Source organism: Medicago sativa, chromosome 1 (assembly GCF_051527215.1).
Source record: "Medicago sativa cultivar Bolivia chromosome 1, Bolivia_mono, whole genome shotgun sequence".
NCBI classification, from domain to species: Eukaryota; Viridiplantae; Streptophyta; class Magnoliopsida; order Fabales; family Fabaceae; genus Medicago; species Medicago sativa.
In genome coordinates this window covers 30,522,986-30,595,074 of record NC_140749.1, presented here as the reverse complement: position 1 = coordinate 30,595,074, position 72,089 = coordinate 30,522,986, and the positions used below count along the sequence as shown (strand labels likewise).

At 34.0% G+C, this 72,089-nt stretch overlaps 5 protein-coding genes, 1 long non-coding RNA gene and 1 pseudogene across 6 annotated transcripts; 4 read left to right on the top strand and 3 right to left on the bottom strand.

Moving 5' to 3' along the window:
• Positions 1-19,146: 19,146 nt before the first annotated feature.
• Positions 19,147-21,395, bottom strand: LOC146954211 (uncharacterized). Its single transcript, XM_085753035.1, has 3 exons — positions 21,194-21,395; positions 19,955-20,140; positions 19,147-19,555 (listed from the first exon to the last, which is right to left on the bottom strand). Exons 1-3 carry the CDS (start codon positions 21,225-21,227, stop codon positions 19,350-19,352), a joined length of 426 nt encoding a protein of 141 aa, XP_085609161.1. The 5' UTR covers positions 21,228-21,395; the 3' UTR covers positions 19,147-19,349.
• Positions 21,396-27,296: 5,901 nt separating this feature from the next.
• LOC146954210 (F-box protein SKIP19-like) lies at positions 27,297-28,486 on the top strand. The gene is made up of 2 exons (XM_085752948.1): positions 27,297-27,655; positions 27,838-28,486. Exons 1-2 carry the CDS (start codon positions 27,297-27,299, stop codon positions 28,328-28,330), a joined length of 852 nt encoding a protein of 283 aa, XP_085609074.1. The 3' UTR covers positions 28,331-28,486.
• Positions 28,487-34,312: 5,826 nt separating this feature from the next.
• Positions 34,313-37,439, top strand: LOC146954209 (protein FAR1-RELATED SEQUENCE 5-like). Its single transcript, XM_085715277.1, has 4 exons — positions 34,313-34,462; positions 34,667-34,710; positions 34,800-37,046; positions 37,146-37,439. The coding sequence occupies exons 2-4, from the start codon at positions 34,675-34,677 to the stop codon at positions 37,161-37,163; spliced, it is 2,301 nt and encodes a 766-aa protein (XP_085571403.1). The 5' UTR covers positions 34,313-34,462; positions 34,667-34,674; the 3' UTR covers positions 37,164-37,439.
• Positions 37,440-47,014: 9,575 nt separating this feature from the next.
• Positions 47,015-48,503, top strand: PGR5 (proton gradient regulation 5). The gene is made up of 2 exons (XM_085715267.1): positions 47,015-47,397; positions 48,161-48,503. The coding sequence occupies exons 1-2, from the start codon at positions 47,119-47,121 to the stop codon at positions 48,263-48,265; spliced, it is 384 nt and encodes a 127-aa protein (XP_085571393.1). The 5' UTR covers positions 47,015-47,118; the 3' UTR covers positions 48,266-48,503.
• An 807-nt stretch (positions 48,504-49,310) lies between these two features.
• Positions 49,311-55,537, bottom strand: LSP1 (Eukaryotic initiation factor 4E protein). Its single transcript, XM_085715253.1, has 5 exons — positions 55,301-55,537; positions 53,551-53,719; positions 53,313-53,438; positions 49,701-49,766; positions 49,311-49,626 (listed from the first exon to the last, which is right to left on the bottom strand). The coding sequence occupies exons 1-5, from the start codon at positions 55,519-55,521 to the stop codon at positions 49,582-49,584; spliced, it is 627 nt and encodes a 208-aa protein (XP_085571379.1). The 5' UTR covers positions 55,522-55,537; the 3' UTR covers positions 49,311-49,581.
• Positions 50,955-52,941, top strand: LOC146954207 (uncharacterized). The gene is made up of 3 exons (XR_015012405.1): positions 50,955-51,916; positions 52,395-52,495; positions 52,616-52,941. It is a non-coding gene; the product is annotated as an uncharacterized LOC146954207 (long non-coding RNA).
• A 472-nt stretch (positions 55,538-56,009) lies between the features above and the next one.
• LOC146954205 (uncharacterized) lies at positions 56,010-59,749 on the bottom strand (annotated as a pseudogene).
• Positions 59,750-72,089: the final 12,340 nt, after the last annotated feature.

Sequence of the window (72,089 nt, the reverse complement as noted above, 5' to 3'; positions counted from 1 at the left end):
GAGAAACGGACTAGAACTATGAATGCAACATGATGCATGATATGTTTATGCAAAAAAAATGTACAATCTTTTTGTTATCGAAGGATTTATCAAGGTAAATTGTAAACATTGCAGGTGAACATGGTTTCATTTGAAGATTTGTAAAGATATTGCAATCGGTTCCATTTTCAAAAGGTAAGAACGAACCCAAGGAAGAAGCTCTTAACAAAGGCAAAAGCTTCGGTAAGATTTTTTTTGAAATTGTATTGCTTGGTATTCATTCTTACAAAGGTCCATTCCTTCGATGTTTACAAAAAAACTTGGCTAAATCCTTTGATAGTTTTAGGAATGGGAAAAAATGTTTATGGATGAATGCATGTATGCATGATTATGCAAGAAAAACAGAGGTTTAAGGTATACAATGTTGGAGCTTAGGGACCACAACGCCATTTGGTAAGGACTATGGTTTCAATTGCACATGTAACAAAGGTTCTACCAAGTTCCCAAATTACAACTACCCTCATGGACTTATCGGTGCGTAGGACTGCTCCTAGACCAACAGTATTCACAAGGAAGTCTAGTTTGAGTGTAGTATCGCGTGACAGCTAAAGTCAAGACTGCTCTTGGTTTAGCCACCGCACTACGTCCTAAAAAAGGCCAAGATGGGTTAAAGGTGATCTAAAGGTCCTCAACGCTTGATGGGTTTCAAAAATAATATCGCCAATCACGACTGCTCATGGTGACGTATATTTACTCTTGAACCCACGTTGAGTGGAGTTATATCACATGCACACATAGGCAGGACCGCTCCTGGTATGGCACTATGATCGTACTCCGTCCTATCTTATGTTTCACTCAAGTCCGGGAGTAGGACTTTTATTTTTCTCACCCCTCACGTATGAATATTTACAAAGTATATACAAATGATAAAGCAAAAGAAATAAAGAAAGAAAGATGGGCTTAACCCGCGTAGGATCCCCAGCAGAGTCGCCATTTTTGTAGACCAAGATTTTCGGGTGTCAATCCATTGATTGGAATTGAACCTTCAATCTACCGCACTTGCTCGATTTTATTCTTGGGAAGGGAAAAATGAGATTGAAAAACCCTTTTTGGATCCGGGGGTCGGTTACGATTCGGGAAGGTGTTAGGCACCCGCGTCGTTCACGGTACTCCGTGAGAACCTCTTTCTAACTTTATTTTTATTTGGAAAATTATTGCTTAAAGTATAAGTGAAAGAATGGAGGGAGAAGAAGTTGGAGTTTTTTGTTATTTTTATTTGATCGATTTGAAAGGAATAAAGCCTCTGCCTACGTACCCTTAAAAGGGATCAAAACCACCGTAGTTCACTCTTATAAAAAGTATTTTTGTGGGTTAGGTTGATTTTAATTATTTTTGAAAAATGGTTTTCAAGAAGGAGATTGAGGGGCCTCAAGGCACTAGAAATAAAAATAGAAGTGAGGTTGTTTCGTTTTATTTAAGAAATTGAGTCTAAGTTTAATTAAAGTTCAATTAGGAATTTGATTAAGAAAATAAAGGGAAAATCACTTGGATTTGGATCCAAGGTTTATTATGAAAATAATTTGACTTTTGCTTATTTAATTTTTGGAATGAAAAAGGATTTTGCTAATTAACGGAACGCTAGCGTAATAGCGTGAAAAGTAAAGCGAGATAAAAGCAATAAATAAAGTGATAGTGTCGGTGCAAGTGTCGGTGTGTGCAATTACTACGCTATTACATACCATCCTAGGGGCATTCTAAAGCAAAATAAAAGTTCGAAAAAAGAAATTTACATCAATTCCCTAGTTATACACACTAAATATCATGGAATAAAATACAAGGGAAAAATGCATGAAGACATACTAGAATTAAAGCAATCATAATATGAGAAACTTAAAAGCATCACATACTAGAATAAAATTCAAAAGCAATGCATGATGTTAAAAATTTTAAAGCAATGCAAAAATAGAAATTGAAAGATTAAAGCAAAATTGACAAGAGATATCATGGAGTACAAAATTGAAATGCATGAAATAACGTTTTAAAACATTAAAGCAAAATAAAAAGTCATGAAGATTAAGGTGTTTCAAAATGCTTAAAATTAAAGATGCAAAATGATTTTAATAATATGCATGAAATAAAAAAAAGCTAAAAAGGATGCATGATATGAAAAACGATTTGAATTAAAATGCATGAGATTGAATCAATGATTAAAATGTATGATGTGAAAAATTAACTTGAATAAAATGCATGAAAATATCTCAAAACTAACACGTAAGAAGAAAAAATTTCAAAGAAACAGGGAAGTGCAGTAAGCAAGAATGGGGGTGCATGCAGCAAAACAGTAGAAACAAAGAGAGAAAACAGTTGGGCTTGAACAAGCCTGCTGGGTTTGGGCAACTGGATCTTGGATGGGTTGAACCGGATCCATGTAGTGGGTTATGGGTTATGGATAAACCGGTTCGGTTTGGGCATCATATAAAGAGGGTTTGTTGTTGGTCTTTTCAAATTATCAAAGAATTTCTCCCTCTACTCACACAACGAACCTGAAGGCTGGAGAAGATGAAGAAAGTGGCGGCCGGAGCTCCTCCGGTGCGGTGGTTGGCCGGAGCGCCGCCGCACCGGAGTATTTTTATTATATTTTTTTTTTTTAAAAAACTTTACATCTCCAGTCTCGTCTTGTCTTTCTCTTCACAGATCCGTAATCAAAACCCACAAACAAGAAACATACACGCCTAGATCTGAAATCCTAGATTCGAAACTTTCTGAGAACGAAAAAGAAGACAAACGGTTACCTCTTGTGAATCGGAGATAAAGACTTTGGAGATGGAAAACTTCAAGCTCCGGAATACTTCACGAATTCGTCACTCTTGAGTTGTAGCTCCTCTTGTGCTTGTTTGCTCCTGTTATGCTTCTGCGATTCGGAACTGGTGCTTCATAGTTTGGATCTCCTTTTTCTTTCGCGAATTCGGTTGTATCATGCTTCTCGCATCTGCTTGGATGCTTGTACGAATTCAGGAACAGCAATACTGAGATTGTTTTCACGTTTGGAGGTGAGCTTGTTCTGAACTCAGGATCATGATGTAGATGTTGTGATTGTTTGTGGATGAATGAAAACCGAAACTGAATAGTGGTTTGTTGATGGAGGTTGAACACGCAAATGGTGTTTGTGTCGAGTGAATGGGATCGTGAATTTGGAGTTTGCTTTTGTGAAAAGAATCGAAAAGAAAAAAAAAATGTTGTGTGTGGTTCTTTGTTGAGGTCTCAAAGGAAAAAATGATTTGTGATGTTGGATTTTTGATGTTGATGATTCGATGGAAGTGTGTGTATCTTTTTTGGATTTTTGAGTTGCTGGAAAATAAATTAGTGCTTTAGTGTTCTTGAGAAATTTTTTGGAAAAGTGGGGTTTGATTTTGTATTCATGGCTGCCGATTTCTTTCTTTGTTTGTGTGGGAGTTAGTGCAACCTCCTTTCATCAATGATTGGGAGCCTATTTATAGCCAAAACTAGGTTAAAAAAGGATGAATAGACTAAAGACTAAGCTACCCTTAATGAAACTTGGAGAGAAAGAAAATGCTTTGGATGCTCTTTGGACCAATAACAATGTAACAAGTGGACTTAAGACAAAACAAATTGTTGATAAAAATGACATAAAAATGGAATAAAAGAAAATAGAGTAGTAAAATAAGATAAAAGTAATAATAATAAAAAAAGTAATAAAATTTAAAGCTGTCGAAATCTCGACTGAGACGACTAAAACTTGCGGTGTTTTAAAACACGAACAAAACTTTTTAAACGGTTTAATCATGCGGACAAAAGGAAATTAAAGAAATGAATAAAAGACTTTAAATATTTTAAAAGCACGCGTAAAAATTTAAAATGCCCGAAATGACAAATAAAGCAATTTCAACTGGACAAAATTTTACTTGCAAGATCACAGACTTTGAATGATTAAACAACGACTGAGAAAAGTTTTAACTCGTTAAAGCGAAAAGAAGAGAAATTGAGCCGTTTTTTAAAATACGGACAAAAATAGGTAAAAACAGAGCAAAGTGGTCAAAATTTGGGGTATGACAAATGTGCTTCGCTCTTGAATGCAAAATTGGATTTTTAGACAAACAAATAGCAGCAGTATTATCACAATAAATGGGAATACTGTTAGCAGTTATCTGATAATCTTCCAACTGATGTTTCATCCAAAGTAGTTGTGTACAACAACTTGCAGCTGAAATGTATTCTGCTTCTGCTGTAGACATAGCAATAGTTGTTTGTCTTTTGCTAGCCCAGGATATAAGATTATCACCCAGAAATTGACAATTGCCACTGGTTGACTTTCTTTCAATCCTATCACCAGCATAATCAGCATCACAGAATCCAATTAGCTTATAATCTAAGGATTTCCTATAAAGGAGTCCAAGATTAGTTGTTCCTTTCAAATACCTGAAGATTCTCTTGACAGCAGTCATATGAGATTCTCTAGGATCTGATTGGAATCTTGCACACAAGCATACACTGAATAAAATATCTGGCCTAGATGCAGTGAGGTATAACAAAGAACCAATCATACCTCTATACAGCTTCTGATCTACTTTAGTTCCTTCATCTTCTTTGCTCAGGTTGCACGTAGGATGCATTGGAGTGTTCATCACTTTACAATCTTCAAGTTTGAACTTCTTCAGAAGCTCCTTTGTGTACTTTGATTGATGAACATAGACTCCATTTTTGCATTGATTGATTTGAATGCCAAGGAAGAACTTCAGCTCTCCCATCATGCTCATTTCAAATTCATCCTGCATTAACTCAGAAAATTCCTTGCAAAGAGATGCATTAGTAGAACCAAATATTATATCATCAACATATATTTGCACAACAAGAGTATCTTTCCCAAGGGTCCTTCTGAAGAGTGTAGTGTCAACCTGTCCTCTCTTAAAATCATTTTTGATTAAGAAATTACTTAGTCTATCATACCAAGCTCTGGGAGCTTGTTTCAAGCCATATAGTGATTTCTTCAATTTAAAAACATGGTCAGGATATTTAATATCCTCAAATCCAGGAGGTTGCTTAACATACACTTCTTCTTCTATGACACCATTGAGAAATGCACTCTTGACATCCATCTGATATAATATTATGCCATGATTAACTGCATAGGAAAGAAGTAACCTGATTGCTTCCAATCTTGCAACTGGAGCAAACGTTTCAGTGTAATCAATGCCTTCTTGTTGACTATACCCTTGTGCAACAAGTCTGGCTTTGTTTCTTGTTACTTCACCTTGCTCATTCAGCTTGTTTCTGAATACCCATTTTGTTCCAATAATGTTCTTGTGCTGAGGTTTGGGTACCAGATCCCACACATCATTTCTTTGAAATTGATTCAACTCTTCTTGCATAGCTAGGATCCATCCATCATCTGAAAGTGCTTCATCAACTGTTGTAGGTTCAATCATTGAGATTAGTCCAATCATTGACTCTTCTTGTCTGAAATGTGATCTTGTTCTTCTTGGACTATCTTTGTTTCCAATGATTAGCTCTTCAGGATGTGAAGACTTGTGTTTGAATGTGTTTCTGGGAGGATCTTCTTGATGTGAGTCATCTTGTGCTTCATCAGAAGCAGCTTCATCTTGTGCTTCTGATGTGGGTTCAGCTTCTGGACTATCTTCAGACTCAGCTATCTGATCAGGTTCTGGAGTAGCTTCAGGAACCTGTATCTCTGCAAAACTTTCACCTTGCTTTGAAGTTTTATCTTCAAGCTCTTTGTCATCAAATTTAACGTGCATAGATTCTTCAACACAGAGTGTTTCTGAATTATACACCCTGTATGCCTTTGACCTTTCAGAGTAACCTAAAAAGATTCCTCTTTGGGCCTTGGCATCAAATTTCTTTAGGTAGAGCTTGTTGTTCAGAATGTAACATGTACATCCAAATTGATGAAAGTAAGAGATATTTGGGTTTTCTTCCTTTAAAGAGTTCATATGCTGTTTTCTCCAAAATAGGTCTAATATAGATCCTGTTTTGAACATAGCATGCTGTATTCACTGCTTCTGCCCAAAAATGTTTTGGTAAATTGTTTTCATGAATCATGGTTCTGGCCATTTCTTGTAAAGTTCTATTCTTTCTCTCTACAACCCCATTTTGTTGTGGTGTTCTAGGAGAAGAGAATTCATGGAAAATTCCATGTTTTTCACAAAAAGCTTCAAATGGCTCATTTTCAAATTCTCCACCATGATCACTTCTGACTTTCAAAATTTTTGATTCTTTTTCAGATTGAATTTGAGTGCAGAAGCTACTGAATACATCACACGCAACATCTTTACTCTTTATGAATTTCACCCAAGTCCATCTGCTGTAATCATCAACAATGACTAATCCATATCTACTTCCATATAAGGATGCAGTACTTACTGGTCCAAATAAATCAATATGGAGTAATTCTAAAGGTCTTGAGGTTGAAACAATATCTTTTGTTTTAAAAGATGATTTCACAATTTTCCCTCTCTGACATGCACCACAGAGTGCATCTGAATAATAGTCAATGTCTGGTAGCCCTTTCACAAGTTGTAACTTACTAAGCTTAGAGATTAACCTCCAGTTAGCATGTCCCAACCTTCTGTGCCACATCCATTTCTTATCATTCACTGATAGTAGGCACATCACCTTCTGATCAGCCAGTTCAGAAAAATTGATTTTATAGACATTGTCAACTCTCTTTCCTTTGAACACAATGGATTTGTCTTCCTTGTTGATTACTGTACAGTTGGGTTTTTCAAAAAGCACATCATAACCATTATCACAAAATTGACTAATGCTCAAAAGGTTATGTTCAAGACCATCTACCAACCATACATTATTAATTGAGGTAGAGGAGTTACCAATAGTTCCTGTACCTATGATCTTGCCTGACTGGTTGCCTCCAAATTTCACATTTCCTCCCTCTTTCATTGTTAGGCTGAGGAACATGGACTTGTCTCCTGTCATGTGTCTTGAGCAACCACTGTCTAGGTACCATGATCTTTGCTTTGGCCCTGCTCTTAGACATACCTGCATCATTGACATTTTTAGATTTAGGTACCCATTGTTCTATGGGTCCTGGAAGGTTAGTACTTAAGGCTTTACTCTTCACTTCTTGTACCTTGTGCTGTGAGTTGGGTTGCTTCTGATTAACCATCACCTTAGGTTTTGGTACTTCAGAAGCAGTAACTGTCTTCTTCTGAAACTTAGACTTCAGAACCCCAGATTTTGGTTTCACCAGACTCTGAGGAATAGGTTCTGATCTTTTCAGGATCCTAACCTTTGAAGTTTTGGAATCAGATTTGATCATAGCCTTTGACTTAGAGTTCTTTGGCTTTGAAGTAATCTTAGCCTTAGAACTAGAAGCTTCAGGTTCTGATTGAACAACAGTTTCCAACTCAGCCCCTTCTGGTACAAAGAATGTTTTCAGACCTTCCTTGATGCATTCACAACAAGACTTTAGATTGGTTTTCTCCAGTTTCACTTCTGGAAAACCAATTCCTCTGCCATTGTTCTTGTAAATGCTATAAATCATAGAAGCCACTCTGCTTCTGTCAATGCCAGATATAATAAAATCTTCAAGAGCAATTTCATGGTTACTTAAAGGTTTTTCATTACACTTTTCTTGTAGCTTCTGACATAAGAACCTGAGCTGATCTTCATATGTTTTACACATGAAGTCAAAGCCCCTAAGTCCTTGTTCAGAAGCTTTCAGATCCAATAAAGTTGATTTTTGCTGTTGTACCAAATCAGCATATTTTTCTTTTAAATCCTTCAACTCATTGGTTCTTACTTCAAAATGTGTAAGAAGTTCTTTAAGTGACTCAACAAGTTCATCTCTGGGAATTTTGGAATATACCTCGTTTTCATCTTCTGAGTCTGAATCTGACCCAGCTTCTGAAGTTGCTGTTGCTACCAACCCAACAGCTACCTTTGCATCTTCATCAGCTTCCTCTTTATCAGATCCAGATTCACTACCCAAATCATCCCAGGTTGCCATTAAACTCTGCTTAATCTGCTTCTTGAATTTGCTTGGTTTGAATGTAGACCTCTTTGACTTGTCCTTTGACTTTTCTCTTTGAAGATCAGGGCATTCAGCAATGAAGTGACCTGGCTTCTTACAGTTGAAGCAACCCTTCTGATCTTCTTTCCTTGAGCTTCTGGAGTTACCCCTTCTGGAGAGAAACTTTCTGTTCTTCTTGGCCAGATATTGAAGTCTGTTTGAGAGCATGGCCATTTCTGCAGCATCTGGTTCAGAGTCTGAACTTGATTGTTCTTCCTCTTCAGATTCAACCACTTTGAGAGCTTTTGATGACTTGCCTTTGGATGGAAGAGCTATTGATTTACTCTTCTTAGTAGACTCATGTTCATTAAGACTTAACTCATGAACTTTGAGAGAACTAACAAGATCTTCGACACTTAAAGTGTTTAAATCTTTAGCTTCCTCAATGGCAGTCACTTTTGGTCTCCATCTGGCAGGTAAGCTTCTGAGTATCTTGCTTACATGATCAGAAGCAACATAGCTCTTCTTTAGAATCTGTAGACCAGAAACTAAGGTTTGAAACCTTGAGTACATCTCCTCAATAGTTTCATCAACCTTCATTTTGAATAACTCATACTGATGTACAAGCAGGAGAGCCTTTGCTTCTTTGACCTTCTTGCTCCCTTCATAATTTGAACAGAGAGAAGCAAACATAGCTTTAGCAGTGGATTTGTCACTCATCTTCATGTATTCTGCTTTGGGTATGGCAGTGACAAGAGCTCCTCTGATAATATGATGCTTCTTGTAAAGTTTCCTCAGTTCTGGAGTATGTTTCTTTCTATCCACAGCAGCTCCTTCTTCATCAAGGACTAAATCACCAACACCATCTTCCAGAATATCCCATAATTCTTCATCTAGGCTCATGATGTAACTGTAAAAGTTGGTCTTCCACCAAGAGAACTCTTCAGCATCTCCATTGAACTTTGGAACTTTTCCAATACTGGTTTTCTTACTATCACTATAATCATGTGAGACATGTTTATAGCTAGTATCACCAGGACCAGTAGGAGTAGGAGTAGACATGTTTTTCTCAGATCTTTGACTGTTGCACGGTTAAGTGATACACAACAGACCAAGGCTCTAGATACCAATTGAAGGTGAGAAAAACACAAGAAGGGGGGTTGAATTGTGTTTTAGAAAAATTCTTCGTTTCTCCTAAAAACTGAACACACTGATCAGAAGCTAAGCGAGACAGCTTCTGAACTGATAATCAGAATCTAAATGCAGCGGAATAAAACAGAGAAAGAGAGAAGAAGAACGACACAAAGCAATTATACTGGTTCCTTCCACAATCCGGAAGTAGTCCAGTCCCCCTTGCACTTCCAAGGAGATTTCACTATGAGTAATATCTGATTACAAATGCTCAAGCACACAAGCAAGAGACTTCCAATGCTCAAGCACACAAGCAAGAGACTTCCTTTGCTCAAGAACACAATCAAGAGACTTCCTAACTAAACAAAATTACACAGAAAATTGTTTAAGGTTGAACACTTGATATACAATCAGAGGTGCTCACAATACAAATCAGATACAGACTCAATGGACTTAAGAATTTCTAAGATATGACTTTGAGACACAGAAATTCTAAGTGAATGCAGAACAATTTCAGCAGAGGTTTGGTACTTGTGAAAATCTTGTGAGTCTTTCGTTCAGCGTTCTTGCATTACCAATTCTCTAGGTCTTCACTCCTTTATATAGAGGTGTGAGAGAGACGTTGTGAAATTGCCAGCACACCAAAGAGTCGTTGTTGAAGCTTGATCTTTCACCAATAATCTTTTGCCTGATTTGGCTGTTGTCCTATGAAGAACAAATTTGAAATCCATTCCTTATCCAAAGGAACATCTATGCAGGCGAAACCGTATTCTGGAGCTGTTTTCTTGTCCTGTAGCGCGGACACAAAACAGAGTAGTGGAGAACGTGGTTGTACAATTCGTACAAAGTACAATGTCAACGCTTTCGTCCAAATTGCAAACACACGCCTTCAAACACCTTTGAAATGACCGTTGCAAACTCCACTAATCCTTTGTTTGTGTTTTCGAATCCAATAGACAGCTTTTGCATTGATAATTCTTCAATTCTTGATTCTTTGCAAATCCAGTTGATATTCAGCTTCTGGTGAAATGGCTTCTGATGAGGCAGCTTCTGATGATGCAGCTTCTGATGATATGACTTCTGCAGCTTCTGATGACGCAGCTTCTGATGATGTGGCTTCTGGACCTCTTGTCTTCAGAATCACTATTCTTCAGGAGCAGCTTACTTCAGGAGCGCTATTTCTTCAGGAGCAGCTTGACTTCAGGAGCGCTTAAGCTTCAAATTTTTGTTGTTTCCATAGCTCTTTATTTGCTCATTCAGAACCAATGATGATGTAACTTTATAATTATGGTCCTGTACACTTGAACAAATATTAGCTAGTCCAATTTACAATTTTTAATACCTTGTTATCATCAAAACCCTTTAAGGTTCATTGTTAAACACATTTTGTTCCAACAAGGTTTACATAAAATTATGGTTCAAGGCTTGGTTTGATTAGGATTACGTCATTAGACTTATCCAACAATCCCAAGACAAGAAGAGTCTACTCACTCACCTTCATTGTAGACATAGAAGAGAAGAACATAAAATAAAGGGTGAACTTTGTTTTATCTTGGTTTTTCAGGTGTCAAACATTGATTAAGTTTGAACCTTTTTAACCTTTGATATCGCATTTTTTCTTGGGACGGGAAAAATAAGAAAAAACCCTTGAGAAACGAGGTCCGGGAGTTGTTTTCGCTATAGGAAGGTGTTAGGCACCTATAACGACTATAGTATTCTATAGGAACCGTCTTTACTTTCTACGCACGCGCTTTGCTTTTAAATGCTATTTGAAAATGTTATTTACACCTAAGGGTTTGCTAGGTTAAGAATTGGAGGGAGAAGAATGTGTTTGGATTTTTGTTTTATTGGACTTGGAGAAGTTTTGACTTCTTGCCTACATACCCTTTTAAGGGATCAAACTCCATGTAGTTCTCTTCCAAAAATGTTTTTGTGAGTTAAGTTTGATTTTAAAAGTTTGAAAAAAAATAGAAGTTGAAGAATAGAAAGAGGCCTCATGGGCTTGAGGATTGGAAAAGAGTGAGGTTGGTCAATTTATTTACAAAAAACTTTAGTCAAAGTATTTAGCAATTGTTTTATCATTTATTAAGAAAATAAAAGGGAAAATTCAATGGGACTTTGATCCCAAGGTTTCTTTGGAAAATTATTTGAGTGAAGTTGTTCACATTTTTTGCAAAAGAGAATTTTTCTAAGTACCGTGGTTCCTAAGCATACATCTAAAGCATACATTCCCTAAGCATACATCTAAAGCATACATGTGATGTGTGTGCATGTGTCGGTGAGTGTCGGTGCACATCTTTAGAGTCCATTGTCCATTACATCGGGTCCTACTTTACATACTACTCCTTGCAAGAAATTAAAAGCATAAAGAAAATTACAAAATCCCTAAGTCTTTACATGCTAAGTCTTGGCAAAATTTAAAGTGCAAGAAATAAATGCTAAGAATATAAGATGGAGGATGAGATGCTTATGGAATGTATGAAACAAATAGATGAGATTGTTAGTAGAATAAGGCATAAGAAATAGTAGAAAATATAGGCAAAGAAGAGTGGCATAACAAATGGTAAAACTAACATCACAAAGAAATATAAAACATAACAAAGAAAGTAGCAAAATACTCCTAAAAATCAACCACAAATACAAGGCAAATACAAGGCCTCTAATCCTCACATTTCAACAATTTTCCAAAGGTTTCATTTCAGTGTTAATAAGGAGAATTAGAAGAAAGTATCAAGCCAAGCAATTAGGATGCATTTTAGACCTATTTTACACTTATTATTCACAAACAACAACTCACATAACTTGTAAAGCAAGGTATTAACAAAGCACATTCTCAAACAGTAACATATTCACAAATTCAGAGGCATATTCATCACAAAATTCACACATCAAGATTCAACATCATATATCAAGATTTAATATCAAGAACATGCAATTTTTTCCACAAATTTAACACAAAACATAACAAAGAAGGCAAGAAAATATCACACAGATTTTTATCAATTTTTAACACGTAAAATCATCACAAATACATCAAGAAACATACATGAATTTTTTTTTTTAGAAATTTTCACAAAGTTTTAACAAAAATAGAAAACATTAAGCTAACAAGAAACAAAACATTTTCATATATTTTTCAAGTCAGAATTAACATGTAAAAACATTCAAGAACAATTAAAAATAACAAGAAAAAACATTAATAATTTTTTTAGGAATTTTTGGCCTAAAATCAAACATACAGGGGTTCAGATAGCAACAAAACAGGGGTACATAGCAAAAGGAACAAGAAAAACGCAGAAACAAAGCCCAAGCCCAAACAACCAGATCCAAAACCAACTCAGGAGCTTCAGGGACCGTTAGATTGATCCGGTGTATCTAGACCTAGATCTAACGGTGCAAAACGCAGGGGAATGGACCGGTTTCGAACCGGTCCGGTTCAGTCCTCTATAAAAACCTAATCACACCGGTTTGTTTCATTCTCCTCTTTCACTTCTCTCTCTTCTCTCGTTCTAGTGAGAGAAGCACTTGCCTCTCTCCTATCTTGTTCATCCTTCCCCGCCGGTTTCTGGAATGAAACGGCCGGAGAAGATGAAGATTCATCGGAATCTTCATCGACTTCGCCGTGAATTCCAGATTTCGGCGAGCCCTAACAACACCGGTTTAACCTTAATCAAACCCTAATCCACTCTGTTTTTCACACTGATTACGAATATGAACTTAGTTTTGCAAAATAAACGGTGAAAAGTCGTAGATCTACATTTGAAACTTCGGTTTCAAATCTTTTCAATCTTTTTCAAAGTTTTTCGAAAGAACAAGTCTTAGAACTTGTTAATCTGCTTCGATTCACCGTTTATTTGTGTTTGTAAACCTTCGTTGAGCTTTTGCGATGAAAACGAGAAAGTTTTTTGCGATTACCTGAATTTAAACGGAGATTCGAACAAACAATTCTTCTGAGAACTTCGTAGTAGCTTCGAATCCTTCTGGTGAGTAATCTTTAACTCTGGAATCGGTATTTTCTTCTCTCTTCTTCACCGGTTCGATTCCTCTTCTTCAATCCTCTTCTTCTCAACTTCGATCCTTTCGTGATCGTGCTTGAGTCTGTTGCTTTCAGTGATGGATTCGCACTGGAATTGCGAAGGGATGGGTTCGATGATGAAGATTCAACGGTGAATCTCTGAGAACTCTCACAAATTTGTTGAAATTGTGTTGAATTTGTGGTTCTGGAATTTTAGGGTTTGAGATTGGGGATGAATTTTCTGGAAAATTGTTGTGTTTTGATCGTAACTGCCAAGAGAGAGAAAGTGTGATTCTGTTTCTGTGATTTTGATGAGTTGTTACAATCTGAATGGGACTGTGATGATTGGGCCTTTATATAGCTGACACTTGTACTTGTAAGCCAGTGAGATGTTGACACCTGGATTGGACTGAAATGGCTCGGCCTTGGACTAATTCTGGACTTGGGACTTTTCTGCAATTTTTGAAAATACAAGGACCAAACTGCAATTTGAAAAAGGACTAAAAAAATGCAATTTTAACAACTTGGAGGACTAATCTGTAATTAATTAAAAGGACAAGGACCAAACTGCAAAAAGCAAAAGGACTAAAACAGAATTTAAAACTTTAGAGGACTATAATGCAAAAAGGACCCAAAAAATAAAACTAAAATTAAAATTGAATTAAAATTGGTAATTTGAAAAAACTTAAAGTGAAAAAACAAAAAGGACTAAAATGAACCAACTACCAAATGAGGTACTTTAAAGTAACCTCTCTCTGTCAAAATTTTATGTGAAATGACCAAAATGCCCCTAGGGACTAAATTGACCCAAAATGACTCATATGCAATTTTTGAAATGGATTTTAACATGGAATTGAAATAAAGATTTATACAAACCAATTGAAAGACTCAGAGACAGTTTTCAGGGATTAAAATGAGTTTGAATGCATGAAATGACTAAAATGTCATTTTTCATGATTTTTGCAAATAAGATTGAAATAAAATGCAGAAAAATATGCAATTGATCAGAGACAAATTCAAATGACCTGAGATGCAAGAAAAACCTTTGTGTGGATTCAAATGCAAGAAATCATAGACAAAATCACAATTCAGAAGATTTTCAAACACAGACAGTAGAAATATGCAAATACAGCAGAGTAAAATATCAGAGTAAACAGTAACAAATAGGCAATCTCTCAAATGTCAAAGACCATATCAGAGATGAAAAAACATTTCGAGCAAGTATTTTTAGGTCCAAAATTAGGGTATGACAAACTTTTATTCAAAGAAACAATTGTCACTTATTATTCCAGAGAACAAAGGATGAATTGTTGTGATAGCTAACTACTCTATTTATAGTTTACAATAACTTAAGCCCTAATTAGAAAGATAACACTAGAATGTTCCACAAGAAACCACAGTCTTTTAGGTCAGAAGTAAACTAATAGGGAGCTTGTCCGGGAAGCAGAAAAGCAGCAAAAGTGATCCTGAAGGCTGGCACGGCCGTGTGGCTGGTGGCACGGGCCGTGCCAAGTCTCTGAGTTGGGGAATGTTATATTTTTGCACCGAATCTTCGTATTTTCATCCTGAATCAGCTCCGAATCCCTTTCTTTTGCTCCAAGACTCAATCTTTAGAATATTTGTTCCTGAAATTAAATAACTTGCAATTGAAGTAAAATAATTCTAAAAAGGAAATAAACTTAAATAAAATAAACTCAAATATAAATAAAACGGACTCGAATATTATATTAAAAACACTAATTATTGACTCATCGGGTATCTTTTGCTAGTCACTAACTAATTACTTCCTAGAGAGATAGTTATTAGGATAATGCTATAAATATCAAGATATAAACAGCATGAGAGTAATAACAATATTAGGCCCTGTCACAACCTAAGTACCTAATCTAGGGTTACGATCTTTTGAAATAAATAATTCCTAAATAAATCTTAATAGTGAACAAAAGATAAACAAAATGATAGACGACATTAAATTAAATAAATATCCAACAAAAATAAACAGAGGTTGACCTAAAAATAATTAGCTACACATAGTGAGTAAAAACAAATTACTAAAGATAAAAACATACTCTAGAAAATCAAGGAGAAGATAAAAATTCTCTTGAAGCTCCAAAGTTGCCTTCCTCGTGAACTGCCACAGTTTTGAACGAGAAATTCTGAATGAGGAAGGCTAGTATTTATAGTGAGAGTTTCTACCTGGGTCTGGGCTAAAAGTGTGGGCTTTACCCAAAATAGAAGCAGAAAAAGACGCTTGTTCCCCGCATTTTTGCATGCACCCCGTGCATGCAAAAATGCACGGGGCGCATGTGAGTGGCTCACAAATCATTCCCTAGTCGTATGGAAAATGCTCTAGGCGCATGGTATTTGAATTCCATGCCCTAGTCATTTTTCCCACGTGCTAGGGGCATGGCATCAGTTCCAATTAGCATGATTTCTTCATGAATTACTTCAAAAACACCCTAAAATTGCTATGTTATGGGAAAACTAGAATTACAGACTCAAATATAGAAAACATTAAAAAGTCCTGAAATCATAGGCAATTGTTCTAATACTTCTCCTTTTTGTTGCTAAAACCTACTGAAAATAACTGAAAAACATGTTAAGAATAAAATATGTCATCACAACCCCAAACTTAAATTGTTGCTTGTCCCAAGTAACGAAAGAAAAACATAATTTATTCTTTGCATTTTTTCAGGAAAAACATACCTTTCCGAGAGTTGTGCTTAGGAATCATTCATCACATTAATAGGATAGCAGCAACTAACTTACCACAGTACATTCAAGCAGGTTCGACTTGGTGAAAAAAACCTATATTCTCAACCATACTCTTTTCTATGATACACGTATGTATCTCGTAAAGCCAGTAGGGTTAGTCACGACATTTTCCCACTCCAGTCATGACATGAATGTACGTTGCTATAAATTTGAAACAATTCTAAACAGACAGACAAGTTAAAGTTATTCACACACTAAGAGGACTTTGAGGATTATAACTTGTCTTAGGTAAATGGTGGATATAATTTGGGAAAGTAGGCTAACAAAAGAACTTGGAGTTAGTTCACTAACCTAGGGATTCCTTCTAAACATTACTGCACTGCCATCCTTCCTTCCTTGATTCAAACAAGATGGGTAAAACAATACATTTATTTGTCTTTTTATTTTTGACAGAACCATACATTTTTTTAAGAGACCATTTTTTTTTTGCTCTTGATTTTTTTCTTTTTTCTAATTTTTTTTGTGTAGATCCATGGTCATTTACATTTTTTTCTTTTTCTGACAAATGTGTTCTACTGTTACCCCACCCCAAACTCAAAATGTTGCTAATTCCAAAGAGCAACCTCAAACTTAGTTTCAAAGCATGTGCAGTCATAATATTACCTATCTAACTGCAAGTGAGATCATATAGAGTGCATGTAAAGTGTAGGACTGTGACATGATTCGTCACTAATAAAAAAGAAATTTTCGTCTGGAGGCTCAAAGTGGTTTCACAAAGGATAATAACAATATAAAAAAGGTGGCTTCAAAGGCTCAAGGTACCAAAGAAAAATTTCCTCATGGTATAATAACCTAACCGATCGTCCGTAAAGAACGGCCGCAAATTCAAGCAAAAGTTGCATTCATATGGAACACTTATATATATATATATATATATATATATATATATATATATATATATATATATATATTGGAAGTATTTAAGTATCTAACAACCTAGGAATGGATATGGAAATATTTGGCTCTGAATCTCACCGGTTATGCTATTCGGAAAAGAGTTGGTAATCCTATAAGTACCTTCACTAGCAAGCCCCGAAAAGTATCATGCTCTTGAATGTAATGGTAAACTAGCCTCCGGCTTAATTTATTTGATTGACTACCTAAGACTAAAATAAATTTAAGTATAAAAGGAAAGGTTGTATATTTAAATGCAAAAGATATAAATTTGTATTAGATAATATTTGGAAGAAAAGCAACAGAAAAAGAAAAGAAATTGATTAGTCAGATCATCTCAGCTTAGCAAAAAGAAAAATGTTGAAAATTAAATAATGGGTTGTCTCCCATTCAGCGCTTGTTTAACGTATGAGTCCCGACGGTCAATAGATTGCCTCCTATCTAGTGCTTCTTTTGAGTCATTAGCTTGACAAAATAGGGTTCCTCCTATTTAGCGCGTGTTTAGCGTTCCAACCCTGGCGGATATGTCCAAGTGTTGTTTTTAGACATGTGTGTATCTGGTTCATCCCTTGTACTACTTCGATTTTGCATATAGTCTCGCATGTGCATGACTTCCTCAATTGGGACCTTGGCCAACCATCTAGTTTGATGCTTGATCACAACACGATTGTTCTTACAGATGCGAGTTATTTCGAAAGGCTTATACCAAGACTTATGCATGAGAGTAGGTGGACAGAAGAGTTCATGCGATTTGATCATAAATATGTCCCTTCTTCTGAAAGCATTCTTGTCTTTGATTTTGATTGGAACCTCATCCATGAAGCTGACTTGTCGGATCTCCTCTTGTGGAACTTTCTTCAATCCTCCAATTGGTTTTTCCCCAGTTGTTTTCCTTGTTGTTATCTTTGTTCTCACCATGTTGATCTTCCTCTTTAGTTTGGGTACCTTGAAGAAGTTAATACAACACTACTTTATGACATCTAGTTTACAATTAGAGAGGTTGATTAGGACATACTTCTGACGATTTTCAAATTTATTCCTAATGATAATTGATCTTAGTTTTTAACGTTTATTTACCTAGACTTAACAGACTCCATCTAAATTAACTACTATAGTTAATACCTAATATTATTACTAATAAACCTAAGACTCTATGACTAATAGTACTAGAAGTTAATCCTAATTCTAAATGCAAAATTAAATGGACAGACTCATACTAAATAATTAACCTAATGTTAAATAGACTCGATCTAATGTAGATATTATAACAACCGTTATTTTTACTACGACTCACTAAAATGCAATGTTAAATAATGAATGACCTAAACTAAGACTCTGAAAATAAAAAAAAAAAGAAAATAAAGGAGTGGGGTTAGTTCCTAAATGGAAAAACAAAAAGAAAAGAAAAATGGTTAGTACTAAATGGAAACAATAAACTAAATGCAAAACAGAAAAATAAACTATGTTATTAACGACTAATTAAACTATATGATAAAGTAGACTCTAAAAAAAAAAACTCAACTTGGACTAAATATTTTTGGTATTTTTAAATTTTTGAATTTTATCTCATTCATATTTATTCATTCAGAATGAAGCATCTCAAGAGATAGGCAAGCAATAGGAGCCTCAAGGGAGGAGTCTATCCTCAACCTCAGTCTCTAGGGTATGTTTATTCTTTTGTGGTTTTGTCTCTATTTATGATGCGTTGCATTTTGAATAGGGAGGTTGATGAAGTCGAGGAGGTCACCAGTCTCCGAATACACGAAATTGTTGTTCTGTAACACCCAAAATATTATGGCCTAACCATCAAGAATAGACTTCGAAATATGATATTGAGGGGAGAATTTTTTATTTTTTTAAATTGAGGACGTCATAAAATATTTGTAAAAGTTAATGAAATATTATGGTAATATAATATTATACAGGGCCGGTCCATAGCCCGTCGAGGCTGGGCGACGACACCGGGCCTCCAATTTTTTGGGGCCCAAAATTTTTTTTTTTTATGTAAGGCACGAAAATGATGATTATATATCTGTTAAAAGAAAACTATATCAATCTGTACAGCTTGCTTTGGTGGTGTGGCCACTTTTTGTTGATTGTGAGGTCATGTGTTCAAGACCCACCAAAGTTGTGATTTCTAATTTTTTTTTTAAATGACTTATTTATTTTTTTGGGGCCTAGAATTTAATTTTTTTTTTGCATCCCTTGTAAAATTAAAACTGGGCCTATGAATTTGTTAAGACGGCCCTGATATTATATGATCATCTATAACGTTATTATTTTGATTTTCTTTTCAAAATATTAAATATATACCAAAATATGGATTTAACACCTAACCACTCTCTCCTTCAAAATCATTTCTCAAAATCATTTCAAAATTTTGTAATTTATTCATTACAACCAATCGAAAGTTTAAGAGATAATAACAACAAAAGAACAAGTCGAGTTGTAGATATTACAAGACTCAATTTCACAAAAACTCAAACTCAGAAAGTCTAAAGCATGTCATGCCGATTCACAATATACTAGGCTATCTATGCATGTGAATCATGCAGATTTTTTAGAAGTAACATCTGTCTTCAGTAGAGTGCATCCAATGCCTATCTCATTGCTTGGTATACATTTGTTCATATTATCAAACAACAAAATATTGTCTGCAGATGATTCATTTGATTCTTTCTCAGATTCCCATAGACTTTGAAGCTTTTGTTGAAACTCCTCCATTTGATTCTTCACAATCGATGGTGTCCTTTCTACAAAAAAAATTAAAAGTTTATATGTATACATCATACACGGTACATATCAATGGATAATCATTTATATGTATTATTTGAAAAAATATATGCTATTATTTGAAAAAAATATATCCATAAATGTATGAATGTGGAGTTGTATGTATGTCACCTAATCCCCATCAATACAATTCATTCAAAACCTAATACCGTGTCTACTCAAATGTATGAATGTAGGGTTGACAATGTTACACCTCATATATAAATAGTAGTGTTTATATCATAACAATACTCCTAAATTGTACCTCTTAAGAAAATTCTTACAATAACTTTCTCGCTCACTCTTCTTGTATAAATTGTGCTTTATATTTGTTGAAAAATGGGGTGAATAGTGAATTAACTTATTGCATTTTTTATTACCTGGAGATTGGTTTGAAAGCTCGGGATCACTTTCAGATTCCTTTTCAACGTCAAGGTCTGATAACTGATTTTGTTGGGATGTCTTCGGAAGATAGTTATCAAGGGTTCCTTTAGCCTTGAAATGTAGTCCACAAGCGTTACATAGTATTGGCTTCTCATACGGTCCTTTACGCCAAAGTTTAGTTTCTGTCAAAACCATGTTAACTTAAAAATAAACAAGAGTGATAATAACGTAAGATGAGAGTCACATTAAAAACTGGAGTAAAATAAAGTAAAAACAGTAATTTGATTGTATCTATTTATGGTTGGTTAGGCATGTTGAGGTTCAAATTATCCATTTTATCTAATAATAACGAAAAGATAAAAGTAGTTTAATTTCCTTTATAAAAAAAAAAACAGTTTCATTTACAATATAAAATACCAATCTTATTAGTTAAGGAAAAAAATGTTCTTTAAAATTTTTCATTACGATAAGATCGACATCCCAATTATGTTGACATTTGAAAATAACCACTATGGCTCGCTAGTTTCCAATAAATAGAAAACGTAGATAAAACAAAATACAAGGTGGACACCATCAAAACCCATGGTATGATTTAGATCAGTTATGAAACAGAAAGTCATCAGATCCAAAAATTTAAATACTCGTGTTTCAATTCAGATTGGATGAATTCTGGAAAAAATGTCTGATCTGTTCCAATTATAGGCGGTTTAGTTTGTATCGGTTTTTAAATATCCAAATTACAATTTTATGAAAAAATCTATTAAAATTAAGATCATAAAGACAGAGTAAAATCATAGGTTTTATGCAAAATATAACATATCATATACTAAAATTTAACAATTAGGAAGGAAAAAATCGATTATGTTTGCAATACATGAAATAGTAAAAAAAAATTGAATTAAATTTAACTAATAAGTATTATTTAAAAAATTAAAAATCAAATGCTAATAGATTAATTATGTATTTTATACATATTAAAATGTATTATTATTTGTGTATGTGGTTTGGTTTGATTTTGAAAAAGGAATTCCATACACGATCCAATCAGAGCAGTTTTTACAAAAGTCTATCCGAATAGATCCAATAAATCTATGTTTTTTTGGATTTTATTTTTTAGATCGGTTGGTTGTTTTAATTTAGACCAGTTTGGATGTGATCATCCCTACTTTGAATATGATTTCCCCAAGTAGAGGGAATCTATTGAAAAAAAAAACTCAAGATAAGATATGACTTACCATTAATTCCACAATGCACACATGGACCCGTCATGGAATATTGTAATTTGAGTTAAGATGAATGAGCAGGAACAAATTTAACCAGTTGAGCTTGAATTCAGTAGAAGTAGCTAGTCTCTCACAAGCCGATAAACCAAGCTTTAGGTTTCAATTGGAAGAGGTGCCGTATTTATTCTTTGACCATGTCTTGAACAAGATTACTTTCAACAGCGCGAGCCTATAGAAAACCAAACAAAAAGCTATGTGATAATATTAAAAAGTTTCATAAAACGAGTCAAATGAATAAATGAAATTCCAAAAGTACCATACGTCTATTTTTTTTGTTGAATACCTTTGTGTTAATCTTAATAGCTTTTTGTACAAAATAATACACAACCCGACGCGCGGAAAAAACAAATGTCTAGATACAGTTTTCAAGGAAGCAGCTTTAAATATTTGGTCAAACTGTTGATGACGTCTTCACTTGCTCTTTTTTTTGGTCTAGTAGCGTAGTGGCTAGAGCTCACACAATTAAACGTGGAGAAGTGGGGTGTCCGGGGTTCGAACCTCTGCTCCTACATAAATTATGCAATGTCTCTACCAACTGAGCTAAGCTCACGGGGACGTGTTCACTTGCTCTCTATCCCCACCTTCCTATGACTTCCCCTATTTAAAATCTAAATTTGATTTTAATTGTATTTTGTTTTCATATGCAGTTTGCTACATTGTCATTTATATTCACATGGTTAAAATATAATTTATATTTTTCAAAATGGAAAATATTACCATAAAAAGGTTGGCCACATTGCCCAAACCAATAGACAAGTGCCACTTGTAATCGTATGACCATTTGCCGAGTGTTTAGCCTATGCATAAGGACTATCCGCATAATCGATTCAATATTATATTACACTTTTGGTCCCTTGCATTAATTTTTTTATTATACTTTGTTCACTTAGGTTTATTTTTTTTATTTCCTGTTTTTACCCCTTAAGTTACAGATTTTTACTTCAAAAAGTAATAGTAAATCAAGCAAATGGAATAAATTATTAATTTTATAAGCTACATTTTTATAGCTTTTAAAAAGTTGTAATGGTCCGCCGAGCTTTGTAACGCAAGCTTATAACCTAAGTAGGGGCATTAAGGTGGTGGAAGGTCTTTGATGTGGGCTAAAAAAATGATGTACGGATTAGGCAAATGTACCAAATCGTTTACCAAGTAATAAAATGATAAGTAGAGTATCGTATCCACAATGATTGTCGTTTCGTCCAAACAATTCGTGTTACTTATTTTTGTAAGTTAACGATATAATAAAAGATAAGGGTTAGACAATTGCAATTTTTATCTGTTTGTAACAGAGCAAGTTTACCTGTTTTTTGTTGCAGAAAAGTAAGCAGCGTTTAGGATTCTTCGAATCTCTTTTGTTTATATTGTTGAATATTAAATAACAGTCATGTCGCGTTTATTTATCTTAGGTAGACTATACAAGTGATGAGGCCGTTGGGACGTGACTAACCTAGAAGGTTGGAAACTGCACCTGCTGATCACACCGTGATCCTTACTTGTGGGGTCTATAAATCTCAGTTAACTAAGTCTATCCCTTCTAAGTCTGGTTGCACCTGCTGATCACAAGTTTACCGCCTCTATGGTAATGGAAAGCATATACTTAAATTGGCTTTCCAAGATTTCCCAAGGAAACGAAGGCCAAAGTTCTTGTAGGTCTGCCCATCTATCAATCTTAGGGCATAGCTACTACTTAGTCTTACTAACGTCACCTTCTAGGGTTAACTCGCTTTCAGTATCTTTCGCTAGTTACTAACTAATTACTTCCTAAACAGATAGTTAATAGTATAATGCTAGAAATATCAAGATATAAGCATCAAGAGAGTAATAACAATATTAGGCTCTATCGCAACCTAAGTACCTAATCTAGGGTTACGATCCTTTGAAATAAATAATTCCAAAATAAAACTTAATAGTAAACAAAAGATAAATAAAATAAAAGACGACATTCAAATAAATAAATATCCAACAAAAATAAAGAGATGTTCATCTTAGAACTCTAACCTAAAAAGAATTAGTTACACATGATAACTAAAAACAAATTACTAAAGATAAAAACATACCCTAGAAAATCAAGGAGAAGATAGAAACTCTCTTGAAGCTCCAAAGTTGCCTTTCTCTTGAACTGCCACAGTTCTGAACGAGAAATTCTGAATGAGGAAGGCTAGTATTTATTGTGAGAGTTTCTACCTTGTTTTAGGCTAAAAGTGCGGGCTTTATCCAAAATAAAAGCAGGAAAAGACGCTTGAGCCCCGCATTTTTGCATGCACAGGGCACATGGAAAACGCACGGGGCGCATGTGAGTGCCTCTCAAATCGTGCCCTAGGCCATGGAAAATTACCTAGGCGCATGGTATGTGAATTCCACACCCTATGCATATTTTCATGTGCTAGGCGCATGCCATCAGTTCCTTGGCCCAAATTCTCCGATTTTCCGTCGTTTTAGGTCTTCGTCTTCAAATAACTTGTCTCAAAACTAGGGAACATAATTCCTCCTTGTAAGTCTCCTGAGACCTCTTGAATCTTCATTCTTGGTCTTCCTAAGTCTTCACAATTCTTCAGATGTTCTTGATTTTGCGGATTTGCATGATTTCTTCGTGAATTACTTCAAAAACCCCCTAAAATTGCTATGTTTCGGAAAAACTAGAATTACAGACTCAAATATAGAAAACATTACAAAAGTCCCGAAATCATAGGCAATTGTTCTAATAATCCTCCGTTTTGCTACTAAAACCTACTGAAAATAACTGAAACACATGCTATGAATAACGTAAGATGATCTGTCATTAAAAAACTAAAAAAAAAAAAAAGATGTTGTAATGGTGGTAATATTTTTTTTTTGTATTCATAACTACATTATAGTTGTAACTTTTTGGTCCACAAGTCCTAACTCAACTGGAAAAAAAATGTCAAAATTTTTAAGTTGGACACAAATATCGGGGCTTGAACTCCAACTCCTTCATTTGTTTGTGTGAGTTTTCAATGACTAATGTCATTTCATCTATCTACCAATATAAAAGGTGTAACTAAGTGGTTGGTGGAAGCGTTTATTGAACTTTAGTTGAGATTAAATTAGTCGAGACTGAAGAGAAATTAATTACCAAAACATACAGCGGAATAAAAAATACCGATTTCCTTTCCTTGGATCATTACGAATTTGACATGATCAGTAAAAGAATTTTACCTCTCGAAGTGCAAAAAAGAGTCTCGATCACAGCAAAGCATAAAGTAAAGCCTCTACTCGTCCACACGAACGGTGCTTCTCTGGTTCCCGGTGCTAGCCAAGCGATCAGAGGTTTGGGAGAATTAGGGATTCTTCAGAACACTTGTAACCTCTGACTTCAGCACAAGGGTTCTGTTTATAGAACTCCTTGTGTGTTATGTTAGTCAGGAAACGTTATTGGGCCTCCGTAATCCCATTAACGCATTTAGCTTTTGCTAATTGATTCGCGTTATTTGCTAGACACATTCATCTTACAAGTCTTACTTATATTTTTTTCTTTTGACTGTTCTATTGTGTGTGACCCTATAGGTTCCTGCCAAATTGGCAATAATATTAAATCTTATATTTAATATTATAAACAGTGAGCAGTATCTAGAAACACATCATTGCTACCCAAATGACAAGAATGTCAAGTGATCTGACGAAATCTTTTCCATAATAATGTTCATGCATACAATTACTCTTTTCTCCTCATATCTATATTGATCAGAAGACATAGATTTTATCACCCTTGTATAGATCAATATTTATATTTCTTGATTCCAAAATATATTGAATAACGAATAAGCCCAACATCTCATATTGGCTTAATTCGGCATGAGCATGCAATTTTACAGGCATATTTTACCAAGAGGCCTAAAGATATATCTTCTGTTATGAGAAGGGACAAATCTCATCTAGGACACTCATGTCCCTCAGCATGATTCGTCAAGTGCTCATTAACCAACGTTATGGTTATCCTGTTACGGACAACGTTTGAATGATAATAAAACACTTGAGTCCACTTCTAGTGATCATAGTGGTTTCAGGTCTACTAGTGGCATACACCATTATCATTGTGAGAATATCTTATGACATTTTCATAACATACTATGTAGTATTCTCACAGTGGGTCAATCCAGTATAAATATTACTCCTAATATTTATACCTATGTATAGACTTAATATGTCATATCCATGACCCATGAGATGTGGTCATCAGTCTACATACATAATAGTCTCTGCGCTTTATTATTATCCTAATTATATTAAAGCTTGACTATAGATAAATTTAAGAATAATGTTCTTTATGTTAATGTAATCTCATGATTAAGTCACACTTAATATTACATTACACGAATTATCTATTCTAGGGACTTTATTAATCTTACAACAATTATAATAAAGAATGTCATATATATTATTTAATAATAAAAGTCATGATACACATCATAAATTTAACATAAACTATTGACATCTAGGGCTTATGCCAACAGGGACACATATTGATTTTTATTTGTAATAACATTCGGTCATTTTCTTTAAATTTCACAATATTAATGTCATTTCCCGCAAGAACAGGGTTGTTAATTAAGATCGAAGTATATCTCCGTCTCTTTTTATAAGACTATTATACAAAAAAGTTGTGTCCCTAAATATAAGAATATTTATAATTTTTTTAGCTATTACTCTTTTTTCAAATACACCCCTCATTAATATTATCAATACTCCCCCAGTCACTATTATAAGAAAAATTTCACTTTTTAGATACATTAAATAATTAATGTATCTATGTTTTTTCGTTTATCTAGTAGATACATTAATTATTAAATGTATCTACAAAATGAAGTTTTGTTTATAATAACGATCAGAGGGAGCATATATTAAAATATGAAAAGTTAACAATAAATATCTCTATAAATAAAGGGTAATTTTGTAATAGGAATATACATTTATGACAAATTTATTACTTCAAACATCCCGAGATTTTTGTAAACTATTCATATAAAAAAAGGGCGGCGGAAGAATAGTGTAGCATTGAAAATTATGTAATCAACTCAAGTTTAAAAAGTATTATTCTACATTTAATACTTTTTCTAATGTAAATTTTGAAAAACATATTTATATTGTTGAACATATTTTTTATTGAGTATTGTTTAGTATTAATTTTTTTTAAAGGACATTAGAAAAAGTATTACATTTTTTTTTGACAAAAATAAATGATATTCATTCATTCAAATTGATAGAGTAAATCGATACAATGCAAATTCGCGAAAAACAAAAAGGATGAACCTACAAACAAACTCACAACATCCATGTTAATAGCATAAAACGATAAAGCACAAAAGCCTACACATATGACTATATCCATGTCTCCGGAATACTCATGTCTCCGGATCTGCAACGTTGAAGACGCCAAAGTCATTGATTGGATCTGTACTGGATCTAAGTTGATCTGACAAACTGAACCAAACAAATACCTGAACAAAACAAGAAAGACAAACAACTGGATCTAAGCTGATCTGACAAACTGAACCAAACAAATACCTGAACAAAACAAGAAAGACAAACAACACCGCACAAAGACGACAAACAACACAACGTCGCACTAAGACGGCGAAATCACGGAAGAAAAACGAAATAGATGTGAAAATCACTTATTCCAATAAAAGGGAAAGAGAAAAAACGATTTAGAGGGGTGATTTTGGGTAAAAAATTGACCCTAAATCACCCCTCTTTGATGACGGCCCACACAAGAGAGAAGGAGAAAAGAGAGAGAGATTTTAGAAAAGGCGTTATTTAACTAAACGTTGTTAGATTGTGGAGTTTTTTACTTATCCCCGGCATTTCACATTCCAAAACGTTTAGATATCTCTGATTAGTGTTTATAAAGGCGTTATTCAAGATAGTTAATGATACTAAAAATTATCTTTTCCAAAGTTTATTGGAAACTACATTTAGCTTTCAAAAAATTTCAAGTAGCTTTCACTTTATATAAAAGGTTATAGAATAGGGGATATCAAATTCTGTCAAAAAAAAAAATAGGGGATATCAAATAATACCATTTCGTTCCACTTGCATGATGGCATCTCCTTCAGTTCCATCAACGGGAGTGGAAAGGGAAAGCAAAACAGCAGAACCAAATTGGCTTGAACTACCTATAGATTTGACAATAAACATTCTCCAGAGGCTTGATACTACTGAAATAGTCACAAGTGTGTGTCAAGTGTGCTCTTTATGGTGGAATATTTACAAGGATCCTCACATGTGGCGCACTATTTCAATGATCAAGTCTTCACACTATGACTATTGGGAATGGTTACAAATGGATTTGGAGAAGATTTGCCGCTATGCAGTTAACCGAAGTTGTGGTCAACTAGAAGACATTGATATTGAGTTTTCTTTAACTGATGATCTCTTTAAATACATAGCTGATTGGTGATTAACTTTAGACTCTTTCAAGTATTAATGTCTTTTTTCTTTACAAACTTATTTCTATTGTTGAGCATATTTTTAATTGTTTTTGCAGTTGAAATTAGGCTGTGAACCTTTTTACTGTAATAATCTAAAATCATGACAAATATTTTTGTTATAATAACGTTTTAATTTACATTTCACAGTGGAAGTCACCTACGTCGCATCCGGCTTATAGCTTATGATGCTGCGGATAACCTTTCCGAGAAAGGATTTATTGAAGGCATGAAGAAACTTTCGATGATAGAGGAGCTCGAAGTTTTATATCCCGTCAAATTGTCCCGGAATTCTATTGAAGCTGTTGGTGGTTGTTGTCCTCTTCTGAAATCACTGGAATGTCAGCTCACTTTCGATATGGAAACTGATATATCTGATGATGAGTTTTTGGCTATTGCTAAAACAATGCCTCAACTACGTCATCTTAAAATTTCTGGAAATAAGCTCTCATCTGATGGAATTCTAATAGCCATTCTTATTGAATGTCCTCTTCTTGAATCTCTTGACCTGGGATTATGTTTTAGTTTGGAATGGAGTGAAAGTTTGAGGAAAAGGTGCTATGATCAAATCAAAGATTGTAAACTTCCAATAGAGTATCATAAATTTTTACAAGTGTTCCGATGGAATCAACCTCTTTATTAAGAGGACTGATTCCTGTCGTAGAGGTTTGTTTAGGTGACGGTGTTGAACTTTGTTGCCAGTTATCGATTGTTCATCTCCTAGTTATGCTTGAAAATACCCAAATGTTTTGAAGGAATTTTATTAAAATCATGGAAGGCTGTTAGTTTTCTTTTTCAACTAGTGTACTTAAATTCTCCTAGAATCCTCAATATTTCTCCTAGAATACCCAAACATCGAAAGGAATGAAGTTCTTAACATCGAAAGGTATTTGCTATCGCAAAAACAATACCAATAATATGTCATCTTAAAATTTCTGGAAATGCACTCAAAGTTTTAGGAAGTTTGAGATTTGAACGAAATCAAAGATTTTAGACTTCCATTACATTTACAAACCATGGTGATATTTTTTTTTTTTATTCCTTAAGTGGAGGTTTAAGTGATGGTGTAACTAGTGGTCAATTTTTATCCTGTGAACACTCAGATGGTAATTCTTGAAAATACACAAATGTTTTGAATAAAGTTTGTTGAAGTCATGGGAAAGCCTAAATGTTTTCTTTTAAGCAGTTTACTTAAACAATGCATGGTTCACTTTTTATTAATCTTGTATCAATGCGTGGTCGGTATGCTTTATTTTTTTTTTTTGATCAAAGCAATAAAATATAAAAGACAAGAGAGGTCTGAACCGATACATCAGAGTCACATAGAGAAAAATCGATGAAAAGAGAAAACGAATCTATACCAAGGAAGGAAAGACCCTAAGGAAAGATGTGTCAAAGACAACCATTGTAAAAAACTAGACAAATTATGACCATTCATGGTCAAACCACAGCTAAAAGACTACCCTCTCTATGAAATTTGAACAAAAGTTTGGTACTCTGAGATATTCTGTTGCAATTGAACCAATTATTTTGTATCTGTCAATGAGGGTTTGGAGGTACCCTTTTGGGCACGAGTCCTCATACCGGCTGAGTTAAAGCTAGAAGGCTTCACTTTGTTCATCTGCTTCTTCTTCTTTCTCTCTGTCTTAATGCTCTCAGATAGACTTGGATAATCTTCCATCTCAAGCCTCTTGTTATGGCTAAGAGTGACCTCCATCACCTCTTCTACTTCTTCTACATCAACCCCCCAAAATTTGGAATTATCAATATTTTTTTATCCAAATTATTTTGATTTGAATCATATTTGTATGTTTGTATCACCCGCCTTTACGAGCCAACCAAAGATCGGTACATTTGGCGCAAGACGTTAGGTAATAGAGAGTTGCGGTTAATCCCTAACCTGCGTTACTAATGCGTGGTTCATATTTGTATGATACATAAACATTATTTAATATATGTGAGCGAAACCTATCCAGCATATCAGAATTGATAGTTTATGAACAATTTGCTTACAACTGAATTTTGCAGGCAACATGAGAGTTAACTGACTAGGCTGGACCTTATGAACAATGTATTCTAATATAAATTTAATCAAAGCTATAGAGAGTGTGGATGATGCATAAGAGGCAATTCTCGCGTAAAATGTTTTTGATGTCTTGAATCAAAAACTGTTAGATAGCGAGTCAATAAGATTTAGAGAGGGGAAGGAGTTGATGCAACAACATTGAATTGACGCATCTCCTTAGCAAGAGCTATAAGCCCTCGCTGAACGCCATAAAGTTCAGCTTGGAGGATGTTAGTTGAACGCTCGCAATATAATGAAATTGAAAAACCAATCCGCATGCACTCTATAACACCCCGATTTTTGCTAGGATTATTTATTTATTTATTATATATATTTAATTGTTTATTGGATGTGTTTGAATTGGGATTAGTGGATTTTTAGACGATAAGGGTATTTTTGTACAAAAAAAACTTTATATTTGTGTACTTTCGTTATACACTTATGCTTGGAATAACTCTTATTTTAATTCAATCTTTTGTCTTTTTTAAGAAAAAAATTGAAAGGTCAATGATCTCAAATTTTAATATTCTTAAGGAAAAGAAATTGACTTTTAAGTTGTGATTTGAGCGAACGAGTTTAAACTAACTAGGCGAACTGAGTTGTTCGTAAACTTGAAACGAGTCGAGTTCTAGCAAAAAAAAAGGTTAGTATCGAACTCAAGTCGAGTTTCGATACGAATCATTTCTTATCGAGTCGAGCTGAAGCTAGTTTGACTCGACTCGACTCATTTCCAGCCCTAGGCCCAAAATTAAAAGCCAACATAAAATACTCCTTAATCAATTTACTTTCTCCCATCATCATCATCATCATTTCATCTCATCACTCAGATTATATTTCATTTCTTCTAAAAAAGAAACCCTAGCCGTCAACCACACATAACACATCATTCCTCATCACCGATGAGACCGGTCTCTCTTAGTTATAAAAAAGTTCTTTGAAAAATAGAGAACATGAAAAAACACAATATAAAATACAAAATTCTATAAAAATATATTAGTATGATGATGTATGTTATGCATGAAATACAAATTTGTGAGAATATGAATTTTTTAATTATATTTTCAAATAAACTGATCAACTTATCCAAACCGAACCAAACCGATTTGTTTGGTTTGGTTCCTTTTTGAAAAGGGGTGAAAACTGAACGAAACCGAACCAACAAAGAATTGATTGCTTCAGACATTTTTTTAACTGAAAGCCGGTCCAAATCGAACCATTACACCCCTTTCAAGACAAGGACATAATTGGAAAAATGGTATTTTTATAATGATTTAAATGCGGTCAATCCACTTTTTTAATAGGTGTGTCTTTTATAATTTTATAGGAAACATAATAAAAAAATTCAGAGTGATTTTATCTCATCCCGGCTTTTCACTTTTCGTATTAATTTCGCTTTAAAAACACATGTATATTATATAGAATAGAATGTTATACTGTAATGCAGAGATCAAATAAAATGGTGAGGGAAGCACAAGACATCCAAATTGGCTTGAACTTCCAAGAGACATAACACAAAACATTCTCCAAAGGATTGGTACCATTGAAATAATCACAAGTGCATGTCAAGTTTGCCCTTCATGGTGGAATATATATGCAAGGATCCTCTCATGTGGCGCACAATTCGTATATCCATGATGCACTTTTCACGCTACAACTATGCAGATTTGGTGAGGATATGTCGCATAGCAGTTGAGAGAAGTTGTGGTCAGCTAGAAACTGTTGATATTGAGTATTTTGGAACAGATGGTCTTCTTGAATACATAGCTGATCGGTAATGAACTTTAAAAGTTTTTAAAATATATATATTTACGTGATTCTTTTTAGATTTATTGAACAAATGATGTATGTGGTCTTTATATATAGACTACATACAACACTTATTGAATGAATCTAAAATGTTAAATTTTGCTTATAATAGTGACCAGAAGATGATCGTGACCTTTAATGTGATCGCCATGAATATCTTTTATATTTCTCTAAGAAAATGCATTATTTTAATACAACGTCAATCCGTTTAAATACAACGTCCATAAACTTAAGAGAGATAATATGCATTATTTTTAAACTCTTAGTAGCAATTATCAAATCGCAATTTAAAACTATGTCATGAGTTTTATTTACGTGTTTTTTATTTAAATTTTTACAGAACAAGGAATTGAAGGTAGTCAATTACTCATCTGTCTCTATGGTGATGACTTAATAGTGACTGGTAGTGATGTGAATGAGATAGAAGCATTCAAATCTCAGATGATGAATGAGTTTGAAATGACAGACTTAGGAAACTTGACATATTTTCTAGGCATGGAATTGAAGTATGCATCTGATATATTGAAGAGGTTCAATATGATGAGCTGCAATCCATCATCATCACCTGCAGAGACAAATGTGAAACTGGTGATGAATGAAGAAGAAGGAGAAGAGGAACTAGTGGATCCTACATTGTTCAAGCAAAATGTTGGATCACTAAGGTATCTATGCAATAGTGGGCCTGATATTGCATATGAAGTTGGAATGATAAGCAGGTTCATGAGTGAACCAAGAGTATCTCATCTGCTAGCAGCCAAAAGAGTGATGAGATACATCAAAGGAACACTAGAGTTTGGCATTCTATTTCCTAAGTGTCTGGATGAAAACTCTATGGAATTAGTAGCTTACTCTGATGTAGATTGGTGTGGAGATAAGCAGGATAGAAAGAGTACCTCAGGTTACCTATTCAAGTTTCTGAATGGCCCAATTTCGTGGTGTGCTAAGAAGCAACCAGTTGTGGCATTGTCAACTTGTGAGTCTGAATACATTGCAGGATGTATGGCAGCATGTTAGGCAGTTTGGCTTGAAAACATACTCAAGGAGATAGACATAGAAGTGAGCAAACCAATATGGCATATTGTTTATAGATAACAAATCTCCTATAAGCTTAGCAAGAAATCCAGTTCTGCATGGAAGAAGCAAGCACATAGAAGCTAAGTTTCATTTCTTGAGGGAGCAAGTGAACAAGGGAGCATTGCAGATTGTTCATTGTTCCACTGAGCTGCAGCTTGCAGACATATTCACTAAGGCATTGAAGGTTGACAGGTTCATCAAGCTAAGGAGTTTGATTGGTATGACATAAGTGGAAACTTGAATTAAGGGAGGATGTTAGTTTGTTTGCTAATTCAAGTTTATCTAGTGATATAATCATACTTAGTGGTTAATCACATTTAGTTTTTGTTTGTTATGAATTAGTAACAAGTTTGTTAGAATCTAGCTTATATTTGTTAGGGTTTGTTACTTAGCTTATACTTCAAGCAACCTAGCATATACTTGTATATAAGCCAATTCACTTGTATATTTTTCATATCTCAATAATACAATTCAATTACTTCTATTCTCAAACTACTTTCATTCTTCAATTCTCTCAAAAACCAACTAAATCTCAAAACCCTAAGTCTTAACTTGTTGATCAAGTAATTGTTGCTGCGCTAACATGATGAAGGGGAAATGAATTGAGAGTCTAAGACGAAGAGGTGAGCTTCAATTCGTATAAAGTAATTAAAGATCCGGTAGAAAAAGTGAGTAAGTCTACATATGAATGTCATAGATAAAGTTGTTTGTGAACTTCAAAGTCAATCACTCCATTTGATTCCTTTCGAGAAAACATTAACAGAAACTCAAAGGCATCAAACAGAAAAGAAGAAAAGGAGATACAAGAATGCCTTAGTAAAACTTTGATGGTCTCAAAGAGAACTGCATCAAGATGACAAAGAAAAATAAGATTTGAATAAAGAACTTTGATGAGGGCTCCTCTATCCTTATAATAAGTGCTCATCTATATGAAATGTGATAAATATTTTTTCTGTAAGACAAACATGTGCTCGTCTATCTGTATTTTTTCTTTGTATTATATTTATTTAAATCAATTTGCTTATTTTAATTTATATTACCTATAAGGTTTAGGAAAATTTGATTTAAAAAAGTTTGACTCAAATTTGAAAGTTATTTAGTTCCTTAAATGTTGGTGCAAATTTCAATATAAATTTTGAAGATCATTGAATTGTTAAAGGTACAAATATATATTTGTAGAACCCATTTATAATTAACGGATTTATGCCTAAGATGTTCTGACACTATGTTTGGCTTGATGGAGAGTGGTGGAATGGAATGGAGTGGAATTGAGTGGGAAGGAGTCACATTTCATTGTTTGGTTTTGTAAAAAAATTAATGGAATGGAATGGAAAGGAATGTGATGGAACCCATTCCATTCAATACAATTCTTTTAGCCAAATTTTCATTTCAATTAAGGGTGTATCCAATGAAGGTGACATTTAGGGTACACAAATTGTAAAATTTGTGTACCCATACACAAGTAAACCAAAACCATTGATTTATGTATTTAAAATTAAGTGGCTAGGATTGTTTAACTTTTGACTTGCAATACCAGGTTGTAAAGCCCAAATAATAAATCTTGACCCATTTTTCTATAAATTATGACATGACCCAGAAAAATAAAATATACTGCAAAAGTTTCCCCCACACTTCTAAAATTGTATATATTTGTCTGCACTTAATAAAATATAATAAATACACATATATCTATTATATATTACAGTGAAAATATTTGTTCCAAAGCAGAAGACGTGATGCATACAAGGAGGTCGACGAAATCACGATTTTGAGGAAGACTAAGTGGAAAGGGGCAAAGCGCAGCAGATCCATCTATCTTGAATCAAATATGTAAGCTATCTTTCTTGAATCACACTTCCACTTCAATATTTCAAACATCTTTCCTCTTTTAATTTTGGTTGAGTTTTGTTGTGAACCTGAGCACTATAATTGAATAATAAGCATTATTTTCTTTTGGGTCATTCTTTTATATGTTTATGTTATTAGTTAAACTTGTCATTAATATCAATGCATTTCCTTTTCTAATAACAACAGTGATAAAAATGGATGATTCAGAAAGTTCATCTTCAGCTACTGAGGTGTGTATTAACCTATCTATAGTGTTTAATAATGTCCTAAATGTTGATTAAATTGATGAAATGTTGTGACATATTTTTACTAAATGTAGGCAGGGGGTGGGTGTAACTTTGATGCTGAAAGTGCAATTAACTGTGTTCAAGATTTAGGGAAATTTAACTTTAAAAATATGAGTGAAGAAGAATTGATTCGATTCCATTTTCCAGATGTTGGGGTGGCATTTCAATTTTATAATTGGTATGGTTGCAATCAAGGGTTTTCAGCTAGAAAATGTAGGATTGTCAGGAAATCTGGTGGTGAAATAATACAACAGACATTTGTGTGTCATAGGGAAGGGCAAAGGCGAGAAAGGAATGACAAAACAGGGACTAGAAAGCGAGAACAGAAGCGAAAAAGTAGATGTGGTTGTGAGGCAAGATGTGTGGTTCACATTGAAGAGAGTAGTCGCCGCTGGTATATCAAATATTTCAATGATGTACACAATCACGCATTTGTGGATGATATGTATTCTGGCATGCTACCAGCACATAGGGAGATGCCGGATTATGACAAAAGGCAGATGCATACGATGAGAAAAGTTGGCATTAGGACTCCCAACATCTACTGTTTGTTTGCTATGCAAGCAGGAGGATTTGATAAACTTCGTTATTCTAAACGTGATATGTATAATGAGCAAGTGAGGCAGAAGCGAACGCAATATACGGATGCTCAAATTGCACTTGATTTTCTTCACGAAATGTGTTCAAATGACGAAATGATGTTTTGGAAACATACGGTGGATGAAGATGGAAAGTTAACTCGTCTGTTTTGGTCTGACAGTGTTAGTCGGAGGGATTACTCGGTGTTTGGGGATGTTTTGGCCTTCGATGCTACATATAAGAAGAATAGATATCTATGCCCGTTGGTAGTTTTTTCTGGAGTCAATCACCATAACCAAAGCATTGTATTTGCGGCTGCCATTGTGGCAAACGAAACCGAAGAGACCTATGTGTGGTTGCTTGAACAATTTTTGGTTGCAATGGCAGGAAAGAGTCCAGTGTCGGTTATTACAGATGGTGATCTTGCAATGAGGAACGCCATTGGACAAGTATTTCCTACTTCTCATCATCGCTTATGCGCTTGGCACTTGTTACGCAATGCAAGAAGTAATGTTAAAAATCCAAAGTTTGTATCAAGGTTCAGACAATGCATGTTGGGTGACTATGATGTTGGCGAGTTTCAACGGAAATGGGATAAGATGGTAGCAGATTTCGGATTAGAAGAGAACGCATGGGTTCTTGACTTGTATGAGAAGAGAAACATGTGGGCAACTGCACACATACGAGGTAACTTCTTTGCTGGGTTTAGGACAACTTCTCGCTGTGAGGGGTTACACTCTGAATTTGGCAAGTATGTGAGTTTACGAATTAAATTATTGGATTTCCTACAACAATTTTTTCGTTGGTTGAACTATATGAGGTATAGGGAATTTGAAGCCGACTATTCATCATCACATGGTGAACCTGTATTTCAAACTCAATACCGTTCCCTTGAGAAATCAGCTGCTGATGTGTACACGAAAGAGGTTTATATGCTTTTTCGACCTGTGCTTCTAAGGGTATATACATACACGGTTGTTGACATCACCCAATCTGCATCAGTTTTTATATGCACGGTCTCCAAGTATTGTAGAGAAGGTTTGGAGTGGCATGTGTCTTTTTTTCCATCAAGCTTAGAATTCAAGTGTTCATGTGAGAGGTTTGAATCACTAGGCATACCTTGTGAACACTTGCTTGATGTTATTGTGGCTTTGGACATTGTTAAGTTACCAGAATCTGTTGTGTTGAAAAGGTGGACAAAAGATGCTAAAGTCTCAGTTGGTACTTTTGCTGTTAAAACATTTCATTCACGTGACCCGGCTTTGGTCAGTCAATACATAGGAATTACTGAGCGTTGTAAAAGGATGGTTACGGCAGCGATTGATTGTGGCAGACCAGATTACCTTCAGGAAACTATACAAATGGTAATGACACAAACTGATAAATTAGAAGCAGTTCGAAGAGGGAAGGAGGTGCCCCTTGCAAATATTGATCCATTTATTGATGGTACACTGCTTAACCCCGATCGAGTCCGAAGCAAAGGGTGTGGTGGAGTATCACAAACCAGAACTAAAGATAGTAAGAAAAAGGCAAGGAAAGCACCAACTTGTGGTCTATGTGGAGCAAAAGGTCACTATCGAAAATCATGTCATTATGACAGAGATATTGGTGTATTAGGACATGGTCAACCACAATCCACATCTACCTACGTTGACGAGGAAGATGACTACGAAGACCTTGATTGTGCAGATGTGGATACGGTAATAACATTTATGTCAGCTCAAATGTGTTTACTAGCTTAAATTCATTATACTAGTTTTTTTTTTCTTCTAACTACCATTTAAATGTTTTTGTTGTAGAATTTACTTTCGGATTGATTCCTAAGATATGGTCAAGGTATTTTGTGGAGGGAGGTGAATCTGCAATAATTATCAAGTGGTCTCATTTTGTTTATGCATAATGGAATTTCAAGATTTATTTTTGGTGCTGTGTTTGGACCTGTTATGGTGTTGTTTTTTGGGTCATTGGTGCGGTATTGTGGCTGGTTTCTGTTGGCAGTTCAGGGAGCAGGGAGGGTGTTTTGATTTGGGCGTGTTTATTTGGGTAGTTTTGTTTGGCTTCCCTTTCTTTTTGCTGTTTTTGTTATGCTTATCCAGGACCTTACGTTGCCTTGGCAGTGTGCTAGTGGCTTTTGGTTTTTGTGTTGCCTTGGCAGTGTGCTAGTGGCTTTTGCTAGTGGCTTTTGGTTTTTTGTGCCTTGGCAGTGTTGCCTTATCATGACCTTTTATGCCTCCAAGCCTGTACTCCAAGTTGCATCTAGAATCCACCTTTGTGTTTTCGCTTGCCCATAGTAGAGAACATGATTATCATTCTGTCTAATGTGTGGTATAAATACCTTGGATATTGTATTCTGCAATTAATATTCCAACAATTATAGTTGGTATTTAATGATTAAAATTAATTACATTCAGCCTATTCCTCAGTTTAATTGTTCACACATTACCTTGCTTCAAAAAAAAATTGTTCACACATTACCATACAGTGGTCTGCCCAAAGCAATTATAGCAGAAAGAAAAAGCTTCTTTTTATCAGTTTGAATTGACTATTGATATAAAACTGACAATATCACGTGGGTAGATGACCAAGAAATTACGGCTAGCAGCTGAATGGTGTGACATTAAACAGTATTCAGCATCGGTTACCGTAAAAAATACCATAGTAATTCGGCTGTATTACGGGGATGCAGACCCAGTAAAAGGCATGTCAACATAAAAAAAACTCAGATTGTTTTTATTTCTTCTAGATAAACATTATCCGATGGTACTTTTCATAATTTTTGTTTAGGTTAAATAAGTAAATTGTCCCCTTAAATATATTAATATTTGATTTTAATTCCTATAAAATACTCTCTCCGATCACTATTGTAAGTAAAAGTTGAATTTTTAAATTCATTCAATAAATGATGTATGTGGTCAATATATAGATCACATACATCATTTATTGAATGAACCTAAAAAATCTATTTTTGTTTATAATAATAATCGGAGGGAGTATTACTTTGGTTTTTGGTCTCCAAAATTTTCCATCTATGAAATTAGTCTCTACTTTTTAATCATCTAATGTCTAATCTTCATATTTTTTAATGAAATTTTTCAGAAATGTGTAGAAAATTATGACAATAGTTTCCAAAAAAAAAATGTTAGAATTTTTGAAAAATAAATATTCTAGAAAGTCACATGTTGGTTAGACATGAATTAACTAAAAATTAGAGGCTTATTTCAAAGATTGAGGGATCAAAAGCCTAAGAAATATTTCAGGAGGACTAAAATCAAATGTTGATATATTTAGGAGGACTAAAATCACAATTTGAGTTCATGCTTCATTCTTGTTCAAATTAGGTCACCTTCAATAGTTTGATTGATTCTATGTGACATCGTTAGTCGGTTGGATGTGTTATAGTGTACGAAAAAGTGTCCTTCCATGTTGACACATTTCTAAAGAGATAGTTTATCGGATAGAATTATACCGAAGATTTTGATAATCACAATTTGAGTTCATGGTTCATTCTAGTTCAAATTAGGTCACCTCCCACAGTTTGATTGATTCTATGTGACACGGTTAGTCAGTTGGATGTGTTATAGTGTATGAAGAAGCGTCCTTCCATGTTGATAAGTTTCCAAAGAGATAACTTGTCGGATATGATTATACCGAAGATTTTGATAATCACAATTTGAGTTCATGGTTCATTCTTGTTCAAATTAGGTCACCTCCCATAGTTTGATTGATTCTATGTGACACAGTTAGTCAGTTGGATGTGTTATGGTGTATGAAGAAGCGTCCTTCCATGTTGATAAGTTTCCAAAGAGATAGCTTGTCGGATATGATTATACCGAAGATTTTGATAATCACAATTTGAGTTCATGCTTCATTCTTGGTCAAATCAGGTCATCTCCCACAGTTTGATTGATTCTATGTGAAATCGTTAGTCGGTTGGATGCGTTTGAATCGACGAATTAGCGTCGTTCCTTGTTTACAAAGTTTCTAAAGGGGTAATTTGTCGGATATACTTATACCGAAGATTTTGATAATCACAATTTGAGTTCATGGTTCATTCTAGTTCAAATTAGGTCACCTCCCACAGTTTGATTGATTCTATGTGACACGGTTAGTCAGTTGGATGTGTTATAGTGTATGAAGAAGCGTCCTTCCATGTTGATAAGTTTCCAAAGAGATAGCTTGTCGGATATGATTATACCGAAGATTTTGATAATCACAATTTGAGTTCATGCTTCATTCTTGGTCAAATCAGGTCATCTCCCACAGTTTGATTGATTCTATGTGAAATCGTTAGTCGGTTGGATGCGTTTGAATCGACGAATTAGCGTCGTTCCTTGTTTACTAAGTTTCTAAAGGGGTAATTTGTCGGATATACTTATACCGAAGATTTTGATAATCACAATATGAGTTCATGCTTCATTCTTGTTCAAATTGGGTCACCTCCAGTAGTTTGATCGATTCTATGTGACACTGTTAGTCGGTTGGATGTGTTATAGTGTACGAAGAAGCTTCCTTCCATGTTGATAAGTTTTTAAAGAGATAGCTTGTCAGATATAATTATGCCGTAGATTTTGATAATCACATTTTAAGTTCATGCTTCATTCTTGGTCAAATCAAGTTATCTCCCAAAGTTTTGATTGATTATAATTTTCATAAATATTTTTATGACATGATTTAATTGAATGCACGTGTGAAACAAATTTACAATGTGTGTGTATATAAATTAAATTCAAAATATATTACTAATATATGTGCTAATAGTAACTATTAATTCATTCTCTCTCAAAAAAAAAGTAATTATTAATTCATGAGTTTAATTGTGGTGGGTTGACAGTCCAAAACAGTTTTGCACACACAACCAATCAAAACATTCTGAATTGCATCATCAATTAATGATTTTAATTTATGTGGGCCAAACGTGGCAATTGAGAATGTTTTGATTAATTGTGTGTGCAGAACTGTTTTGGACTGTGAACTCACCACAATTAAACTCTTAAATCATTCCTTAAACGTGTGTATATATATTGGCAGCTATCCCTTAAATAAATAAATAATCGTATAATTTCTTAAAAAATATTATCTTCATTTTTTTTGACAAAAATAAATGATATTCATTCATTCAAATTGATAGAGTACATTGATGCAATGAAAATTCGCTAAAAACAAAAAGGATGAATCTGTGAACAAACTCAAAGCATCCATGTTAATAGCATAAAACGGCAAAGTACTAAAGCTTACACATATGACTATATTTAAATCCCCGGAATACTCATGTCTATGGATTTGCAACGTGATCGAAACTGATCTAACAATCTGTGAACCGAACAAATACCTGAACGAAACAAGAAAGACAAACAACGTCGCACTAAGACAACGAAATCACGAAAAAAACGAAATAGATGTGAAAATCACTTATTTCAATAAAAGGAAATTAGAAAAACGAGTTATAGGGGTGACTTTGGGTCAAAAATTGACCATAAATCATCCCTCTTTGGTGGATGAAGAAGAAGAAACTAGGATTTTGATGACAGCTCACTAGAGAAAAAGGGAAGAAAGTTGTCTTCGTACATCAAGTCTTAAAAAATATTATCTTCATTAAAAACATAAATAAGTTACGTATCAATTTTTATCCTTATATTCTTTCTTTCAAATTTTTTTTTTTATCCTTATAAAAAGATAAATAAATAAGTTACGTCAAAAAAAATCATCTTCATTAAAAATATAAATTGTATAAATAAGTTACTAATATGTTAAGTCTTTATTTTAGCCTTTGTAACCAAAAAAAAAATTTAAGTCTTTATAAAAAGATAAATAAGTTTTGTCCAAAAGGGTAAATAAGTTATCTTTACAATTAAATATATCGATTTATTAAAATTTAATTATCTCTAACTGTAGGGTACAAAGTGTAATTTGACTATTTATATTCTTGATATTTGTGGGGTATATATTATAAATTGGTTTTTTATCACCAATCCACTCATACATTAGGTTGCCCTTAAACAATCCTAACCACTTAATTTTAAATTAGTATATCTATGGTGCTTGTTTACTTGTGTATGGGTACACAAATTTTACAATTTGTGTACCCTAAATGTTACCTCCAATGAAATGGAACATATTAAAAATGCAATTACAATTTTGTCTCTATTTTTTCTATTTCATTTCATGCGCCTCATTTCCTCTTTTTTCTCTTCACCCTTTCTTATACATCCACGCTCTCATCTTCTACAAATCTCCACCATATGTGTCTCGTTGTGTCTCCAACAAGGTGTCCCAGTATTTTGTGACTCCTTTTGCAACTCTATAGTTTTATGATTAAATATGAATTTATCATTTTATATGAGTTCCTGAAATGAAGTCATAATTCGTATGGACTCATTCTGTAATTCCTATGTTGGTGCTATTCATGAACCACACACTGTACTGGTTTTATTTGGCTTATGGGTTACTTGTATTGGTTTTGAGGACACATATGAATGAAGGTACTCGTTAAAGGAACTACATAAGTTGGTGTTATTCATGAACGATGCTAAAATAGCATATATGGATTAAATTGAGTTGAGAATTCAACCTATTGATGCTTTTTTAAATAAAGGGTAAAATTGGTATAAAAAAGTTATAACTCATTTCGTTTCGTCCATTTTCCAAATAATAGAATGGAAAATTAGTTTCATTTTGTCGTAAAATATTCAAACTGTGGAATGTAATATTGTAAAATTAGTAGTGTATATGACCTCATTTAATTGTTCATGAATTTTATGATTTTGTTTTTGAAAATATATTTGCATAATTCGACTGAGATAATATAATATTTTAAAAAATGTTAATTATAAATTTTATAATTTTGAAATTACAAAATACAATTTTCAAAATGAGGTTACTTTATGATATTTCTTTGCAGTCTAACATTTCAAATCAATGGTTGTGGAGGCATGACCGGTTACTCCGTGAGGGGTGCGTATAATTTGCTCACTATTCAGGACTCTCATGGTGTAGAAGCTACTTCAAACTTAATTTGGTACAAACAGGTCCCCTTAAAGGTCTATGTTTTGGCTTGGAGGCTCTTTCGCAACATGTTACTGACTATGGACAATTTGGTGACGCGTAACATCATTTCTCATGACTCTCAATTTTGTGTGACGGGATGCGCTGGATTGGAAACAGCTCATCACTTGTTACTTTCTTGGCCCGTTTTTGCCCCTCTATGGTGTATGGTTAGATCTTGGATTGGAATATCTTCAGCTGATCCGGATGTGCTACAAAATCATCTTGTTAAGTTTATTCATTCTTCTGGAGGATTGCGAGCTCGCCGTTTTTTCTTGCAGGTTATTTGGTTATGTGGAACAACCGGAACAATAGAGTTTTCAAGACTAAGAAAAATACAATTCACCAGATGTTAGATAAAGTCAAATTACATTCGTATTGGTGGTTGAAAGCTTATAATATCAATCTTGGTTTAAACTCTCATATGTGGTGGTTGAGCCCTTTTGTTTGCATGGGCATCAACTAAGTCTTTTTGTTTCTTCTATTTTTGGTTATGTGCTGACCGTAAACTTTTGAGATTCTTTATGGCACACCTTGTGCTATTAAGGACTCTCACTTGGTGTTAATATAATCCATTTTTGTTTGTCAAAAAAAATTATCATTTTAAGTAAAAAAATATAATTTATATAAATTTTAAAGAACCTCCTTTAATTTTCCAAAAATTTTGTGATTTTTTTATATTGAATAAATTAGCCAAAAGGGTATTACCAAAAAAAAAATTAGCCAAAAGGGTATATTGAATAAATTGATCAAAAAGCTATACTGATTAAATTAAATATATTGAATAAATTGACCAAAAAGGGTATAATTTTTTTGGGAATTCTTGATGACAATAAAGGTTATATTGAATACATTGACCAAAATGTATATTGAATAAATTGACCAAAAGGATATAATTTTATTGGTTTGTATTTGTAAAATTTGAGTTTTTTTCTCTATATAAAGGGTGTTTGCACCTTGAGGAGTCATTGTGTATCAAAAATCATGTTTTGGATTTGAGGGTTATTTTGGGAATGATGGAAGTAAGTCAGGGTAGCTTCAACATATACATTGTTTTCCCATTAAGACTTATGATATAGTTCATCAATCTTCAACTAATGCCATTGTTTCATGGAATGCTACGAATAGAAGTTTCAACCTTTAGAATCCACCAGATTTTGCAAAAGATTGTTACCAGCATACTTTAGGCATAATAACTTCTCAAGTTTCATCAAACAGCTTAATATATATGTAAGAAACTTTAATGTAATTCATTTTCATGGATTTGTTAAATTGTTTTGTTATTGTGTTGATTCTTTTTGTTTAATTTTTCAATCACCCAATAAGGGTTTTTAATTGCTTGAATTGTATTATGATTTTTTTTGGTTTGATTAGGGCTTTAGAAAAATTGTTGTTTTATTTACAATATTCTCCCAAAAGATAATCAATGAGTCAATAAGATTCAATCGATCCATGTTTAACGAGAGAACATACACACTCTCGCCATTTTCTCTATGTAATACTTGAGAATTTCCCACAAAATCTTCAATGCTAGCTTCAATACATAAATGATTATTTCTCGAAAAACCTCTTTTAGAAAAGTTGATGCAAAACAATGGGAGTTTATAAACGATGATTTTGTAAGAGATCAACAACATTTTATGAAAAATATACATAGGCACAAACCAGTTCATAGCCATTCTTTCTTTGCGGAATGCTCATGGCATAGGGGTTGCTGCTCCACTAAAAGAGTCATAGCGGTAGAATTTGAAAGCTTAGGTTGAAAAACTTGAACATGAAAAATAGCAACTTCTTCTAAAACTTCAAAAACAGGTAAAGGAAAGGAAAATGAACGATATACAGTTACATTACTTGAAGGATCGTTTGGAAACATTGGAAAAAAATAAAAAGCAGCAAAGTATGCTCTTTATGTAATCCAATGTTTCCAAATGATCCTTCAAGTACTGTAACCGTATCTCATTCATTTTCCTCTCGTGTTCCTTTCTTTTAAGATTAAGAAGAATTCTTTTTTTTATATTTAAGTTTCTCAATATTAGCTTTCAAATTCCACCATTCTTTATGTTAGTGAAGCAGCAAACCCCCTAGGCCATGAGCATTCTGCAAAGAATGGCTATGAACTGGTTTGCGCCTATGGATATTCTTCATACGATGCGGTTGATCTTGTACAAAATCATCGTTTGCAAACTCCCATTGTTTTGAATCAACTTTTCTAGTGGTGATTTCTTAGAAATAGTCCTTTTTTATTGAAGCTAGCATTGAAGATTTTGTGGGAAATTCTCAAGTATTACATAGAGAAAATTAAACTTCAATTTTTTTTATGGCTAAAGGCCTAAAGGCACGTCATGTTCACTTCGCTTTTCACCATCACATATGGTGGCTCAATCCTCTATTATGTTTAAGAGGTGCTTTCTAATGTTTATTTTAGGTCTTTTTTGCCACTTCTCGCTTTTTCTATATGGTAACTGATATTTTTTTTTCTTTGGCTTTTTTCTCGCACGTCTTGTGCTTGGAAAGCAAGGTTGTTTGATCAAGTACCTGTTTCTAAACTAACTGTCGTATAGTAAAAATAAGAAATTCTACACTAATTGCCATCGAGGATCGATTACTTAAATCTTTTTGTTAAGTAGCTAATGGTTATAAATTCACCCGTGCGTAAAGTGAATAATAAGTAAGAAATTCTGATTTCAAACCTTCTGTATATTGTAAAATCTTAACTATCAACTAAGTTATGTTAATGGACACTAAATTTTTTATTCTTTACAATTTTATACGAAAAACTGTTTCACATAAAAAATAAATGCATTTTGGACGGTGGAGAATGAAGAGAAGATGCGTATTTGAAGTATGAAACTAACGTCTGAATGAACATGTGTTTATTTTTATGACCTCAAAAATCATGAGGATGAGAAGGGGACATGTTCGTCGATCGCATGTTGCCACCTAATTAACGTTGGTAAGCACTCCAACAAAATACGATGTTCACATTAAAGCTATGTACAAGGTTCCTTCTTTTTGTTACTAGAACGTTATACAAGATGCTGGAATTCAACAATTCAACATGTATAATGCAAGGTTTTAAGTCAATATTGTCAAAGTTCTAATAAGACATTATTTATTTTTTTTTTTAAAACTCAGTATCCGATCCAAGAATCAACTAATCCGAGGGGACCAATCTCACTGCCCATTAGCAGGGGCCCCGTTTAAAGTCAGAGCAAGCTCTGTGTGGACTTAGCCCACCGAAATTGGCACTAGAAGGAATCGAACCTGAGACCTCTGGAGGAGCAAACTCCAAGATCCCAAACCAACCACTAGGTCAACCCCAAATGGGTTTAATAATAAGACATTATTTATTCATACTTCATTAATAATAATATTTAATATCTTCAATCATTAACCTCTAAAAATTGTATTAAGCAGTTTTCAAGTTAAAATGTACATGTGAGGAAAGAGTCTAATGTTTTGAAGATTGAAAGATCAAATTTATGAATTAAGAAACATAATGACCAGAATTGTGAATGATGTAAAATAGGAAGGCGAAAATCGATATAAAACCTATTTTCTTATGAAAAAAAACTATTTGTGAAGAGTGAGTCCATTTGTGAAAACATTTTGTTTTGTTAAGTAATCTTGTTAAGGATACACATATAGAGGTACCAAAGTGATGGTGTCAATTAAACCGTAAAGCAATTTCATTGGAGATGCTCTAAGATAGGGACGGAGCCAAAAATTTAGTTTATGGGGGACCGAGTTTTAGAGTATACAAAATTTTATATGCATAATATATACAAGAAATTTAAGGAATTATATGTTATATCCAAAATTATAAGAAATTTTAAAGATAAAAGAAAGATGAGTTCCTTTAAGTTCGCTTGAATATTACAAGTCTAAAGAAGATTTTTGAATAGGAAAAAAAGGAAAACATGAAACAACAATATGCAAAGGTAGAAGAATACATTCAAGATAAAATCACGAGCATTAATCATTAGTATAAGAGTGCTAAAATAACATTGCATGCAATAAGTTAAAATTTGAGCAAAATTGCAAATGAATCATAAATTGATATTCGTCAATGATTAAAGTTCTTTTGTAAAATAGAAACAAAACATTACTTAATTTTTCATTGTTATGTACTCTAGTCAACGATTAGTGTAATTAAGCTTAGAAACTTAAGTGTTCAAGGTTAAAGAAATTGAGTAAAAAAAAGTTCATTATACTCTATCCTATAAAGTTCACATAAAATAAAAATAGTGGCCCAAAAACATAATAGAGTACTAATTGAAGAGATTAGTCTTTATATTTACTCAAATTATGCCAAAGGAACTTTGTTCAATTAAAATTGTTATTATTGATGAAGAGTGAATAGTTGGATTAAATGATGGCCCTAGAAATACGACCAACCCAGTAGAATTGGAGTTTGAGATCTCCTCCTAGTAAAAGCTAGGGACCATTACCTCATTGTAACAACACTATACAAGTCATATTTGTATTGTAGACTTTTAATCAAAAAATAAAAATAAAAGCCACCAATATATGTGGCTCCTAATACATCTAAACCACTGGTTCTCCAATTTACACCAAAAATATCCCTTCCTTCACATACAAATATTATAAACCATTACAACCATGCATTGAATCTAATCTTTCCAACAAGCTAAAACAATAGAACCTTATTCTTCTACATTCACATAAACAAAAAAACACAGAGAAAAAAACATCATCATAGTAACCAAAATGGCCACTTCAATTTCTGCAACAGGTTGTGTTGTTTCATCATTCTATGGAAGCTGGGGAACTTCTATAGTTGGTGAAGATTACAGCATGTTGGCTAAGTCAGTTTCTTCGCAAGTTCGTATTGGAAGAGTTAGTAAGCCAGTGAGGTTGCAACCTATGATGAAGAATGTTAATGAAGGGAAAGGTATTTTTGCTCCAATTGTTGTGGTTACTCGTAATATTGTTGGAAAGAAACGTTTCAATCAGCTTAGAGGCAAAGCCATTGCTTTACACTCTCAGGTGAATTAAATTCTAACTTCTTATTGTTTGTGTTGTTTACTATTCTTTTGCATACTTTTTTTTAGAAGTTTTTTGAGCAATTTCTTTCTTTTTTGTTCATGTCTTTTGAAATTTTGTTTGTGAGGTATTGAAAATTTTAGTGTTACAACTAGGAATTTTGTTTGCATAATTCTCTTGAGTTGTGATTTTATGTGGTTTATCTGTTTCAAAGTTTGGTTAGATTGAAGGGTTTGATGAAATTTGTTGAAGAGAGATTCAAGTAGAATTTATCAAAGGAAAATGGATTTGAAAAATGTAATTTATATATAGGAATATTAAGACAAATTATAGTTAAAAATTGAAGGATTGAAGTAAAGCAAAGTCGTGGTAATAGTCGTGGTCGCGTAATAATTGTTGATATTGTGTAGAATTACAGTCAAATGCGGCTGATACTGCCATATTCGAAGTCCTATTACACTCGTAGAGACATCAAAAACCTTGATTTTATCTGGTTTGTGCTTGGTTAAATATTGAGATGTGAAATTGTAATAATAAAGTTGAATTTCCTCTATGATAAATGGAAGATAGGATAAGCATTTTATGTAATTTATATATTGAAAGACCAATCAGAAACTACTAATTATCAAACATGTGATGAGAGATTGGGAATTGTGTGGAAGCAATTTTTTCAAAATCTTTGGTTGGCACTTTATTTGAATATAATTTGATGGAACCATACAACATAATTGTTTTGTACTTAACTTTCGTAATTTTGAAATGTTAGGTAATTACTGAATTCTGCAAATCAATAGGAGCAGATGCAAAACAGAGACAAGGGTTGATCAGGTTGGCTAAGAAGAATGGAGAATGGCTTGGTTTTCTTGCATGATAAATTTAACAAATGTTCCACATTTTGTAATTACAATGTCATAAACTTTCATGTTTAAAAACTTGATGGTTTTCAATTGACAGCAGAATGTAAACTAGGAGAACTCATCTCTAGTTTGGAAATTTCATTCTTATATAATTGCTGTCTTATTTTGTTCTTTAGAGTTTAGATACATGAAATGTTATAAAACTTAAGGAGGTTTTCTATCAAGAAATAGATCAATGTTACTTAGTATACAGCATAGTTTTCACAAATTTTCCATAGCTTTTTATGTGAACCATTGATGAAAAAAGTTGATCCCAGTTTAACATATTTCCTTGATTCCTCTTTGGTGTTAAGTGTTAACCCTCCCGTGATAATCCGGAGTTCGGTGGAAACTGGTATACAAGTACAATCTGATCCAATGGTTGTTCCGTCCAAGATTAGAACTCGGGGGGCTCACGAATGATTCGTCCTTAACTGTGTTCATTAACTACTTGATCTCAATCCCTTTGTTTTTCTCTTGATTCCTCTAAACCTTCACATTATTTCTCCAAAATATGTTATCAGATAAAGCTTGATATATTTAACCAATATACTTTGTTGTTTGATCGGATGCAATTAGAAACTTTTTCCACATTATGACCATGTAACATTAATTGTTTAAAATAATGTATTTTGGATATCAAACCAAATTCAGATTACTATTTATATACTTTTTTTGTGTGTCCAAATTATACGCAAGTCTGCTAAGTTAATGAATAGTCTCTTTCAAAAAAAATTAATGAATAGTCAGTCAAGTTTTGACTCTTGTATCTGACAGTGATAAGTAGGAAACTTTGTAACAGGAGTATCTAAGCAGGTGCTAAACTAGGAAATAGTACCTAATTGTGTAATAAGTATGAGGATTAGTTATACTCGTAAAACTAACTGCCAAGTAACAGTTGATGACACTGCAAAATCATCTAATCTTTTCCTTCACAACTCTACAATACTCAACTTGTTTTAAGACTCTAATTTTAGGCTCATGTCATAAACTCACAAGGGGCTTAACCCACTATTATGATTGTACAAGCAAAAACAACACAAATCAAATTCATAGAAAACTGTGGTAAGAATATTCAAAATTTCATGCTTTTAGAACGTTACAAGGAAAACTACGAAAAATGACAGACAATGTCAAGAATTGGAACCAAGTTTTAGTAGTATTACACCCAAAAGAGGGATAACGAAACAAAAACAAAATTAACACCTCAACCAAACGGAAGTGAATTCTAATACAAATGGCATACAACAGCATTGCCAGCACAAAGCGCGGAAAAATGCTCTCGTAGTGTCTATACAGTGTATCGAGCCTTTGCACCTCGGGTTTTAGCATCTTCCTGTAACAATTGAACATGTAAGAATAGTAGATATTTATGCAGAAGCCACTTAAAGTTTAGGAGCAGAAGTTTACATGAAAGTTATATGTCATCTTGTCGCTAACATCAATGATTTCTTTCCACTTCCTTCCAATGCTCATCTGCATTATAAATTCCAAAACAAAAAGCTCGTGTCAAATGCCATCTATGAGTTTTGGGGTGGCAGGAATACATCAATATAGTCCACCGAGTAAAGGTGTGGCTACCGCAACATCAACGTTTAAGGAAACAATACAAGAAATTTATACCATACATGAGCTAAAAAATAGAAAAATCACAACATTAAAGAACAAAAGCATAACTAATGAGACGTCCATTAGTACCAACATTCAAATCAACATAAATTAAGTTTTAGCCTCCAAGGTGGGGATGGCAGCTAGAAAGTTTGCAGAAAAGGCCATCAGAAAGCCGCACAAGATGAGGAGGGAAGATGAAGCCCTTTCGGAGGAGAGGAAATGACAGAACAGGAGGTTCCTGCTTTGCTGTCATTCAGAATTTAAGGTTGAAAAGCCCAAAAAAATCGAAGGAACGGCTATAAGTTGAGGCAAAAAACAACTATCTTAAGATTATTTTTTTAAGCTAAAAAAGTACTCAAAAAAAGGGGGAAAACAGAAGCCTGGGGACATAAACCAGAATGTAATGTTGAAATGACCAAGGAAGTCAACAAAAATATAAGAATTTTACTACTATCACTGTAGCAGCTGCAATTGGTGGCGGCCACCACTCAAAACCACGATGCAATGGAGTTTTGCATAGTGGCTGGCCACTAATAACTACAGAGATGACTTCAGGTAGGAACTTGCACTTCGTTAGAATATTGCCATCATAATTCTGGAACTAAAAATCATACTATACATTCCCACATTCAAGAGTTACTGACATGCTTTAAGAGGGTGTTTCAAAGAGCTTGGGATTATTTTATTTATGATATAAACACTTACATTAGTGTTAAAAATAACAAGTTATGAAATGTTCATAAATTGTTTTGTGCTTACATTTCAATAAATTTGACAGAAAATTAAGAATAAACCTTAATTAATCTCCCTAAAATAGCTTATTGAATAAATGCTTAGTTAAACTCTTAACCCAGATGCACCTTAAGTCTAACAATACCAACATTCACCACAAACACTTCCTTCACATTGTGAAGGCTTTCTAGCTGAAATAAGAAGGTTTTCTCATGCATACCATTGTCTAGTTACAACTTGCAACAATTGAAAATAGAAAATCATAACCAAACAAAATAACATATATTACAGTAGCATATCAATTTGCAGAAACTATTGATCACATCCCTTATTATTAAAGCTTATTACGTTAAGCAATTGTTAAACCTAGCTTTTTCCCTCTAATTATCCATCATTAATTGCTAAGATGTTAGCCCTAATAATATTTCCGCCTCCATCATATGTGCCATTTGAAATTCAAATTATCCCTCATTCACTCTTATGTTTGTCAATTTCGAAATTAGCTATTAGCCTCTCGGTATTGTTATGTAAATTCTCTATTTTCATGCAACATTTAGTGCCTTCTTTGTTGACTAATTGAACGGTTGCATTTCTCAGCTTTTAATATTTTGGTTCCTTCTAATCATGCTTTTAGAATACATTGAACTTCCTCATCTTTTAATATTTTTTGAGCGTTTCCAATGTATACACTGGTATCTCTTCACAATTCTTCCTATAAATACTTGCATACTTTGCTTGATCAAACCACACCCTTGCATCTTCTTTTCATCTTTTTTATCTTTTGCATTCAACATGTCTGGGCGAACTATTGAAACCCTTTTGTCATACCACTGCCTCACCGGTAAACCTGTTCTCTCTGTTTTTATTTTCAGTTTTCAGTATTTATTCACACCCTTTATAAATGAGCCGCTCATGTTCTCTTTCCAACGATACCAACTGCATTCCACGCCTCCACAATATTATTTATCTTGGAAACCAGCTTCTTTTTTCTTCATTGAAACATGTACTACCTCATCCTCCTCACTTTCCAAGATTTTTTTTTCTATACCTTTTCTCTCTGTTGATAGAGCTCATCCCCACCATTCTTTCAATATTGATTCTTCAATCATCTTTTTAATGTTCTTTCTCTTTAAGATACGTAGATTAAATATCAGGTGTTTTAAAAGGTCTGCTGAAGTCTTTCTCTTTCATCCATTGCACCTGCTGTCGACCAAACATGGAAGATCCACCAGGAACGTATGAAATCGAGCAGAAGACGGCCAAACCTATCCATAGTATAACTGGTACGTCTGACATATCCTATGACACTTGGTTTTTCTTCATATTATTTGTTGTTTTCTTTGGAACCATTACCGCGATTTAGAGATTAAGGATGGATGTTATTAAAAATTGCAATTCTCTCCTCTTGAATTTATTTGATGCATAGTTTTACTGTTTGCATGTGAGTTTACATCCTGTAGGTTGGTTGTTATCGATTTACTCATGTATTTAGAATAGTTTTTTTGAAATTCAAGTTAGTGTGACGATTACCGTGATTTAGAGATTAAGTTGTTTATGGCTACTAAATGTGTAAAGGATATGTAAGCAAGCTTTTTTTCTTTCTTCTTCCTGATGTAATTGTGTAGTAACCTGACCTTCATATAAGGTTCCGTTATTATTGCAAAACCTTCCTCTTTTTCACATTATTATGCTACTATTATAGCGAAATCTTCCTGTTTTTTTCACGAAGTGTAATTTTGATATACTTTGTTATACTTTCAGCAAACTTTGATTGGTATGGAACTCTGAAGGATGACCCTGAGACCCTTGAAATGATGCGGTTAAAGTGGCGTACATTCACGGTTGAGTTCAATCCGAAAGAGGTAGACAACACTGTATGAACTGCATATCGTTGACTGATGTTTTTATTGTTGTTCATGTTTTTTTTTTCCCATGTTAGATAATAGTGAATGATAATAATCATTGATTTTCTTATTTTACAGGCTACTATTATGCTACCCACACTCCTACTATTATACAAACTGTGCTAATCTTAGATATTATTTGGCCAATTTATTTTTTGTTGGCAGAAATGCTTCGGTTCAATCCTTGCAAGGGTCGTGAAATTAAACTTAGTTAGGATGACTCTATAAGATATGTTGTAAATGTGCATTGAGGGTTACGATTTTTGTAGACCAGATATAGTGTGCATAGTGCTTTGTCTTTGTCACCCAAATATTTTCTATTATAAATTATATTTTTTGTAATATACATATTACCCACAAAATAAATTGAATAAAATCTCTTTTTGAATTTGTTGGAACAAAAATTGAAGGTTTGTTAAGATCTAAATGCCTTTGAAGTTCATATTAGGAAATTTTGATTTAAAAATTGTAGTTCTTTTAAGATTTTTTACATGGACTGTGCGAGCACCTGTGCTGTAGAGAAATTTGGACACTACGTCAGGTCTTTGTAAAGGAACTCAGTTGAATATGGTGATTGTATTACTACTAGGTCAAATGTTGAATATAAAGAAATTTTTCGAAATGTATAATTAGGGTTAAAGGATATGATAATTGCAATTAATATCATATGGCTATTGTCGTACATTGAAGTAAATATAATATATAGCATTTATTTGTGTTTAAATGTATATGACCCGTGCGGCAGCACGGGTGGACGATCTAGTTAACAACACACCTGGTTCGACTCATTTGCGGCTGTTTTTGTCCACAACGAAAGTTTGTCTTGCCACTGGCGCACACTCACAACTACGCCGCAAATGTCCTCAGTGTCTCCAAATTGCTCACCAATCAAAGCCATCAACTATTCAATAAAACCACCATAATTAGTGACAACAAACATAAAAACCAGATCACCCCATATATTCTTTAAAAGAAAAAAGAAAAAAACAGGTTTAGTGATAAAAACAAATTACAGTTTCGAGCCACATGGTATCAAGATTGCCCTTTGATTTGCTGGTGAGAGTCCACTTTCCTCCATTGGCACACTCGGGATCTTCCCATTTTGGTTCAATCCCATCCTTAAACAAGTGAAAGTCAGCGTTGCCAGGCAACTTGCTGGGCTTGAATATCTGATCATGCAAGCTACAACATTCACACATCACAATTTCGTTAAATTTCCATCGTTATTTACCAAAACCTGAACATTCAAATAATAGTAACAGTACTAGTATAATAATATAATATAACAGCAATGAATGTTAAATTTCCATCGTTATTTACCAAAACCTGAACATTCAAATAATAATAACAGTACTAGTATAATAATATAATATAACAGCAATGAATAAAATGAAATAAAAAGACCCAGTGTTCAGTATATATGTGAAATTTTTGCCAACAAGCTGAAGATTATAACCCTTTAAAGGCACATTTGACTACACTAAAAATTATTATCAAATAAAAAAAAAAGATGTTTTATTTGAATTATAAGCTGATTTGTGTTTATTTATAATAGTGAATGTAAACATAACTTGTTTAAACTTCTCACTCATATATTCGCTCATTAAAATCAGACACTTTTTTTTTTTGAAAGATAAAATCAAACACTTTTATAATCTACTAAAAACAACTGCTCAAATTAAACAAAAAATCAAATCGTTTAGATTCTGATTAATTTCAAAAGTTTAAACAAACACAATCAAAACCAAAAAACGACAGCAACAACAACCACCAAGTCGCCTTATCCCACTAGGTGGGGTCAGCTACTTGGATCAAACGACGCCATAATGTTGTGTCATATACCGCATTTACATCACTTTTTTAAACTTCTCATCATAAATTAACTCATTAAAATCATATTCTTATAGAAACTACTAAAAACAACTTCTCAAATTAATCAAAAAAATTCAAATCTTTTAAATTCTGATTAACTTAAAAAGCTGAAACAAACACAATCAAAACCAAACAACAACAACCAAGCATTATCCCACTACGTGGAGTCGACTACATGGATCAAACGCCGCCATAATGTTCTATCATATATCATAACTCTGCATCTTTCTTATAATAGTTTCTCTTATAGTTTTCCTAGGTCTTCCTCTCCGTCTAGCTATTTGACCACTCTTCATCTGATCTACTCTCCTTACTGCAAAATCTAAACGTCTCCTACCTACATGCCCAAACCACCTAAGTCTGGTTTCGACCATCTTTTTTCTACAATAAGTGCTACCCCAACTCTCTCTCTCTCTCTCTGATATTGTAATTTCTAAGCTTATCCCGTCTAGTATTCAACGCAATATTCTTATCTCTTTTACAAGCTACTAGAAAACAACTTCTCATTCTAATCAAAAAATCCATATCTACTAAAAAACAACTTCTCATTCTAATAAAAAAATCCATATCTCTTAGATTCTAATTAATCTATAAAGCTTAACCAAACATAACAAAACCATTCAAAATAAATTTTCAATAGAAAAAGTGAATTTCTAACAAATAATCAATAACAAAAACAAACATACCCCTATATATAAAATCATCAAAAAATAATTTTTCAGTTACAAAATTTTATTTCTATCAAATATTCATGGGTATCTCCCTCCTAAGATCTACAAAAATCAAGAAAAATTTACATAAATTCAATCAAATTGAACATAATATTTCAGATTGCAACCTTAAATTCAATAGAAAATAAAAAAACGGAAGAACCCTAAAAAGAAAACGCACCACCAAAACTCTTCAACGGTATCGAAGGAGTAAACCTTGCGAAGAGTGGTTCCCCAAGCAGCACCTTGTTTAGGTTTGGATTGGTTATCGAACCAGAAAGTCCATCTTCTCTCTAGTTTGTGTTTTAGCCCTGTCTCCGGTGCCGGTGCGGGTACCGGAACCGCCGCAACCACTTCCTCTGCCGCGGTAGCGCCTTCAACGATTGGTTTTGTTGTTGCCATGTTTCTTTGTGTCGAGAAGAGAAGAAGGAAAGAGGATCAGCGAGGTTTTGTGTGTTTTGGGAGATTTTTTACGGGTTTGGATTTGGGTTTGACCCGTTTACTTTGGCCCAAAAGGGAAATAAATATGAAAAAAAAAAAGTGAAATGAAACTTCCTCTTCTTTGCTTATTGGGGGTTACTTTTCCCACTCTATGTCATTCCTAACGCGCCCTATTTTTTTCCAAATTTGCCCTCGGGGAGTTCCGGATTATATAATCCGGAATGAAGCAGTGCACAGAACTGAAACAGATTTGCATGTCATTGTGTTTTTTATCATTTTTTTTTTCAATAAATCATTATATATGTTTGTATAAAAGACAATTAACTTAAATATTATATCAAAAAATGATTATATATATATATCATTATACCAAAAAAAGTTGAATTTATATCATTACACATTTCACCTAATGATATACATTTCAACTAAACTAATGATATATATCTAATTTATGGCGCCGAAAGATCAATGGGACTATCATCCACTTCAACCTTCACACTAGGAGCAGGACCAGCACCAACCCTCTCATCGGGATCAAGATTTTCAACAACGTACAACTCTTCCTCATCTTCTATGACCTCAACACCCGCCGCCCGACTTAGCTCATTATAATCTGCCATCCGGCTGACATATCTATCAGGCCATGTGTCTGCATCCTCTCGATGGTATTGTCTCCATAGAGCGGAAGTGGGAGGAATCGGACAACCATCCTTCAATTTCAATGCCATAAAATGGTTGTCATTCACATATGCCAGACAGATCAATGGATCGATACTTGGAGGCGGCGGTGGACCACATAGAGGGAAAAAGGTTTCTGATTTCCCAATGGACAACACAACAATAGTTTGGTTGAATTTCTGTGCGATGAGGAACCCCATATCCGGCATTGTCATCCATTTATCCAGTGGTGCATATCCAATACCGGCGTAGGATAGAGCGTCCAAGACCTCTTTATACCGCCTATCATCATTAATCATCCTCTGATAGCGGGCATTTTCTACACCGATAAGCTCTTTGTAAAGGTTGTACCGGACTAATACGTGATCATCAACAATCAAGTTACGCAGGACCGCAACTGCTCGGAACCCACAATGGCCATCACCGGGTACATCCTTAACCTTTTCAATAAAGCTATGCATCCAAATTGGGATTTGGTATTTGTGTGGTATGCGGACTTCAACGAGTGATGTCTTCTTTGGATTTTTTGGGATTGGCTTAGGAGGAGTAGGAGACATGTTGCTTTTCCGTGCATTCTTTCTACTCGTCCCTGTTGACCGTGTCTGTGAACCCTGTGTTTCTTGCTCTTGGGAGTCAACAATCTCCCATAGGGAAGGGGACCACCTTGTCGATCGAATGCTTTGCTTATCTTTCTTTGGAGCTCCTTTGGTGGTGACCTTATTTGGCGGTGGACGCATAGAGGTGGTTTCCGGTAAAACAAATTGTCGGAATTGTTCTTTCAAATGCACCTTCATGTTGTAATCGGCGTCCTTGAACCGGGCCTACAATGTGTAAAAAACAGTCATTATTGTTGTTGATGGAAAACAGTCAGAAACATGCATTCTGTGACTATTACTGATGCCTTCCGGATTATACAATCCGAAATACATAAGGTAATCCGGATTGTATAATCCGGAACTTCACGATACACCCTTTGCATGAGCCTTAAATGCACTTGCATGGGGCGTAAATGCTACATTCCGGATTACATAATCCGGAATCCATCGATCATATCCGGATTATATAATCCGGATTTCACCAGAACAGAATACAGAAACAGAAATCCTGGGCAGAACATAAACTAACACAGTTTTGAAAAAAAATACTTGGAGAATATCCCATTTTGGCAATAGATAGATGTCTTCTTTTTGAAGCTTCGGGTCAACCTCGTACTCGAAGCCCAACCTCTTCCAGTGGGTGTGAATTTCTTCCAAACGAATGGCGGTGCCGTTCTTGATCTTCAAAGCTAGCATACATGCACATGGTAATCCGTATGTGATCAAACTCAAACAACCACATCTTGATTTATTCGTACCAATTTCAAGTGCTTTATTGTACTCCACTAAGAGATGATGCAAAGATTCCCTTGAAATGTTCCGGATCAACCTAGACCACAACACCTTGTCTTTGAACCGATGTTCAAGCATGATAATGCTCGTCTGAAACGAAGCATGTATTGCGGTATGTTGCAACTCTAGCATGTCATGAACGGATTTCCAGTTTGTGCTCAAATCACCCATACTACTACTCAGATACTTTTTCAACCGAGCGTGTGCAGATTCAACTCTGTTTGTTGTAGTATTTCCCATATGAAGGTTTTTATCAACCCAAAACCTCACAAACTTTTCCTTAACCGGATCCAAAATTGTCTTTTCAACATAATCCAAAAACTTGGAAAATTTTGCGCATACAACTTTGAACTGGGTCCAATTATCAATATATGCTTCCTCAGTGTCGGAGTCCACAATATCCATCCATGCAGCCGTCACAGTCTTCACTACCGAACCAGGCTTAATCGCTTGCCCATTCTTGCCTTTGAGACATGTCACTTTGCAATCCACTTTACACTTTGCTCTCACATTTTGTCCAATGTGATATGAGCACAACAAAGTAGTAGCTTTAGGGAAAACCTTTTCCACAACATTGATTAAAGCATTGTCCCGATCAGTGACAACTACTTTGGGATAGAGATCTTTGGAGTACAACATCTCACGACACCTCTGAAGAGCCCAATAAACATTGTCTTGCCTCTCAGACATCATATAGGCAAAAGCAATAGAGAATGTTTTCATGGTAGAGGTGTTACCGACAAATTCAAGCAATGGAAGACGATACTTGTTTGTCTTGTATGTGGAATCCAACACAAGCACCGTGGAGAACGTGTTAAACAACTTGATAGACTCTGGATGTGCCCAAAAAACATCACTGACTTCATCAGAATCATGATACTTCCTACAATGATAAACGTAACTATTATCAACCAAAGACTTCAAGAGATGTTGCATGTCATTCCTCGTACCCCTAATGGACTGTCTATACCTGTAAGTAGCATTATAAACGTGTTTGATGGTAGTTGAAGTGGTACGGTTCCTCTTCTTTAAGTTGGTAAGCATTTGCCTCGGAGGAACATTTGATTCCACCATCTCTTCAAGGTGAACACGTTCATTTGGGTTTAGACGATCGGCGGTTTTATGACCTTTCAACACATCTGTCATGCCATGGTTGTGTTTACCATCACCAACTTTGAGGCTCCACTTACCACCAGTCAACAAGTAACCTCTCAGCCTAAACGGACACTCGCATTTAACCGAACCAGCTATCTCACGCCTACTTTTTCTCTTGTACTCGGTGTATGAACCTCCCCTTTCACATATCAAAGTAACAAATGTGTTTCTTCCGTTGCCGCCGTTATCGGATTTACCAATAACAGTCGAAAAACCAAGCTTCCTAGCTTTCTCCCGAACCCACTCCAACAAATCATTGTGTGTTGCAAACTTGTGTTTGGTGGTAAAATGTTCTCGCTGGTCAATACAAACAGCAACAACTGGAGGTGGTACAACAGGAGGAATTGGAGGAGGAGCATCCTCTACTTTCGGGGGTGGTGGTGGGGGATTCTCGGATTTGGCATTTCCGGAATCATGCGTATATTCAAGTCAAAGAAGCGGCAACACAACAGGAGTTTCATTCTGAGGTGCATCATCATTTGGGGGATCAACAGGAACAACCATGACTGAAAACAGTGCAAAACAGAGTCAGAAAATGAACATAGTTTCTGTACTGGTGTTGTCCGGAATATGTAATCCGAAAAGCATGAATGCAGTCCGGATTGCCAATTCCGGAAAAGTACAGTGAGGATCATACAACGTGATCAAAGCTTAATCGCCTAAAAATCGACTAGGGAAAGGTTTATATACACATTACCTTTGCATTCAATCGAAAATGATTATGTTAACTCCCCTTGATGGCCAGATTGCTGCTCCAAACCTTGATTACACCCAAATGGAGGGTTTTTAAGAGGTGTAGGGAGTGTTTTTTTGATAAAGGTGGTCTCAGCTAGGTTCTGGAGAACTATATATACCCTAGCTGTCCGGATAACATTTTTCGAAATTATACGTCTACTTTTCCCGCCTGGTTTGAACATAGGGCGTTTGAACACAGGGCGTGCGGATTTCCTCCTTCGGAGTACAACCATTCTGTCCGGATTATGTTTTCCGGATTGTATTTCACCTGACCAAACCCAACTTTCGCAAGTCCCATTAGGCAGGGTGATTTCAAACCTTTCGGATTATACGATCCGGATATTGTCCGGATAACATAGTCCGGATAAAGGGTATTTTGGTCAAAAAAAATAGGGCGCGCGAGAAGGCCATAGGGTGGGAAAAGTAATACTCTAGCTTTTTTTGGAGATAAAAAATACAAGGCTACACAAGAGTCCTTTCTGATTAAGATCTGTAATAGATTAGTTTTTAAGTTATTTTGGTCACACATAAGTCCAACGGCGAAACTACCACAATTTTTATGAAGGGGCCAAACATTATGAAGAAATAAAATATATTTTAAAAAACTAATATATTAAACGTAAATAAATTCACAATAATTTTTACTTATATGTAATGAAACGACAACAAAGAAACTAAAAGCTTCCTTACAAAAAACAAAGAAACTAAAAGCTTCCTTACAAAAAACAATGAAAATAAAATCTAACAATAGTTATTTATTCCTTCAAAAAACAATAGTTATTTATAAAAGTTGAGCTATATGGAGTTTTAATAAGTCAAATTTATCCAGAATAGACACTAAACTAAATAGATTATCAATATTATTTTAATATCATCTCTCTTTGAACCAACAAAATTGTTTGGAGTAGCCGAATAATATATTAATGGGGTAGCTATATATTAAACTATGTTAATTGTTCAAAAGAAAATATTCCTTTTGGGGTAGCCAATGCTACCCCATGACATAACAGTCATTCGCCCCTGCATAAGTCCATTAAGCTTGTAAACGTTTCGATTTAGTCATTCTGCCACATCATCGCTTTTGTAATGTTTGGTTAACATAATGATTAAATCGAAAACGTTTACAAACTTAAAGGACTTATGTGTGACCAAAATAACTTAAAGGATCAATCTGTTACAAACCTCAAATTTAAAGGACTGATGGTGTAATTTAACCAAAATTTAAAGACATAATATAACTTTCATCCCTTAATTTTTACTAGTTCTTTGTTAACAATGTGGCAGTGGTTGTCCTTGGGTGCATAACTCAGTTGACATAGATAATACATTGTTATATTCATGAGTCAAGGTTCAAACCTTGGATACATAGCTTATTCATAAACTGAATTCTAACAATTAGGGTGTTTGACAAAACAAAAATGAAGTTGTGGGTCCTTTGCTTCTTATTTTTCATAGCTGAGAAGCGCCAGATGCAAGTTATAAAAATATTATCATAAATTTATTGTAAACAGAAACGTTGCTGGCACTTTGAATAATTCCATCACAAATATTACGGGGTTCAGTATGTGCTCAATACGGGCAAGTATCTTGGTTTACCATCCATAATTGGTAGGGACAAAGCATCAACTTTCAATTTTATTAAATATTAAAGATTGTATATGGCAGAAAATCAATGGTTAAAGTAGCAAATGCCTTTTCGAAGTCGGTCAAAATGTTATGATTAAATCAGTATTGTATGTTATCATGTTTTATGTTATGAGTTTTTCTTTTCCCTAGCTCTTTTACCATTACTATTGAGAATATGATGAATTCATTCATACGGGGTCAAACCAGATGAAATAATCGAGGTATTCATTGGATGTTCTCGGAAAAACTCTCGATGCACAAAAATCTTGATGATATGGGTTTTAAGGACAATACTGCTTTTAACTTGGCAATGTTGGGCAAACAAGGTTGGTAGTTTTAGACATAACCAAATCTCGTGGTATCCCGTTTATTCAAAGCAAGGTATTTCCGTGCTCGAAGCTATCTAACAACTAACTTGGGTCACAACCCGAGCTTCGTTTGGGGGAGTATTTTTTAGGCTCATTCTATTTTTTGAAGGGGCGAGTATTGGCTAAGTTACTTCTATTCTTATTCTTGATTAACCACTGCTATTGAGTTGTGATTGTATTGACAACAACATTTTAGGCACACACCATGTTAAATGAAATGTTCATAGCGTGATTGATACTTTGTGCGAGACTTCGAACAAAGAGTTGGATCAGCAAGTTTTCAACGCTTACATATATTTTGTTATTTTGAGGACTACCTTACTTGAATAGGTTCCTCAAGACAAGACGATTTGAAAAGCGTAAAATAATGGGACATGCTTGGTAAAAAGGTACTTGTGAACTTTGTGTGTAAGATTTGGTGGACATCTCTCATATTAGGCGGTTAGGCTTCTGGTCAAGTATTTTCCGCTTAAAGGTCCCTCCAAAAATAATAAATCTAGTTTGACGGTATATATCGGGGTTGTCGTCCAACAAGAGTTCGTCTTCAAGACAAGTGTGTTAAATGCCCTACTAACTATATTAGTTGTGATTCTACTTATGAAGATCTTGCTCATTTGATGTTTGATTGCCTTTTCGCTAACAAGTTTGTCACATGGTTTATGGGATGATATTCATAAAGCTGTTATCGAAACTAAGCACATAAATTAGCATGAATTGCTCATCTTGTAAGCACGTGAATTGGCATGTCCCCATTCCTTTGTGTATCGTGGACATGGGTGAAGCACTAGGACAAGGTGGTACATCAAAATAAGTAATGAACTAGTTGATAGTATGTAACAAGCTTAGTGCTTCACCTTAAATTAGATATTTGTCCCCAAGATGTGGTGGCAACTTCTCAACTTCATCTAAGGTGTCAGAGGTTCTAATGGATTAAGTGTTTTAAGGGTTTTCTACCTTATTTGGGCAAGATCACAATCATTGTAGTTGCACAGTGTAGTTGTACAATGACTAATGAATATTTATGTTTGTTTTTGTGTTTACTTATAGTCTGCTTTCGTCTGAATAATGATGGTTGTTATATGTTCATTCCATCTCATTGCATTTGACTTTGGTCTTAGTTGGTTTGGGTAATATAATTTTATTTTCCATTGTAATAAAATTGTGTGACTATGTGCAATAAATCGTTGTGTTCATGAACTGTGTGGTGTATTTCTGTGCTAGCTAATAAGCGGATTATCGAAAAAAAAATATTGCCTAGCTAGATTAACTTATTCAGTCTATCAATCTAATAATAATTAGCCTTTTATATCTTTCCACTTTAAATTGACTTTACAATTTTCCCATGGCATGGTCTCTCACTTGTGGATGCTACTTTGGACAATGGTTTCCCTAGATGATCTTATAAATGTATTTGAAATGACCAAATGAGTAATTTTTGTTGTGTTTACATGAGAGATGATAAATTCTCACCAATGGTGTTACAACAATATATTACCCATACTGTATTATTTTGGTTTTTTTTTATAATAAAACGATAAAAAAGTTAACTTGATTTTTATGAGCAGTGCCAGAATACTTAAATTTATGAATGTACCCTAGAATGTCCATATTATTTACTCCCTCTGTTTTAAAATGAGTGCCGTTTTAGCCAAAAAAATTGTTTCAAAGTGAATGTCGCTTTCTTTTTTCAATGCAATAATAATTTTTTCTTTTCAATTGTACCCCTCAATTAATATTATATACACTACTTCCAAAATATTATTTTTTTCTTTAATGAAAAACAGACTAATAGTTGATTTGGATAATTTGGTAAAATAATATATATTTTTTTAATTAATGCATTTCTTAATATGCGTGTAAAAACATTAAACGACATTCATTTTGAAGCGGAGGGAGTATTTATTTATTTTTTCTATGGAGAGAAAAACCATTTTTAATTAAATAATTTATTTAGATGTAAAATTTGTAGTTCCATATATTATCCTAAATATGGAGAAGAGCCATGTCATCTAGACTGCTTCGTAGTGTCAACTCATTGTATCACTGTAGTTCCATGTTTTATCCCAAATTTGGAGAAGAGCCATGCCATCTAAACTGTTTCATAGTGTCATCGTATCACTAAAAATGATTAATTTTTATGGAGGGAAAAATTATTGTTATCTAGCTACTATGGTTATTGTAACCAAACGGCATCTACCAAAAATGGTTTTCATATAATTTTTTTTCTGAAGCTATACTACTCATAATATATTATTTTTGTTATCTTTTATGATAAAATGATAAAAAAAACTAACTTGGTTTTTACGAGCAATTGATGAATTTTTTTTATGACATGGTATTTTCTCATATATAGATATCGACAAATATCTTTTAAATTTTTTTTGTATGGACCAAAACCATTTATTTTTTTGGCATTATTCTACAGTGATATGTTTACTTTTGTTGGTCCTTCTCCAAAATTGTGCGACACTGAAAACCACATGGACACAGACACACTGATATTGGTAATAATTTAATAAAATCACATAATTCATTGAAATTATAACTGTCATGTTGGAGTCGGACACCGACACATATCCGTCACCGGATCACTCTTAATCTAATGGATACAAATATGGATACCAAACACGACACGGACATGCTGATACTGGTAATAATTTAGTAAAATCACATAATTCATCAGAATTATAAGTGTCATGTCAGTGTCAAACACATATACATATCAGTCACCGAAACACTCCCAATCTAATGAATACATATATGGACGCCGACATATATCCATCACTTGGACACTCCTAATCTAATGGATAAATATATGGACACCGAACAAGACACAGACACATATTAAAGGGTATTCATTATCTCGTTTAGTACTCATTGTAGTTATATGTGTTATCCCAAATTTGGAGAAGAGCCATACCATTTAGGCTTTTCCATAGTGTCATCATATCATTCTAAATTATGTCTAGATGGCGTACTTATCTCTCTTGCACGGTCATTTACAGTGGGACTCTGATAATATACTGGACATTTCTTTTTGTGGGCATAAATTTCAGACTTTTTACTGTAGATAAATAGTTGTAGAGTTTATTTTGGGGTCTGTGTTTGTTTTTTATATTTTATTTTTTAAAACTGATAATAGATCATTGAATAATGGAGTTCCGCTGTTTTCTCTTCTATATATATTATCATCTATCACCTTATAAAAGGTGTGAACTTGAGAAACTAACTAAGGCATATAACATTCCAATTCCAATTCCAATATATTGAGTAGTTTATAATAAATACATAAATACATAACTTGAGTATCTTTAGAAGTCTAACGTTCAACATGAGATTTCATGTAACTTGTCTCCTTACTCTTGAACCGAAACGTGTGAATTGGAATATTATTGTTAGAGTGGTCCGTGCATGGGACATCGAAAGCACCGTCGTCCCTGGGAGAGTTATTTCAATTGAGATGATTTTGATGGACTGTGAGGTGTGGTATTTTTGCTTGATTCCAATTTTTAGTTAGAATTTGTGTTAAACAAAGTCCGTGATGTTATGTTTTCATGCCTTTGTTTTTGTAGGGTTATATTATGTTTTTGTGGTTTTTTTGCATGATTTAAATTTTCAGTTAGAATTTTTCTCCCTTCATGCGTTGATGTGTTCTATAGGTTTGTGATGTGTTTTTCATGCCTTGGTTTTTGTAGTGTTCTATTATGCATGCTACTGTTCACTCACACTAACTTGGACGTTTGAGGCCATCTTTGGTTGAGAATCACACGTATGTTATTTCAATTTTCGAGGTTCTTCCTAACTTGGATGAATTTACTTTTAACCAATATCGAATCATGCTTAAGCCAGACACCAAATTGATGGCAACATTCAGTGATAAAATACCTCAGTATCGTTTCTCGATGAAGACCTCCGTTGATGTGAAAAAAAGGCCTCGTGTTGCAATCATGTTGTTGGTAAAAAAAAATTGTTTGTTTATCTTGGCTGATGACTATTTGTAATTGATTTGTTGTTGATGTTATTTTTGCTGATTTAATTTGTGTAGTTGTAATTGGTTTGTTGACATCTCTCTCCACCATGATTATTTTGTGGATGATAGTGATCGTTTAAGCTCTGTATATGACTATATGTATTGGCTTAGTGTATGTTGAATTAAATTATGGTTGGGTTTCATGCTGTTTTTACATGTGATTTTGAACTAAAATATATGTCGAGGGAAGTTTGAGTGTGCCATAACTGGTGAATATGTGGCTGAGTTTCACAAGATGCTGAAGAAGGTATACCTTGGCTTGCCCATCATTGTCATGCAGTTTGCTCAGATTATTTGTGACAAAGGTTTGAGTTTGTGTGGTCATTTAATGTATTTTTTTGTGAATAAATGCTTACGACACAAGTAATATTTTACCTTATAAATTTAGGTGCTTTTGTTGTTTAATCAGAGAAGAATGTAACCAATGTCTATGTAAATCTTAATATTCCAGAACTTATGCAGTTTAGGGACAGGTGTGTTTTCATCCTATAATATTTGGTAGATTTAAACAGAATATTTGTTGGCTAAGTTTTAATGAGCTTTGTGAGTTATGGTTAATTAAAAATAGACTGGTGTTGGCTGATGCACATTTTCCACTAAAGAGGTATCAGTCAAGTGTTGGAATGAACAAATCTGGTTTGTGTGCCATTAATGGCATGTATCCGAAGAAGAAGATAAAAGAATTGATGTCAACGACTGAAGCTGGTTCTTTTGTTGTGTGTGCAAAGATCAAGGATTTTATCCAGGTTGATCAATGATGGTACCCGGTCTGTGATTGTGAGAGGTTTCTAAGCAATGAGCTTGACTTCTACATGTGATGTTTGTCATCGCACCATGTTCAATGTTACACCTAAGTAATTTATTTCACATTAGTTTTTCAAAGCTTTGATTGATTGCTGCACTATTTATTGAAGGTGTCTTATATTTTTTTTTTAGGTTTAAGTTTGATGTCTCTGTTGAGGATGAAAGTGGTGTTGCTAATTTTCAAGTTTTTGATCATCTTCTACTTGGTATCACTTCCAATAAATCAAGTGTTTTGGTGAATTGTGTAATATTTGTTGTTATTTATTCTAATTTTCTCCTCATATGTCTTATAGTGTTTTATGTATGCATGAAGGAACAAAATTTATCTTTAAATCATGTTGGGTTGAAGACTTTGAATGACAAGAACTTCATGTTTATTGTGAAGAAAATTCCATCTTCCAGGTTCTCTCCAAACCGTGCCTTTGATGTTGTTCACATTTTTGATTATGTTGGTCTGATAGAGTCTACCCAGAAGGAAGGAAATAATTATACTCCCACTAAGGGTTGTGATGTTGCAATTTACGTATTAACTTATTTGTAGTATTTGTGTGTGAATGTCTAAAAAATGTTGGTGTATTTGTTTTGCAGTCCAAGTTTCCAACATCATTTGTCAACACAAATCCTTTGCATGCTTGTTTCTTTGTCCAAGGTACCCAGCTGTATTACATATGTGAGGCGTAATTTTGGCAAGGAACGTGTTGTTCGTACCCTTGTTGTTGCTGAGGTTGCCCTGCTTCGTAAATCGAATAGAATATTGGCTAAGCGTAAACTTCTCAGTCTCCTAAACGAGGTTTCTGGTGATTGTTGGATTGATAGAGAGAAGAAGTGAATATTTGAAGTCAACCTGCGTGATACCAACTCCCTTCGGTCTCAAATGTAGGGAAAAAATATTTTGTGGTCTCAAATGTAAGAAAAAGTTTAGAAAAATCAACCTAATAAATGCTACTATTCCAATTTTACCCTCACATTCTCATAATTCAAAGCTACATGTTCCCATGCTGTTTCACGTTGCCATATCTGCATGAGTTCAAAAGTCACTTTTTTGTCATACACGTGCACAGTAGTTCAGTTAGTGCAGTGCAGTTCAAAAGTCGCATACCTTTATAAAATGTTTCTAACATTTTCATTATAAATTGCCTTTCGTAATTTACTTGAAAAATTTGTCTTCTTCTTCCCTCTTCATTGTTGCTTCAAATATGGCAACTACACAAAAATGGGGAAATGAACCTTCATTTGATTTGGGTATTGAGGACTCGGAAGATTTGTCAAAGCTAAATGTTGAAGACTTTATGAAAATAGATGTGGACTTGGATATGAGTAATTTTGATCTCAACAAATTGCCGCCAATGAACTTCGGTGTTAAGAAGAAAGAGGTTGAAGACATGATCAAGATTTATCTAGATTATATAAACCGCTTTTTTATATAAGCTGCTTATTTCGGTGGAGAATTCTGGTTATTTTAATGTTGTTTTAGTCTAATTGATTTTTATGAGAATCCTGTTTTTAGTGTTGTTATGAGAATTATGAGTTTTTTTTAAGTGTTGTTTTAGTGTTCTAAACGAAGAATTTTCATTGTTGTAGAGACGCAATAGTACTATATCAAAAAGATAATATTGCATCATAAAACAACCACTACTTAGGCGGGAGCTAAAATTTTCAATTGTCCAAATTCATTTTAAACAAAAGTACCACGTTTGAGTTTTGCAAAATTTCAATGACTGATCTTTTTGTTTCGGTAAGCAGGAGTAGTATGAAAAAACTATTAGAAATTCATCATGAGAAGTTCAACGATTACTCCATCATTCCAGGCAACAATTATTACTTAAACTCACTCCATCATTAATTATTACTAAAACATGACAAGGGCAAAATTGGAAAGTTGTACATTTTTTAACATGACTTCAATGTAATCATTTCATTTTCTTAATTGATGTGCTTTTTTTTTCCCTACATTTGAGACCGGAGGGAGTACTTATTAATGTTCGATTTTATGCTTGCTTCTGTTTGTTTGCAGTGGTTAATTTGTAAAAATTATGTAATGTCTAATGAACTTATGTGGCTCATGTTTTGGTTGCTTTTGCTGTTTATCGTCCGTGCCTTAGATGTATAATTATTTCCTTGCTTATCTTATGTGGTTGTAATATATTTGAAACCTATATTATGTGTGACTTTGGTCGGAAAATCTATGAATGTGAAATATTAAAATGTCATTTTGTATTATATTCATATATGTTACTTATGTAGTGGTTTAAATTATAGTGTAATGTATGTGAACTATGGTTTGCGACTATAGATGTAGAATTATATGTTAACTGGTGTGGTTATAAAAGTGAAGTACAGATATATTACTATAATATGCCCCATATTTTATAGTATATTTATTTTGAATTGGAGTTGTTATGGTGTTTATTTGGTCAATGGATGATGTTCCTTAAAATCAATGGATTTGACTAAAACATGTGGGAATCATTTCTTACTGTTCTTGATATAGTGATTTTGAAATATACAATTAGAATACTAGACTCACTTTTCTTCTTTTGCCAATGGTTCATTTTAAATAAGTCAATTGTCACTATTATTGTTTTATATCTATCGATCGCGGATACAAATACGGACACCGAACAGGATCCAAACACTGAAACGTCGACGCTGCAAATAATTTGAGAAAATCATATAACTTGGCATAATTATATGTGTCGGTGATTTGTCGTTATCAAACACCACACATGTTTGACATCGATACACCCATAACCCAATGAGTGTCCCCTGCTTCATAAATTTATATTAACTATAAATTGTGATATTTTTTGTTTATTTTAAAAATAGGTGAATACATCCATCTGGAAAGGGAATCACATAGATAAATACGATATTTATTCATGGAGCACTTTGTTTGGTTGGATAAGAATAATTTTAACTTCATGTTAAGACGGGTTTTATTTCATTGAACTTGATTTTGGTATGGAATGTCGTTTGATGTGGTTTATGGGACATAAACGTTTTGCAGTTCCTCACATTATCTCAATATGAATATATTGAGTGTTGTAATTTGATTTATCTGTGACATGGCAATAGTGTAGAGTTGCCTGAAATTGGCAAATGGTTGTATTGCTTTTTTTTTTTTGCTTTGTTTTTATTGTTAAAAGGGTATGTTTGTAGAGTAGTACTATGTACTATAGATTTCTAATTTGTATTTATTCAGCCAGTGAATTATTGAAATAGTCTACATTGTATGATTGAGTTTTTTGACTGGTCCCATAAGGCAATTTGTCGTATTTGGTTAAAAATGGAAACTATATTTTATTGAGAATGCATTATTGTGACCTTCAAAACAAGTCTTGCTTCTCCTTTCAGTTGGCTACATTATATATATATGTATATATGTGCATGAGTGGTGATAGTTTAATATCTTTCAGTATATGCATGTTGTATAAGCACTCGATGGATAACTCCCTTCCAATCAATTATTCTGAAATCGCCAATAATAAGAGAGCAGAGAGGAAAGAGTTGCTGAGACTAAAGAGGGCTAGAGCTTCATTACGCTATCCAATTCTATTGTCAAGCGTGGTTGTGAGTTTTGTTTGGTCATTTTGATTTTTTATTGTTATTTATGAGGTTATTCTTGTTGTCATTTTTTCATGGCTGTTTTTAATTATTATCAGTGTACAAGAATGTGAGACGTGTTTTGAATCCAACTTCCCGGGGAATATTATCAACAGGTAGTATTTAACGTTTAACTCTTAATATTATATATTTTTTAGATTATTTATTAAAAAGACACTTGAGTTCTTAAATGTCTAATTAAGTTGGTACACCTTCCGTCCCAGAATGTAAGCTAAAATCAGTCAACATATGTTAATGTATTACGTACAAAGATTGGACCAGTTACATTAACCTTTGTTGTCCAATTTTTTATTATATTACCATTTGTGATGATAGGGATTGAGATATAGATTAGAATATTGATCAATGAGATGATGTAATTTTTTTTTGTCATTAATAAGTACTAATCTATTTTAAAATAGCGTTGCTTTAAATTTCACCATAAATTTGTAATAAATAGTTAGTATTAATTTTCTCTCTTTTATTTTACCTCTTTACTCTTTTAGTTTGCTTTGTCCTTGGAGTTCTCATTGCATTGTCAAGTCTAGCATTTGTGGCTGGTCCTGTTTCTTGCTGCATGCCTTACACTTGGTCCTCCAAGTCATTCAAGCGCCCCTTCACTGTTTTGTTCACCTTGAATTTTACACCAGCATTATTCAAGGTCTATGAAAGTTGTAACTCCAACCATTTTCGTCAATGAACCCATCTCTCTTGCATATTCACGCATAATTGCCCTTTTCTTGAATTTATTCATTCTCTCAAATGGCTTCTTCATCCAAAAGGTGTTTATCTACATCTTATATTGCATGTCCTTTTTGTCTCCTTCTTCTATCTAAATTCCAAATTTTTTGAATGGTCTCTTGGTATATTTTGATTATTGCATTAATCTTTTTAGTGTAACTTTTGAATAAGTAACAAGTAACGGTTTTAATGGAAGTGCTATATTTACCTTCTTGATGCAACTTGGTTTCTGGTCGATCTCGAAAAGGGGTTGGAAAGACAATTGATAACCCGGTTGTAATCGTGGATGATGATTTTGATCGTGGCGTTGTAATGGATTAGGACATTTGGCTTCATTTTGATTCTCTTCCTCGTAGAATTTTTGGTGAAGATTGTGTGGCGGGTGAAGAATATCGTTGGAAGCTAGATTTAACCAAGTCAGTTGTCGACGAGAAGAAACGTCGAGTTTTGGTTAGGTTTTTTTTGGTTCATTTTGTTTACGGATCATTTTTTAAAAATTGAACTTGGCTAATTGTCTCTTCGTGCATTTTTGCAATATATTCCTAGCAGGACTATGGAAAAGGTTCTTCTTCAAAGTCAGAAAAAGATTATCTTGGAGTCCTTGGACACTCTCAAGACTTATGAGTGTGATATCATCACTTATGTAAGAAATCCTGATAGCAAACGTGAAGAGAAGTATATTGGCGAAGGATGGTACAAGTTTCTTGGTGACAGTACTGTGAAGGTTGGTGACGTCTTATTGTATGATGTATCTCAGCCACCTCATTTCCTGTTTGTTCGGGTTGTTTTCTCTGGGCTATTTCATTGATCTGATAGAATGTTTTGGTGCATTTCTAACCCTTTGTATTGTTCTAATTAAAAAGATTATGTTAGATTCATTTTGAATTTATTTTTCCGTGTCTATTGTTGGTTGTCAGACTACTTTGTTGTTAGATTTTCTTATGGCAGACCCTTGTTTTGGAAATCACTAAAGTTACTTGCAATTGTCGTAATGTTCATGCACATGCCTCAACATTAGGCCTTATGATTTGCCTATCATGTCTTATATATTTACCCTAATTAATGTTTGTTGTATGACATATTTATGTTGTGCTTGACACTTTTCTTAAACGGAAGCCATGCATCTTTGTTTTAATGTGAGGTTAGGAGAGATTGACATAGATGACTAAGTTTATATTTGTTATTTCAATGTTACCGTTGCTAAATAATAGTTGTTTTCGAATAGTCGTCGTTTTGATATTACGGGCCTCGCAGTTGTAATATGATATGGTCTGAACAATAATACGTTGATACATTACTAACAATTAAAATATAATTTAACTTCGTGTAGACACCAAATGACACTCTATTTTGTCAAACACACGAATCATGCATTCCACATAATTAATTGTACTTGCTAAC

What these genes read in the sequence shown, in the direction of transcription:
- LOC146954210 (XM_085752948.1), top strand. Translation starts at nt 27,297, where the DNA reads ATGATGGCATCTCCTTCAGTTCCATCAACGGGAGTGGAAAGGGAAAGC. An exon ending in TTTAAATACATAGCTGATTG is followed by an intron (nt 27,656 to 27,837) that starts GTGATTAACTTT and finishes TACATTTCACAG; the next exon opens with TGGAAGTCACCTACGTCGCA.
- LOC146954211 (XM_085753035.1), bottom strand. Translation starts at nt 21,227, where the DNA reads ATGACGGGTCCATGTGTGCATTGTGGAATTAATG. An exon ending in TGTGCATTGTGGAATTAATG is followed by an intron (nt 20,141 to 21,193) that starts GTAAGTCATATC and finishes TGGTTTTGACAG; the next exon opens with AAACTAAACTTTGGCGTAAA. An exon ending in GCTTTCAAACCAATCTCCAG is followed by an intron (nt 19,556 to 19,954) that starts GTAATAAAAAAT and finishes TTTTTTTTGTAG; the next exon opens with AAAGGACACCATCGATTGTG.
- LOC146954209 (XM_085715277.1), top strand. Translation starts at nt 34,675, where the DNA reads ATGGATGATTCAGAAAGTTCATCTTCAGCTACTGAG. An exon ending in GTTCATCTTCAGCTACTGAG is followed by an intron (nt 34,711 to 34,799) that starts GTGTGTATTAAC and finishes TACTAAATGTAG; the next exon opens with GCAGGGGGTGGGTGTAACTT.
- PGR5 (XM_085715267.1), top strand. Translation starts at nt 47,119, where the DNA reads ATGGCCACTTCAATTTCTGCAACAGGTTGTGTTGTTTCATCATTCTAT. An exon ending in CCATTGCTTTACACTCTCAG is followed by an intron (nt 47,398 to 48,160) that starts GTGAATTAAATT and finishes TTGAAATGTTAG; the next exon opens with GTAATTACTGAATTCTGCAA.
- LSP1 (XM_085715253.1), bottom strand. Translation starts at nt 55,521, where the DNA reads ATGGCAACAACAAAACCAATCGTTGAAGGCGCTACCGCGGCAGAGGAA. An exon ending in ACCGTTGAAGAGTTTTGGTG is followed by an intron (nt 53,720 to 55,300) that starts GTGCGTTTTCTT and finishes TGAATGTTGTAG; the next exon opens with CTTGCATGATCAGATATTCA. An exon ending in ATACCATGTGGCTCGAAACT is followed by an intron (nt 53,439 to 53,550) that starts GTAATTTGTTTT and finishes TTTATTGAATAG; the next exon opens with TTGATGGCTTTGATTGGTGA.